This window comes from Lissotriton helveticus, chromosome 7, assembly GCF_964261635.1.
Source record: "Lissotriton helveticus chromosome 7, aLisHel1.1, whole genome shotgun sequence".
Classification (NCBI taxonomy): domain Eukaryota; kingdom Metazoa; phylum Chordata; class Amphibia; order Caudata; family Salamandridae; genus Lissotriton; species Lissotriton helveticus.
The window spans coordinates 1,275,454,330-1,275,526,418 of NC_136068.1; the positions used below are offsets into that span (position 1 = coordinate 1,275,454,330).

The 72,089-nt window shown below is 48.2% G+C and overlaps 1 protein-coding gene across 2 annotated transcripts; it reads right to left on the reverse strand.

Annotated features, from left to right (window-relative positions):
• Positions 1-7,895: 7,895 nt before the first annotated feature.
• ATP5PD (ATP synthase peripheral stalk subunit d) lies at positions 7,896-60,492 on the reverse strand. Of its 2 annotated transcripts, none has more exons than XM_078654487.1 (6): positions 60,356-60,492; positions 29,176-29,327; positions 24,463-24,559; positions 10,968-11,039; positions 8,245-8,307; positions 7,896-8,116 (listed from the first exon to the last, which is right to left on the reverse strand). In XM_078654487.1, the coding sequence occupies exons 2-6, from the start codon at positions 29,295-29,297 to the stop codon at positions 7,985-7,987; spliced, it is 486 nt and encodes a 161-aa protein (XP_078510613.1). In that variant the 5' UTR covers positions 29,298-29,327; positions 60,356-60,492; the 3' UTR covers positions 7,896-7,984. The 2 variants fall into 2 exon arrangements, with proteins under 2 accessions (XP_078510613.1, XP_078510614.1); XM_078654488.1 differs by having other exon boundaries at positions 60,144-60,366.
• Positions 60,493-72,089: the final 11,597 nt, after the last annotated feature.

The following is a 72,089-nucleotide window of genomic DNA, read 5'->3' on the forward strand; positions in this document are numbered from 1 at the left end:
GACCCAAAGTTCTACCAAACACTCTGTACTGGTTCACAAGAATGACTAAATCGGCATTTTCAACAAATAACTTGTGACTAGTGTGTCCAGGATTGGTCTCACCAGTACTGTGGCTCACACAGCGCCAGTAAATCAGACCTCCATTGTGTTATTTCCACTTGGAGCCATTGTTCGTTGTGCCAAAACTGAAGATGTGAGTGGCCAGAATGACAATCTAGTTCAGAGATACTAAGGAGGCAGCCACAAAGCAGTCAACTGTGTACTTCAACAGCGAGGAGTATGGATGCTGAAATGGATTATGGTGTGGTAACCAATAACTAGTGGTTTTGGTTGCCGGGTGACTGCTCTTTACAAGAAATACATAATGCACCAGGCAAAGTAGGATGAAGGGTAGTTGTCAGACAATTTCATGAGTGGCCGATGTATGGGATTGAAAATGAACTCCAATCTTTTTCTATTTTTGTCTCAACAATTACCTACTTTTTTCGCCTTATGCTACCACAATTGCACACCTGCTTTACACCCACTCCCTGGCTCACTCGAAGATTCTAGGCTCGGTTCATCCTTTGTTTCCATGTCTTCAACTCTCGTCATATTTACATTTTCTACCACCTGCTTAAGAATAACAATTATTGGTTCTCTTCCGGACATAATGTCTAAGGGCACCAACATGGGGATTTTCGGATGCAACTGTAGAAGTTTCTCAGAGCCCATCCAGCTCATGCCAGACTTTTGTAATTCCAAAAAAGACTTGAAGCCTCTCCTCTTCAGAAATCAAACACCATACTAACCTGAATTTGGTATTCTTAACGTTTTATTCTGATGTACCTTATCTGAAAGAAACAGGTTAGTATTAGATTCCTTACCTTAGAATATCCCCAGGCGTCAGTCTGGATCCGGAAACTTTTGCGTAGCAGTACCCCTGCGCGTCGGTAGGCGTCGTCTGCAGGCGTCCCCTGCGGCTCCGCGTCCGTCGTCGGCGTCGTGCGCCATGATGACGTCGCTGGAGTATATAGACGCCGCCTCCGCGCGCTGACGTCAGTTCTTCTTTTTTCCGCGCCAGTTAGCGCAGATCCGAAGAGCAGTACTCCGGTCTTTGACCAAAGTTTTTTGTAAACTCTAACTCTTACGGTGCCGGTAGGATGCCCGGTTTCAAGCATTGTGACGGGTGTGACCGCACGATGTCGGTCACCGACCACCATCGACTCTGCCTCCGGTGTCTGGGCGCGGACCACGACGTGGAGTCCTGCGTCGACTGCCGGGCCTTAACGAGTAAGGCTAGACGGGAGCGGTCCCGCAAGCTACTCGAGCTCCGGGTGTCGGCCCCGCGTCGAGAGCGGTCCCGGTCCGGCCGGAGGTCGAGGGAGCGGTCGAAGGAGCGGTCGCGGAGCCGCCACGGGCGCTCCGGAAGTCGTCACCATTCCTCCGGTTCCTCAGGTAAGAAACACAAGAAGTCGGGGCGTCGTCATCGCACCCCCGACTCCCCCTGACGCTCACACGATGCGGCCGGGGGTTCGGGTAGCCCCACCCCCGCGGCTCCGCGTGGGTCGCCGACGCTGCCTGCTCCATACCCGTCGGTCCCTGGGCAAAGCGCGTCGCGCGAGGAGATCTCATGGCCATGAGGGCGCTGTCTCCTCCGACGGGGCCTACGGCGCCTGCGGGCCCGGTGGTCCCGTCCGGGGGCCCGAGCGGTTCGGGTGCTCCTGCCCCGACGCCGTCGGGTGCTCCGGCCCCGACGCCGCCGGCGGCTCCGGCCCCGCTGGGCCCTTCAGGGTCGACGCCGGCTGGTCCTCCGGCCTCTCCGGCGCCGATTCCATCGGGGCAACCCGTGGTGGTGCCGCCTCCGCGCGGCGCCGCGACTCCGACGCCGGTTCCGGCCGGCGTCGGGGCTCCGGCTCCGGGCGGCGCCACCCCCATTTCCTCTCCGACTCCGGACGCGGAGTCGGACCGGCGTCGTCCGACGCAGAGTCTGGCGCCGATGGGGCCCATTCACCCCGAGGAGCCGGTCTACATCGTTGACTCCGAATATGGTGAGGATGTAGATTATGGAGAGGGTTGGGAGGGGTCTGAGGACCCTCTGTCACGCGAGTGTCAGTACGACGTGGACTGGACAGGTGACTTGGGTGATGCCAGTGGTCTGGACGACTCTCCTAACCCTGGTTTTGTCTCGCCTCCTACTGTGGCCTCAGAGGCTGGGGCTGCTTATTCAGTGGTGTTGATGAGGGCTGCCAAGGCCTTGCGCCTTGAGCTCCCCGTCGCAAAGGTGAGGACTAACATACTCACCGAGGTCTTCAAACCGCAGTCATGCCCACAGGAGCCTCTGCTGCCGTTCAACGAGGCCTTGACGGACGTTCTTTTGGGCACGTGGTCCAGGCCCGCTTCAGGTTCGCCTGTTGATAGGAACGTGGCCAGACGCCACCGTCCGTGTCCGGACGACCCCAAGTTCCTGTCCACCCATCCCACCCCTGAGAGTCTGGTGATCCAGGCCTCGACTTCTCAGACCGCATTCCCGTCGGCCCCGCCCGACCGGGAATCAAAGAGGTACGACCAGTATGGCAAGAAGGTCTTTTCGTCCCTGAGCCTGGGACTGCGGTCTTGCAACACCGCATGCCTCTTGGGCCGCTACACCCACTCTCTGTGGGATACGGTCGCGGAGTGTCTGCCGCAATGCCCGCAGGAGGTACGGGACAAGCTCGGCCAGGCTCTGATTGAGGGCCGAGACGCGGCGAGGTATTCCATCAGGTGTGGTCTTGATACGACCGACTCGCTGGGCAGAGCGATGTCCACGACGGTGGTGATTCGTCGCCACGCCTGGCTGAGATCCGCCAACTTTTCTGCGGATGTCCAGAATGCTTTGATGGACATGCCGTTCGATGGCAGTCGCCTGTTTGGCGACAAGGCGGACCACGCGCTGGAGCGCTTCAAGGACTCCAGGGTCACGGCCAAGTCCTTGGGTCTTTCGACCCAGCGCCAGCAAACGGGTTCGTTTCGCTCCTTTCGTGGCCACGGAAGGGGCGGTCCCACACACGCTGCCAGCCACGCACCGCAGAATACTTCTCAACGCGGTGGCGGCCGTGGATTCCGCCGTGGAGGCGGTCGGGGACAGCGGCGAGGTCAGACCACACCTCCCCCCGCAGCGTCAGCCTCCAAATCCTCCTAGTCCGTGCTTTCAGGCCCATGTGACGCCAGTGGGTGGCAGGGTTCGCCATCACCACTCCCGCTGGCGCACTATCACATCGGACAGGTGGGTGCTGCAGCTCGTCCGAAGGGGCTACTCCCTCCCCTTCGAGACCACTCCTCCAGCCATGCCACCGCAGAACCACTGTGTGTCGGGGGACCACTTGACACTTCTGCAGGAGGAAGTTACGGCCCTCTTGGCCAAGGGGGCCATCGAGCGCGTTCCTGGGCCAGAAGTAGGGGTGTGGTTGCTATTCCCACTACTTTCTGGTACCCAAGAAGGACAAGGGGGGCCTGCGTCCTATCTTGGATCTACGGAACGTCAACGGCGTCCTCCGGAAGGAGAAGTTCAAGATGTTGACTTTGGCTCAGGTCTTGGCTGCTCTAGACCCGCAAGACTGGATGGTGGCGTTGGACTTGCAGGATGCGTATTTTCACATCCCCGTCCTGCCGGCCCACCGGCGTTACCTGCGGTTCACGGTAGGCCACGAGCACTTTCAGTTTATCGTGCTCCCATTCGGCCTTACCAGCGCCCCATGGGTGTTCACGAAAGTGATGGCGGTGGTCGCAGCTCATCTGCGCCGGTTAGGGGTTTCAGTCTTCCCCTACCTCGACGACTGGTTGTTGAAGGCGGGCTCGCCCCAGACAGTCGTCCACCACCTTCAGATGACGGCAGACCTCCTGCACGAGCTGGGGTTTTCCATCAATGTGCCGAAATCACACCTGTGTCCCTCTCAAAAGCTCCTTTTCATCGGAGCGGTTCTCGACTCGGCGCAGTTTCGGGTTTATCTTCCGGAACGGCGGGTCCGGGATATACAGGCTTTGATTCCCATCTTTCAGCCGTTATCCCGGGTTTCGGTCAGGTTGACGCTGCGGCTGCTGGGGCTGATGGCTTCCTGCATCCTTCTGGTGCATCACGCCCGGTGGCGGATGCGGGCTCTGCAGTGGGACCTGAAGTTTCAGTGGGCCCAGCATCAAGGCAACCTATCCGACCATGTCCTGATCTCGGAGGGCACTGCGAGACAGTTGCAGTGGTGGCTTACGGACCGCGATTGGGTCAGAGGCAGATCCCTCTCCCTTCCCCAACCGGAGCACGTAGTTGTGACGGACGCGTCCCTCCAGGGCTGGGGTGGCCACTTGGGAGAGGCGGAGATCAGAGGCCTCTGGTCTCCGGCGGAGTCCCCGCTCCATATCAACATGTTGGAGCTGCGGGCGATTCGCCTAGCACTGAAGGCATTCCTCCCCTTTGTCAACGGGAGTGTAGTGCAGGTGTTCACGGACAACACCACCGCCATGTGGTACTGCAACAAGCAGGGCGGAGTGGGGTCGTGGACCCTTTGCCAGGAGGCTCTGCGTCTCTGGCAATGGCTGGAACGTCAGGGCGTGACTCTGACGGTTCAACACCTGGCAGGTTCTCTGAACGCCAGAGCGGACGAACTCAGCCGTCGGTGCTCGGTGGATCACGAATGGCGTCTGAACTCGGACGTGGCGAAAGGCCTCTTTCTGCAATGGGGAGAGCCTTGGTTAGATCTATTCGCCACAGAAGAGAACGCGCAATGTCATCAGTTCTACGCGTTGGAGTTTCCAAGACGGCACTCGCACGGCGACGCCTTTCGGCGCAAGTGGAGTTGCGGTCTGTTGTACGCCTTTCCGCCTATACCACTTCTGCCCAGAGTGCTGAAGAAGATCAGGCGCGACCGGGCCCAAGTTATCCTTGTGGCTCCGGACTGGGCTCGAAGGTACTGGTATCCCGAGCTACTCAGCATGTCAGTCGGTCCCTCGATCCGCCTGCCCCTTCAGGAGGACCTTCTGTCGCAGCAGCAGGGGACGGTCCTCCACCCGAACCTGTCCAGTCTCCACCTCCATGCGTGGAGATTGAGCGGCGACAGTTGAGGCCATTTGACTTGCCTCCTGAAGTCTGTGATGTGATTCTGGCAGCCAGGCGTCCCTCCACAAAGTCGGTATACGCCTGCCGGTGGAACAGATTTGTGGCATGGTGCACAGCAAAGGCTGTGGATCCCCTTTCTGCCCCTCTCTCCGAGGTTCTCCTCTTTCTTCTCTCTCTTGCCCAGCAGGGCTCTGCTCTGGGCACTATCAAGGGCTACCTTTCTGCCCTTTCCGCCTTCTTAAGGCTACCTGATCAGCCATCTTTGTTCAAGTCCCCTATTGTAACGAGATTCTTGAAGGGCATCACGCACATGTATCCACCTGTTCCGTTCGTGATGCCTCAGTGGGACTTGAACCTGGTTCTGACTTTCTTGATGTGCGCTCCCTTTGAGCCGCTTCATTCCTGTCCTCTCCGTCTCCTGACTTTAAAGACGGCCTTCCTGGTTGCCATCACCTCTGCCAGGAGAGTGAGTGAGCTCCAGGCTCTTTCTGTCAAACCTCCTTTCATGTCCATTCATCCAGACAAGGTGGTTCTGAGGACTAGACCTTCTTTCCTGCCCAAAGTAGTTTCTGCTTTTCACATCGGGCAGTCCATCACCTTACCCTCCTTCTTCCCGCCTCCGCATCCTTCAAAAGATGAAGAGCGGCTCCATCGTCTGGACCCAAAACGTGCGCTTTCATTTTATATGGATCGCACACGCCAGTTCCGGGTGGATGACCAACTGTTTGTTGGCTACGTGGGTGAGAAGAAGGGAAGGGCGGTACAGAAACGGACCATCTCTCGGTGGGTCGTCCTGTGCATCAAGGCGTGCTACTCTTTGGCTCGGAAGGAGCCTCCTGTTGGGCTGAGAGCCCATTCCACTCGGGCCACGGCAGCTACTACTGCCCTGGGCCGGGGAGTCCCTTTGCAGGACATTTGCCAGGCGGCTACGTGGGCCTCGCTGCACACCTTTGCGAGGCACTACTGCCTGGACAGTCAAGTCCGGAGGGATGGCTTCTTTGGCCGTTCGGTCCTCCAGGACTTTCTGGTGTAGGATTGTATTGGTTCGCAGACCCACCACCGGGGTTGGTATTGCTGGGGTATCTATTCTAAGGTAAGGAATCTAATACTAACCTGTTTCTTTCAGATGAACAGGTTACTTACCTTCGGTAACGATATATCTGTAAGAAACAGTAGTTAGTATTAGATTCCTTACCGCCCCACCCATCCTCCCCGTTCTGCGAACTGATACCTAGGGTTAAGGACATCCCTTTTCAGGGCCCTAGTTTCAATTGGCACCAGTGTTGGTTCTCACATGGCTCTGCGTGTTCTGGCGCGGAAAAGCTGTGTGCAAAGAACTGACGTCAGCGCGCGGAGGCGGCGTCTATATACTCCAGTGACGTCATCACGGCGCCGACGACAGACGCGGAGCCGCAGGGGACGCCTGCAGACGACGCCTACCGACGTGCAGGGGTACTGCTACGCAAAAGTTTCCGGATCCAGACTGACGCCTGGGGATATTCTAAGGTAAGGAATCTAATACTAACTACTGTTTCTTACAGATATATCGTTACCGAAGGTAAGTAACTTGTTCTTTTAGCTCAAGGCTGGGTAGCGCATGCACTGCTCTGCGAGGCATGCTGTATTATTAAAGTGTGGACTTGAAGCTACGCCCACTCTCCACCCATATTTTCATTGGCTTGTGTCTTTGCCCTTTGTAAATGCTGGCGTCCGATTCAGTAATCGGCTTGTTAGTCCCTCTTTAGTACCACTTTGTTTTCATTTGTAACCTCCCATGAGGACTAGCCCTTTTACTTCTGTTACACAGACTGTGTTATTTAGTCTGTAAGCACTATTTCCTTTAGTGAGTTTTGTCCTACTGCAGGCACGAAGTGCTTTGCAGCAACATTCAGTACACCATGCACGCTTTCACTTTCCAAGCAGCCGGGGACAATGGTGGCTGCTTCTTTGCAATGCAATATGTCTTGCATTTAGGAAAGTCTCAACTATTGGCATTGTAAATGACCATAGCTTAAAACTCTCGCAAATGCAAGACCTATTGCTTTGCAAATTATTTTGTTTGGGTGGTTTCCAATTGCCCCAGGCTGCACTTGAACTAAATAGAAGCCACGCTCCTTTCTTCTTTAGGCGAGCCGCGTCTAAAGAAAGGGGCGAGGCTGCCATTAAAATGAAAGTGCTGTTTGTGGCGCTTTTACAAAAAAACATTTGATTTTTGGTGAAAACACCCCACTTTAATGGCGGCCACGGCCCTTTTTAGACACTGCTCTTCTAAAGAAAGGGTTGTGACCTCTATTAAGTGGAAGTGCATCATGGGGCACTTGAAAACGTAAAAAATGTGCAATTAAATAGGTTTCGCATTTGCAAGAATTTAAGCGATTGACTTTTACAATGCCAATAGCTCAACGTTTTGAAAATGCGAAACCTATTGTATTGCAAATGCTTGTGTTATATTGTTACCCTTAGTTGCTGTACAATGTTCCGTTGCCCAGATGGCTGGTTCTGTGCTACAAAACAGCACAAATAAATTATTGTTCCTGAATCTCACTTTCCTATCTGTTACTCTGTCCACTGATAGATAAAAACTAGCCCTCTTTAGAATTTTTAAATTTTCTTACCCTGGAGGGTTGGCAACCAGAGTGCAGACAATGGATCAAGCAATACTCAACCCAGTTAACCAGCATTAAGGTCAGTAGGCAGCCTCAACCCCAGAATATCAACATCTGTATTTCTGGCTCTACAGTGTATTCATGTAATCATATGATCCCCAGGTGCTGTTGCACTTTGGTACAATAAATTATCTCTTTTCACCCACTTGTAATTAAAGGCAACATTGTTTCTGTACAAGTTTTTTTATTTATGAGCTACAGAGATTTAAACGGAGGATAAAGTTTAATCTTTCACACGCATGTCCCCAAAGGTTTACAAATCACTAATGGGCTTGTGCGGCCAGTACGGATACTTCTCCTTGTCGACCTTTGTCTCTGGGAAGACTATGTTCAGGTCCTCAATCGTCATCTGGTCAAACGGAATCATGTTTTTGAATTGCTCCAGCTGAGGGGAGAATAGGAAAACCATGGGCAATACAATTAATTAGGTGTCCAGAATCACCAAGCAAAGACTAATAAGTCAGAAGAAACAGCAGTTCATAAACAGGAGCAGGGCGAGTGACTGTAACCTACCTCCTTTTCATATTGAGAAACACGAGCCTTAGAAGCTTGCACATACTCAGTCGCGTTCTTGTTCTGGAAGAGAGGAATGCGAGAGAACATTCAGCAAAGTATCATCAGTGGTGTAATTGAAGGAAGAAAATAAATCACGTGGGCCTAGCCATCTGAAGACTGGTATATCACAATTCTAGACCAGCCCTACAAGGAACTTGCGACTAAGTTTACTAATATTTACAAGAATCTATGAGAAAGAGCTGACAAGACAAACCAAAGACTGGCCAGATAAGAGGCCCAGTCTACCTCGCTTTAAATCAGTTTTCCTGCTGAATACATTTCCCTGATCAAAAGTCTCAAACAACTTTCAAACAGCTCCACTGTTGGATGATGTCTATTAGCAACACCTTCCCTCCTTCATTACCTCATTGAATTATTCCTTTCAACTGATTTTTCGCTGGCTGACCACATACTGTTTGTCCCCAAAAACATGGAAGTTTTGAGATCATTTCAGTGTGCCAGTTGGCATTGCTCTGGAAAGTATTGTGCGCAGATCCCAACAGTAAACTGCTGAATGTCTCCTGAAAATTTCAGATCTTCCTGCGGTTACACTTCTTAATATGGTTTTGTTATGTGGGGGTGAGTTGGTTGGTATGTTCCCTCATGTCTATCTGCAATATTTCAAAAGACCCCAGAGCACAAGCAGGTCATTGAAAGTGCACCTGCTCAGTGTTCATTCAAACAGTAGCAACAACATGCATACATTTCTTTAACAAAAGACACTACTGCAATGGCTGAGTGCCAGTGCTCAACGTTTTGCATTTTGTTGCCGATCAAATTTTAAGAGGCCTCCGCATTCCAAGTTAAACTTACACCCCATGTTTGCGAGGCCAAGTAAGGTTATTGTATTCGCCTAACTTCTGACAGTAAAAAAAACCAGAGTACAACTGTTTGGGGAAGAACAATCTGTGTCATCATGGCCATGACAACTAATTTACTCTTTAGCAAGACCATCCTTAATGGCAGACACCATTTCAAGCTCACTAGGTATATGTGGCATTGGCATGCTATGTGGGTATGTTCTCAAGAAATGGAGCGTAAATAGGGGGTACAATTTGAGTTATATGCTAGTGCAATAAACTGACCTAACTAGCCGTTGTTGTCACAATTACCTGCTGCTCTAACAATCCTCTATTGCTGGGCCATGTCAATAGCTGAAGTACAGTGTTACAACTGGGTGATTCTAGTAATCGTGGAATGGACCCACACCAATGGAGTCAAATGGTGCACCCACTCCTGCAAATAGATCCCTTACAGGCAAGCACTGCTGAATTGAATCAATACTAGGCCATTTACATTTTTGAAATTCGACCTCCGAGATTACATCTCTAGATTACAGGGGTGCATTGCTCTAGTCAGAGTACCTCGAACTGTGCAAAAAAGGTACGGTGGAAAGAGCCAGTGAAAACTGAAGAGAATAAGACATGTAATGAAAGAAGGAAAGAATAGAAGATGGAAAGACAAAGAACTGACAGAGGGGAAATAAGGATGCTGAACAATGTGGCTGACAGGAGGGAATGGCAGCGATGAGGGAGTGACGGTGGGAGAAGAATGGGGAGAAACCAGGCCAGACGGAGAATAAGAGCGGGAGGGCAGCGGGAATAATGAAGAATGACTGGAGAATGATAGAGAAATGGATAGAGGACAAGATGGACAGAGTTTGTGAGAAAGGGTGATGGGGAGCAGGGACAGCGGTAGGATATTACTGACGAAACTGAGAAGCAAAGAAGAAAAAAAAGAGTCAGCATACTGAGACAGAGGGAGATATGCAGAGAGAGCAGTGGGTGGTGGGTAGGCATAAGGAAAGAATGAGGCAGAAGCAGAAAGTAATAAAAGATCAATGGTAAGGCTAAACAACTGACCTATGGAAGGGATATGCAGGAGTGAGAATAAGGCAAGAGGATAAGATGCAGAAAATGATTTATGAGAGTGAGAAAAAGAAGGCAAGTGGAGGCTGAGAAATGCAAAAGGCTGGAGAAGAGGAAAAGGATTGATATTTAAGAGGAGACCTTGAAAAACAAATAGGAAGGTAGCAAGAGGTGGAGGATGCATAAAAGGAATAGGCAGGTATGCACAATGTACGGAGAATACACACAATAGGGTGTAGCAAGTAAGTCAAAATGTTAACATAAATGTGCAACCTTTGAACTTAAGTCCACGTGAGTCGTTCGGTATTGGACCTGGAATAACAGCACTGGGGCATGGGACAACTGCATCAAATATTACTGAGTGTAGGAATCTTGCATATTGTACCAGAGATAAATCAACCACCAAGTCATACCTACAGGACTTTCCTCAGTAAAAAGACTGGAATTAAGAGTTCACAAGCAGGAATCATTGCAGAAACCCAGACTGCCCCACGTTATTGCCCAGTCCGTATAGGGACTACAGCGGGATTACCTTAGACGTCCAAGATAATACAGGGACCCGGTGGTACCAATGGCAGATACACGTGAAACCAATACTGCTATCACTGGGTATAATATGGACACTTAATAACTATGAGCCCCTTATACTAAGAGGCCTTACTATACAAAGCTGAGTAATCCTACATAACAAAAGGTAAACTTCCCATAGAACCAGGATTACACAGAGACCGGTTATAAAGTTTGTCAGTATACAGTTATCAGTTATATGTGAAGAGCACAAAGTAGTCAAGCAAAACGTTTAAACATGCTTACAGATTCTGCTTCTTGAGCATTGATCTTAGCGGTCTGAGTATCAACAGGCTCTGGAATTGTCAATGCACTGAACTGCAAAACAGAATTAAAAAAAGAGAAGATTAGGCATGATTCAGAAATAACCAAGCTGCAAAAACAAAATGAAACCATTTGGGGATATTCAGGGGCTCTGCACTTCCAATCAGCCTTTCTTCTCATGAATAATACAGGATTTGAAAGATTAAGAAAAAGAATAAAGAAAAATAAAATTATCAGCCGACGTGTCAGATTTGTAAAGAGATGGATTTGCATGCTCCCACCCCACTCTTGAAGCCTCAGTGTATGCAAGAGGGTGAAAATGTCTACCCCTGCTGTGTTTGCACAAAGGCTGCTTGCTATCGCTGCAAAAGTACCAAAGTCGGAGTGAGCAATCTGTGCAACCAGGGAGGCCCAGACTTGTTTGAAGCCTTGTGAGCCACTTCTTGGGCGAGTGCAAGTCAAAAGAGCAGGGTGTGCACTATGTTCAGAGGATCACTCAGACCAGTTGATTACTCCAGAGCTGGGACGTGAACAAGCGGAGTATATTTAGGCACAGGAGGTAAGGAGATGAACATCTCAATAAAGGAGAGGGGATGTAGTAGCATACCAAGAGAGTGGAAAGGGTGTGTGCAATAAACAAACTCTTTATGTAATCTCTGCATGCAAAAAGAGCTAAAGCCTTTACTTTATGCTTACGTAGTGGCACAATTTCACCTCTCCAATCTCATTTCCTGTGCAGTTGGCCGTCCTAACTTAACTAAATCATCTGTAAAGGACCGCACATTCTAGCTACAATAATACATTTTCTTCTCCAGGACACTGCCCTACCCCTTAGTCACCTTCTGCTCTTACCTTTGCACTGCCTGACTCTCCTGTCCCGCCTCACACCTGCTTCATCTTGTCTTTTTGGATATTTCTAAATTAGTTTCACTTCTTCTGAGAAGCATTAAACTTGACTGCTGTTGGGTTACATCAAATAGTGCAACTACAGTAGGGTGGCCTTTACTCGGACCTTAGGCAAAACCAAAAAATGTAGGATCGGTCACAGGCTCTCACAGGAACGATGATCAGTGGGGGCAATTTAAACAAGCATTGGCATAGTCAACAGGTCACGCCTTTGGGACCTTATCAGTGTTTAGTTATCCAGCACAATATCCTTGGTGCAACATCAACTGCTAAACACTTATTAGGGCTTAAACTAGCGTAAATGCGATACCTATTTCATTGCAAATGCTTGTTTAAAATCATGAAGAAACAGAGTAGGGTGGCCAGGGACCACCCCCGCATATTTTCTTGCGTCACTGAAGAAAATATCATGCAAAGATCTGAGATCTTGGAACGGAACCACAAAGAGATAAAAGGTGTCGGTCATGCACCAGAAGATAAACTGTACAAACTGACTCCGCCTACTGATGCTTTAGAAGTGAGAATGGCCCAAGTCTGGCTGGAGGTCTCTGAGAATGCACAGGAGGTCAAAGCCTTTGCAAAACAAGCAGCTGAGAGAGGATGACGAGAAGTTAGAATTACACTCTAGAAAGAACAATTTAAGAATCCTGAATGTCCCGAAGGGGGTGGAAGGGCCCGATTTTAAAGCTTTGATCATAAAAATCCTGAAGGTGGGTTTTTTCAATAATAGGCCAGACCCTAATCTAGTGACCGACACCCAGAGGATACGTGGGAATACAGTTTAGGCAGAATCCCAATTGAAAAACACTGAAAAAGATCTCGGTGAATTTCCAGTCCTATGCATTGAAGCAGCAGATCCTTTCATGCGCCCTAAAGGCCAATTCCCTGTTATGTGAGAACTTCCTGTATCAGATCAGGTCTGATATTGAAAGGATTACTGCCCAGAAGCAGCGTGAACTGGGTAGGTAAATGGAGGAGCTAAAGGGCCTAGGAGTTTCGGTCCAGTTTAAATCCCCGGCCAAGCTGAGAGCCATGTGGCAGAATGAGATGCATAACCTCAGGGGAGGGGATGAGGCTGATTAACTGATCAAGAATGTTAAGCACGCAGGAAACTCCAAAAGCTAATAGGCTAGACAAGTAGGGGGAAAGACATAGGTGTTGCGTCGGAATAGCTAGCTAGAGAAAGGGTGCTTATTTGGGTCTTTACTTTTTGTGTTTTCTTATTCATTTAGGGAGGGCGGTGGATTAGTTTGTGACTGGCAGGCACATATGGGGGGGGGGGTGAGCAACCTAATGGGGAGCATTATGGTAAAAGAAAAAAATCCTCAAAATTAACTGCGCCTCCTTAGAAAATAGCAGTGATAGAAGGACTGCACTTCAAACCAGATTAAGTATAAAATTAATGACGTCTTAATAAAGAGGATTACATGGAATTTCAATGGGTTAAGTGCCACGAAAAAGCAGCAAATGATGCAGGAGTTCTTGAATGGAACGAGGGTGCAGGTGATATTACAAGAAACCCAATTAAACAAGGGGAGAAACGCTAGCCTTTGTCCCGACGAGCGCAGGAACAACAGAGCACATGGCTGGCAGCACACATGACCAAAAAACACTGCACGAGCACATGTGGGTCCATTAATAAACGGATGGTGGTGCTTATAAATTACTCAGCCACCGCACTGTTTTATTAGGGATAGTGTAAAGAGTTGGAAAACATTTTACAGGCTAGGTACACTGCCTTTTAATTAAGGTCAGTTGATATGTGCATTCAAGGACACATTCACAAGATTGTTGACGCGTTGTCACTTTCTCGACAGTAGGTGCCACTTAAACCTGCAATAACATTTCCAGTTGGTGTCGGTTGTGCATAGTGTTTTCTTGCTGCAAACGTCCTCGCTGGTATGAAGAATGTGTTCCTTCTTTTCTGGTTCCTATTAGGTTGTTTAATGTTTGATAACCAGAACTTATTTCGCGCTCTTTTATAAAGCGTACTGGGGCAACTCAACGCTGTATGAAACTGCAGGATAAATAAAATAATTACTGCGCTCGGGTTCTAATACAGCCGCCAAAATTCACTTATTCTTTGCAATGTGCCGTTTTGGTTTTAGGGGGGGGGACTGTGCGTCCGTGGACTGTTGCGCGAACCACAGAGGAATGGGGCGAGTCTACCTTCAAACACAGAACATGTTAAATTAGGACACGGGTTAAGCCGGGGAGGGAAACATGGGAAAGCTTACACTACAGTAAAGCGCTCTTCAAACTTGTTAACAATTCATAAAGCATGTTGTCTACACTATTTCCGACATCACATTGACAGACAATTTCCCATAAAAAAGTGCCTCTAGAACCCAGTGTCGTAAAAGATTACGAGACGTTTACATATTCCTTTCCCAATAACAAAATGTATTGAAAAACTATGGCATCAACTTTTAACCAAGACAGCAGCATTAACTACACAAGACCCCCAGAAAAGCAACATTTCCGCATAACACGGAAAGAAAACAAAACTCATACAAAACATTTGGGAAATTGGCGAATTGGCAGATTTCTCTTAGTTCGGTCTCCGCAAAGCTTTTTTCCGCGAAGGACTCGGGAATAAATTAACGGATTAAACCGATGTCGGCAAGATTCCAGCCCTAGGCCATAAATGAAACTCTCTTCCATCAGCCATGTTTCTATCCATGTGATCTTTGATAAACAGCGGCGGTAACAACGACGGAAAGGGACCGGTCGGTCTAACAGTGGATATATAATAAGGGGACAGGGTTATAACAGCTGTCAACACCCAAAGTGTGCAGGCAATAACAGTATAAGGGCCCAGACCCCAACCTCAGATAGGCAAACACCGTCTGTGCCAGTCTGTTAAAGGACCGTTCTCTGCGCTTTAATAATAAGCTCAATAAGCTTGGACCTTAGACAAACAAGGGTCACTGCCTGCATTCCACCTTCTGATTCCAGGGCCATGCTCTGCCTTCTAAGTGGGTGCTAAATAAATAATACATCTTTCGGAAGGTGCTTGTCTTTTGTAAACTGATTTTGTGAGCTGGTTGCCTGGAGGCCAGACTACCTTAATGACGGAGCTATTTAGAAAAGCTAAACCACACTGCACATTTACCCCATTGGAGGGAACGCCGTCCTGCTCTGCAATCAGCGCAGTTTATGGTGAATGAGGAATTAATGCAGTATAATCCTAATGCCTCTAGAAGCTGCATCAGAGAAGATTCCGCGGTGCAAGGCACGCAGATCCCCGTGACTGGATACTGAGCCTCTGACGTGATGTTCACAGGGCCCTTGGTAGGCTGAGGTAATGTTGGGTTCGAGAAACCGGGTTCACTCTCCTGCCTTCCCAGCGCTACCTAATTGTGGGCTATGAAGTGATAGCATCGCAATGCAAGCAGCCTGTCAAACAAGAATAAGCCCGCGAGTGGTGAGAGCGAGCCCCAGGCAATCTGTTTTTAATTATCGCGCCTGCGCCTGGGCATGATAATTTAAAACAGATGGTGCCCGTGCTCGTAACCGCAAGCCTTAGGCCATGGCCGGTTACATTGGCTAGGAAAGGCGGGACATGCACCTGCCTTTACCCAATTGCGTGCTGGCTTTTAAGGAAGACGCACGCGCTGCCAAAGGCTCGACCTAAAAAGGGGGTAATGAATATGCTACTTACCAGTATGCATCTGTTCTTGGCATGTAGGGCTGCTAACATTCATATCTGTTGCATTAGATCGCCGCCTAGTGTTGGGTCCGGATGATCGCACATTGTTGTCCTGGAAGAGTCTTCGAAGTATCCTGAGATAGGTGGCTCCCCCCCTGGACTACAGTGCGCATGGGCATCGGCTCCATCCCCAGATTGTTTTTAGCCATTGTGGCAGAGATGGAGTGTAAAGGATGTCCATGCTAATGATTGAATGCAAGAGTATGTCTGCAGCTGCGACAGGCACCGGGGAGGAGGGTGGGCGATATGAATGTTAGCAGCCCTACATGCCAAGAACAGATGCATACTGGTAAGTAGCATATTCAGTTCGAGGCATGTGGGCTGCTAAATTCATATCTGTTGCATTGAATACATAGCAGTCCCTCCATTAGCGGCGGTTGCCCGTGCCAGCTGCAGAAACCTGAAAAAGTGTCTTGAGAACAGCCTGCCCAACAGCTGCCTGCTGTTTGGAATGCACATCAACACAGTAGTGTTTTGTAAAGGTATGTGGTGTAACCCATGTGGCTGCTCTACAAATGTCCTCTAAAGGAATGTTCCCCAGGAAAGCCATGGATGCCCCCAATTTGCGTGTGGAGTGCGCCCTTGGGGGTATTGTTAAGGTGCATTTAGCCTTTTGATAGCAGATCTGGATGCACTTAACAATCCATCTGGCTATTCCTGCTTTGGAAATAGGGTTGCCCTTGTGCTGTGGCGAGAAGGCAACAAAAAGTTGTTTTGTTTTTCTAAAGGGTTGTGTCCTGTCAATATAGTACATCAACGCCCTTCTAACATCCAAAGTATGGAGCATTCTTTCCGCCACCGTTTGTGGGTTTTGGAAGAATGCAGGCAAGTCAATAGTTTGGTTGAGATGAAACTGTGACACCACCTTCGGAAGGAATTTAGGGTTAGTACGTAGTACCACCCTATTTGGATGAATTTGTATGAATGGCTCTTGTATTGTGAGCGCTTGCAGCTCACTAACACGTCTCAGTGACGTAATAGCAATAAGGAAAGCCACTTTCCATGTTAGGAACTGGAGTTCACATGAGTGTAGTGGCTCAAAAGGTGGTCCCATCAGCCTGGTGAGGACCACATTGAGGTTCCACACCGGAGCTGGCGGTGTCCTTGGGGGAATGACTCGTTTCAGACCTTCCAGGAAAGCCTTAATGGCAGGCACTCTGAAGACAGAGAGATGTTGCCGGTTCTGAAGGTAAGCTGCTATGGCGGATAGATGTATCCGAATGGAAGTGTAGGCTAGATTGCACTTGTAAAGATGTAACAGATAGCAAATGATGTTAGGGATAGATGCATCTAGCGGGTTTATGTTATTGGCTGTACAGTGAAGAACAAAACACTTCCATTTAGCAGCATAGCATGCTCTGGTAGTCGGCTTCCTTGCCTCCTTGATGATGTCCATGCATTCTGGAGGTAGGTGAAGGTAGCCAAACTCTAGGACTTCAGGAGCCAGATCGCCAGGTTGAGCTGTTGCGGATCTGGATGCTGAATGTCTCCATGGTTCTGCGTCAAAAGCCTGGGCGTTAGGCGCAGCCTTTGATGCGGCACCACCGAGAGCTCCAGAAACGTGGTGTACCATGCTTGGCGTGCCCACGTTGGAGCAACTAGGATGAGCGTCATCGAGTGCTGCTTTAGTTTTCTTGCCACCAGCGGTATCAGAGGGGCTGGTGGAAAAGCGTACGCAAATTTGCCTGACCAGTTCATCCATATCGCATTCCCCTGCGATTGTGGGTGAGGGAACCTGGCGGCAAAGTGTTGGCATTTTGCGTTTTCGTTTGTGGCAAACAGGTCTATCTCCGGATGACCCCACTGCTGGAAGTACGGGCGGAGTACTGATGGGTGTAACTCCCACTCGTGCATTTGATGGCTGTATCTGCTGAGCAGATCCGCCATCTGATTGTCCTTGCCCGGGAGGTGTTCTGCCATGAGGAAAATGTTCCTCTGAATGGCCCACTTCCACATGCTCTGAGCCAGATGAGACAGCTGTGGCGAGGGGGTGCCTCCCTGCTTTTGAATGTAGTACATCGCTGTCATGTTGTCCGTCCGGACTAACACTACCTTGTTGCACAGATGTACATTGAAGGACTTGAGCGCCATGAAGATTGCCATCAGTTCCAGATAGTTGATGTGCATCTTCTGTTGCTGCGTCGTCCATAGTCCCTGCACTGTGTAAGTGAGCAGATGAGCTCCCCATCCCTGGAGAGATGCGTCCGTCGTCAGGGTAATCTGTGGCACTGGCTCTTGGAACAGTCGGCCCTTGCAAAGGTTGTGTGGAGTCCACCAATGCAGAGAGTTGAACGCCCGACTGGTAACCAACACTAGGTCTGTCAATTGTCCCTGAGCCTGTGTCCACTGGTTTGCTAAGCACTCCTGGAGCGGACGCATATGTAACCGTGCGTGAGGGACTATGAAGATGCAGGAGGCCATCATGCCAATCAACTGCATGAACACTCTCGCTGGAAGCGAGTGTTGTGGTCTGAACTTTTGGATCAGAGACTGCATGCTGTCTATCCTGACCTGGTTTGGCTGAGCCATAGCCGTCAGGGTATTGATCGTCGCGCCCAGAAACTGCCGGACATGTGCTGGCTGAAGGTGCGACTTCGGGTAGTTCAGCGAGAAGCCCAGATTGTGAAGGAGGTGAATGGTAGTGGACATGTCCGCGGCGCACTGTTGTTCCGACTTGGCTTGAACGAGCCAGTCGTCTAGGTAGGGGTAGACATGGATATTCTTCCTCCTGAGGTGCGCCGCCACCGTCGCCAGACACTTGGTAAACACTCTTGGGGCGGTGGTCACTCCGAAGGGTAGGACTTTGAACTGATAATGCCTGCCTTGGATAGTGAACCTGAGGTATTTTCTGTGGGATGGGTGTAGTGGTATGTGGAAATAAGCATCCTTGAGGTCTAAGGTTGCTAAGAAGTCCCCTTGGTTTAACAAGGGAAGAATCTGTTGCAGTGTAAGCATATGGAAATGTTCTGACAGTATATACAGGTTGAGGGGACGCAGATCCAGAATGGGTCTGAGAGATCCGTCCTTCTTTGGAATAAGGAAGTACAGGGAATATACCCCTGTGCCTTCCTCCTCCACTGGCACGAGCTCGATTGCGCCTTTTTGCAGCATCACCACTACCTCCTGCTGCAATAAGTGCAAGTGCTCTGCGGACATAGGCCGCTGCCTTGGTGGAATGTTGGGTGGAGTGGACTTTAACTCTAGACAATAACCGTACTGGACAAGTTGTCGTACCCACCTGTCTGTGGTGATGTTTGTCCAGAGCGGCAGGAACTGCTGTAGTCTCCCCCCGACAGGTGTTAAATGGTCGGGGGGCAGTGACAGAGAGTCACTGTTTGTTTGGGGCAGAGGAACGGGAGTTGTTGTTTCCTCTGCCACGTCCTCTGGTGCTGTTTCCTCGATAACCCCCTTTATTCTGCTTTGGGTAGGAGGACTGTGCTCCACCTCTAGTGAACTGTGATTGTTGACCCATCTGTCCTCTGGTGACTCCACGTGCACCTGAGCGACGAAAAGTGTTGCCCCGGAATTGTTGTGATTGAAGGGCCCCCATAGACTTAGCTGTTTCGTTGTCTTTCTTAATCTTTTCGAGGGTGGTGTCAACATCAGGACCAAACAGTCTATCAGGATTGACGGGTTGATTGAGTATGGTCGTTTGAATGTCCGGTTTAAACCCTGATATGCGTAGCCACGCTTGTCGTCTCAGCATGACGCTAGTGTTAATAGCCCTAGCTGCTGTGTCAGCGGGATCAAGTGCACACTTTATGGCTGCGTTGGAGATGAGTTTGCCCTCCTCTATAAGCAGTTTGGTAGCCTCTTGAAACTGCGAAGGCAGGTGTTCTAAAACTTGCTCTAGGGTGTCGTAATGCGCCCTATCATAACGTGCCAACAGTGCTTGTGTATTCGCAATCCGCCAGAAATTTGCGGCTTGCGCAGCTACCCTTTTGCCCCCTGCCTCAAGCACTTTAGACTCCTTGTCTGGGGGAGGAGCTTCACCCGTCGTCTGGGAGTTTGCCCGTTTGCGGGCATTCGCGACCACAAGAGAGTCTAGTGGCAACTGTCCCCGAATGTATGCAGGGTCTGCAGGTGCTGGTCTGTATTTCTTTTCGATGCGTGGATTGACCACCCTCGCCCTGGTAGGCTCTTTAAAGATGTCCGCAGCATGCTTAAGGACACCTTTGAGCATAGGCAGTGTCTTTACTGTCTTTTCGGAGACTGAAAAAGTGTCAAACAGAAAATCTTCCTCCACAGGGTCAGCATGCATGTCCACATCATGATTAGCAGCTGCCCGTTCAATGAGTGCATGAAAACCTGCAGAGTCTTCTGTTGGGGATTCACGTGCACTGAAAGGCTGTGGGTCCTGCCCCACAATCTGTATCCCTTGGTCGCCTATGTCGTCATAGGAATCCTGCTGTGCATCGGGTTCATTGATGGGGAAAGTGTACTGGGCATCTTGTCCATAGTCCTCTCCCTCAGAGTGTTCGGGGGAAGGTGTCGGACTCCTTCTAGGAGGAGGCTGGATAGGTTCAATCAGGACTGGAGCGTCCTGTGCAAGCCTCTTCTTCTTCAGTGGGATAACATAAGAGTCCACTGGGTGGGAAGTGATCTTCCTCTTGTAAAGGGTCAACTTGCCCGTGTCTGCGTCGATAAAACGCTCCGAATCGTCTCCTGAGTCGAGTTGTCGACCCGATACTCCAGCAGACGTGGACGAGTCCGATGTCTTTGGCGCCGTCTTTGGCGCAAAGGCCTTTGGTGCCTCCTTTGGCGGCAGAAGGAAGAGAAGTTTGCTAGCAGGCTTCGCCGGCATGTCCATCGGCTTCTGTTGCGACGGCGCCGGAGCCGTCGTCGTAGAGGCCTTATCCCGAATTCTCTGGAGTGAAGGGGCGATGAGGGATGCTTCACTCACGGCGTCACTTGGCGCCGACGAGGAGGCCTTCACCTTGCCTTCGGAACCGACGTCTTGTGGTCCCTTCGGAGTCTTAGACGTCGATGCTGCAGCCGTAGACACCGAGTCCTTGGACCGATGTGTTGAGCTTCCGCTCTTTGATCCGTGGGATCGCACAGGCTCCGTGTCAACCACGCGTCCGACTAACGACGTCCCAGTCGGCACCGGAGTCTTGTCGCTGGCTTTGGCGGACTTTGACGGCGTCGTCCCGGTCGACCCGTGCCGGACGACCTTCTTAGAGGATGCCTCCTCCGTTGACGACTTCGGCACTGTCGAATCGACAGTTTTCTTCGACTTCTGTGGACCGGAGGCCGACGGAGTCGATGAGGTAGCAGGCTTTGGTGTTTTCGGTGGAACGGCCGCCATCTTAGATGCACTCGAATCCGTTAGTTTCGGTTTCGTTTCGGCCATTTTAGGTGTAGTCGATACCGTTTGTTTCGGTTTCGATACGGGCTGCGTAGCAAGTATGTCCGTGGCCGGGCCTGAAGGCGGGGCCGTGGCTTGCGGTACGGGGTCTTGGGTAAGGCCGAGTGGCGATCCCGTGACCCGAGCCTGATCCGCGTAACCTTCGGGGCATAGCTCATCCCCTGAGCTATCTTCCGCGGCCCCATAAACTTCTTCGACGTCCCCTACCTCGTCGACGTATTCAAGGCCTTGATCCACGACTCCGTCGTCGTCTTCCGGATCCGCCTCGATCTCCGTCGCGGCCGGCGAGATTTCAAGATGATGGCTTAGGCCCTCTTCCTCCTGTTCGCCGAAGATGTTCTCTGGAGCCGGGGCCGCTTGTCTGGCCTCGAGGCGCACCGCGCGCCGAAGCTTGAGCGTCTTCTTTGACCTGAATCTGGAGCAGGCCTTGCAGCTGTCCTCGTTATGGTCTGGCGAAAGGCATTTGTTACAGACCGGGTGCACGTCGATATGTGGGTATTTGGACCCACAGACGGGACAGTATTTAAACGGGCTCCGGGCTCCGCTACATGCTGAAAAGTTCTGGTCGTGTTGCGATGAGAAGGCCTCGATGTCCGAAGAGTGATACGACTCCGCAGATTCCGACTCAAAGAGACGGAAGAACTCGAGACCGTACGCAAACAATACCGACGTAATGAAACTAAGGCCTTTTGGCCGTAAAAAAGCTAGTTTTCTCGGTTCCGACAGAGAGACGTCGAGACCGCATCCGAACCCAATGGCGGAAAAAAACAATCTGGGGATGGAGCCGATGCCCATGCGCACTGTAGTCCAGGGGAGGAGCCACCTATCTCAGGATACTTCGAAGACTCTTCCAGGACAACAATGTGCGATCATCCGGACCCAACACTAGGCGGCGATCTAATGCAACAGATATGAATTTAGCAGCCCACATGCCTCGAACATGCCTGTTTCAGTGAGTCCAGACTGGCAGAGAAGTGATAACAAAAGTTGTAACCAATACAGTCAAACATTACTGCCGATTATCATTCATAACAAATGACAGATGACTCATAATTAATAGGGTTTTCACATTTATCTAGTACAGTCTATTATCGCTAATGTACAATTGCCTTTTCTCTGCAGACAGGTAACCCCTCTGGCATGAGTGGTGTTTCGTAAAGCGGATTTGGATAGGTCTTGCGTTTTTTTTTTAACCTAATCCATGTTAATTCAGAGGGAGACGTGGGTGGTCTGCTTGGTGGTTCCGGGTCTTGTGACACTCTGCCTAAACCTCGGTCAGCAATGGCAGGGTCGTTTGAGTGTGGGCAACTAATATTGTACCCTTTCAAAAGATCTTGGTGGTTGCAGCCCAGATTCTTTCTAGTGCAGTGTTAATAGATCTTGTAGAAATGAGAGGGACCCTTGAAGTAGTAAAGGGAAATGAGGTTAATAGATCTCCCATTTCTCATCTGGGGTGGAAAGATCCTACTCTGGGATCTAGCTCTGTGCTTCCAAGTTTGAAAAGATCAGTTCCGGTCCTGCATTGTTGTTTGGACTGTTTCTGTTGGATGTAGCGCCCCCAAGTTGTTGTGCCATATAGTTCACATGCAAATGTTGCTTTGATGTGGAAGTCATTATGTATCTGTGTGCCTGGTAACCTAGGTCTCCCTGTCTCCTTGTATTTCCTGCCCCAACCACGTAGTCTGGGATTCCTCCCAGCCCCAAAAGGGACGATATTCCCCTGGTTTCTTGTCTCATGAGAGTTCTTGCCTTGAGACTATGTCCGAGGCTCCCAGGAATACACGGATGAAAGAAGACAGATGGAACAGAAGGGAAGAGAGATTGACAGATAATCAAACAGGTGTGGACCTTACGAGACATCTTAATGGTGCGAGCTATACCTCTGCCAAGATCCAATGATGGCTAGCACTACGGTCTGCGACATGAGTAGTATCTCTGCTATACTACCAAGAAGGGTCAGAGATAGCTTTTCTGTCAGCACTGAACAAGATCTCAACCAGCTGAACAAGGCATTTATGTGCAACGGGGTGGGATAGCTCTGCTGCCTGTGTCAAATGAGGGACACCCGTGCTGACTGCAGCAAGCATGGGCTATTTTTGCTGTCTGTAGCAGTTGAGAGATAACTTTGCTGCAACCAAAATATCTTTCTACCAAGAGACTGATCCACCAAAGGTAAGAGGAGGCTCTGCTGTCTGTTGCAAGGCAAGTACTGATTATAGCAAGTAATGAGGGAGGGGAATGTGGTACCGCCTGTGACAGGTTAGAGGTGGTTCAATAAGACAGCAGATCAAAGGATGGCTCTGCCATTAGTATTAAGTGGACAGCCTCTGGGTGGGTACTAGTCTATTCCCCTCCATTCTCAGCTCTCTGCCCAGGACCGCAATGACAAGCAGGCCTTAGAGCTCTTTTTCTCTAAACGATACATTTACCTTTCATGGACAGTAAGACCTTCCCTATCCTCTTGCTGAAGAGCACAGATATCAGAGTTCAAAGGAGTTACAGCAAGGGCGTAGGGCTAAGCCGGGGTGGGCATCAGTCACTACATTTTCTGAAGTTTTGACTTCAGAAAGAAGAGGGGCACCACAGAATTGCACAAAAGCTATCACTTGGTCACTAAGAGTCAGGCACAGGACCTCAGTTAGTTGGGCCTAGCCTGCAGTTCTCTGGCTCGGTCCCTGGGCTACCGCTGATGGATGCGATACAGGGCGCAGAACTCTGGCCCATTTTGCTTCAGGTTTTCTAAGACAGATGCTTTCAGTGGCCACCTTCTGTTGCACTTTGATAGGAGTCCGATACAAGGCATTTTGTTGGCAAAAACATACAGGTGTTTTATTACAGTAATTAAAACAATGGCATATTTTCATGTGGACTAGACAGTGTCGTTTCACATACCCGTAATGCCTTAAAAATGTTCCTTGCCATTGCTTTTCTGCAGTAGTGATATTTTGTGTAAAGCGGGTATTCAAACTGGTTCTAGAAGTTTTTCATTTCTTCTGTTGGGTAGTTAGCCAACTTCCAAATTAGCCTTTTGCTACACTTGGCTTTCTATGGCTTTCCTGTCAGGTAAATATGCCCTGTCACCTTTATTCACAGCTTTACTGTTGGACCAAAGGTAATGGTAATATGTTCTAGGATATAATCATAGCAGAGATCATTTGTGGATCTTAACTGTCAGGAGGCTTTCCGGTGTCAGAATTATTAGTAGTAATACTTAGACACGCACGAGTTTCATCAGGTCTCTGCTCCCTTTTCAGTCTACTCGCTTACCTGAATATTGGTAAATGCCTGAAAAGAATACCAACATGAGCTGTCCTGCCACGATCTACCAGTGAATGATGCAACGGTTCAACAGTGCCCCAAACAACTACTCCAAAACATGCTCTTCATAGTAAGTAGGTAGTTTAACAGACTGGGCAAAGCCAAGGCCAGATGAAATAGCCACATACTCTGTCCTTTTTTTCCTCCACTACCTATTCGTATGAGAAACTTACCTTCTTCTCAAACTCGTCCACCATCCCAGCACGGGCCACAGCTGTCCGATAATGGGCCCAGTCAATTGCTGGGGGCTTCTCTGGAAGAACTGCCAACCTGTTCAGTTATAATAAGATATGATTTAGAACAGGGATCTCCAACCTTTTGAGTAATAAGAGCTACTTGGGATACACGAAAATCGTGAGCTACTAATATTAGAGTTGTAACAGTAACCACATCTGGGAAGATTACATTAGTGGCCACCATGTCCAAGATTAGCAGTAGTGCATCAGGAGGGTTGCCAGCAGTAATGTGAAAAAGGCTTTGTCCATTTGGAATACCTATGTGCAGGAAATACATGCCTGCCACAGCTGCAGTGCTCCTGGCACAAAAGTAATCATATTAGTAATAAGCCTCCACATATGATTTATCACTCAAAAATCACCTTTAAATATATTTTGGAAATTCAAGCCATTTTTCTCCACACATCAGCTTATGAGTTCTGAAAATACACATTTTTGTGAAGATTACGCAATGTTGTCATCATATGTTAATTTAACCAAACAAAGTCACAGTTTGGAAGGCTGTGATGCACACAGGAGAGTTATTGACAAGTAGCTGGAGAGCTACCTATAGTTCACAAACTACTCGGTGGAGAAGTCAGATTTAGAAATCCCATGTAGTCTAATGCATCACCAGACTCGGTCCCATACCATGCTCCTTCCATAGATTGCTCCCAGGGGCAAACTTACACAAACTTGTACACAGATCAACACAGTAACAAATCAAGATGTGATATAGGTCAAACCTGAAACGCAATGAGAGGCAACGAGTAACAATGCAAAATTCTCACTATTGTAATGCAACCTTGATGCATCAAAAATTGATTAAGAAAAAACAAAAACGTTATTCTTAAATAGTGACATCGCATCACTGTCCTATATGCATCCTTGAGTGCTGTGGAGGGTTCATCTCTTGTGAACATGTAGTGATACGTCAAGCCCTCTCCCCCCCCCCCCCGCTCCAGACTCACATGATGTTGCTAAACTCCATTTATTCCATAAATAACCCACACAACAGCAAATCTTACAAGGTGATTCAAACTGTCACTGCAGTATCTGGGGCTTCAGCACTAGTCACCTAGTTATGGATGAGTCGCATTCCTTTCAGCATTTAATAATGGGAATTTTTCAAAGGCCATCTATTTTTTGGTCTGGTTTGGCAGTACAGCAATTTGCAAACTATTGTTACAAATGTTTTAAAATATACATATAGTGACCTTTGGCTCAACCCAGGAAAGTATTTCAGTCTCGCATCCTGCTATTTTTTATTAGGTGTATTATTCCACCTCCTAACCCTAAAATGTATGACGGACTATTTTACATCTCAAACGTAATGTGAAAAATCACATTTAATTATTTACCTCATGAATGTGTTATATAAAGCAAGTCTTTTTTTTTTATAATTTCACTACAGAAGGCTTTAAAAAATAAATTGTCACGACTCAAAATGCAAGTCTGATCTGTTCGCTTTACCAATGATTGTATGGTTTAATTTGCAGTCCTTCAAAAGGCAACATCAGTTTCTTACTTTTGAAGGAGAAGATAGGAGAAACGTACACAAGTCCTCGTTTGTATCCATGAGTCCCTGACTAAGTGATTGTCTTTCTTTCCAAACTTTTTGTTTCACTGAACAGTAATCCAAGATGCACAGAGAGCATGATAAGAGAGAAGTCCCTGAAGTGTATACTTTGGCCAGGGCTGATGAAGTTTTAAAAGGACTCTGAATACCACCAGAACATGCTATGCTAGGAGTTCCACAAGCATAATTTAGCCCAGCGAGTACTATTAGTATTTTTGCTTGTCTGGTCATGTTTCAGAAGTGCTTTGTAACCTGGTGTAGAATGTTCATGGGAACATCCTCTAAGCCTTCTCACGTCAGCCTGTTCTTACCTCCCTTAGCTTCAGCTGCTCCCTTATCTGCATTCCCAAGTCTTTTGTCACAAGCAAACTCAGATAACTGCTCCCACCTCTGTCCCGCCAGCATCTGCTTTTCTGCACCTTCACAACATTTATTCATAGTTACCTTATGAGGTGTTACTTTAAGGCCATCATTAAACAAATATATATATATATATATATATATGTATATATATATATATATATATATATATATATATATATATATATATATATATATATATATATATATATATAGGCCCTTGTTCTGTATTACTAACGCAAAAGTACTAAGACAACTTTCACTTGCAGTCCCTCTCTTCAACGCAGGCAGTGGTGGGATTCAGTCCCTCCCAGCCAACTATACAAGCACCGTAGAGGCTTATTGACTCTATAATGAAGCAAGTACTCCTAAGATCAATAAAATAGGTAGTCAGGAAAACACAGGATACTGCTCCACATTCACTATGTCCAGATCAGTGATATCAACATTGATTTGCCACAAAAGGGTGCACTGCTGTTCTTGTTACTGAACCGGAGAGGCCTAAAGAAAAAAAACAACATCCTAATGACGTGAAATACCAGTTAAAAAGAAAGCATGGATTGGACAAAAAGTGAACTCAAAGGAGCCTCATCTCCTCAGCTCCTTTTCTGTTTTCCCCTTTGACAACATCAGAGCAGGAACAAAGCAGGACACACAGCAACAAGTTAAAAATTAGCCCAGAAACAACACATGTTAAAAAGCTGAAGGCAGCATGGGCAAACCATAGCCAAGATGCCAGGTGCTGCCACCAGAACAGCAGAAAATGTGTGAATAGATCATGCAGAGATCGCCTTTGTAAAATGTAAACATAAACACCAGATAATGTATCACAGAGACAGTTCGGGTGAGGAAAAAAAATTCTTAAGCCACATAAAACCAACAGAAATAGCCAGTTTATGCTCAATTAAGAATCTACAGACTTGAAAATAATGTACATTTTTGGCTTGCTACGAGAAGCTACCTAGATATACAGCCAGAATATGACACTATAGACCTGGAACAGGCGAGGATGCAACTCACTGAAGATACCCATTTCATACACTTGGGTTATAAGATTAGTCAACCTGTAAAAAATTTCATATATCCAACATTGTTTATAGGACACTTCATACTGAGCAAAGGACACTGTCTAATGAACCACTATGTGTTCCTTTCCAATCTCTGGAGCAGTCCTGTGTTGTTTCTGCAAATGACGGCAAGGTGGTCCTCTGAAAAGGATGCTTCACACTCCTTCAATGTTGTCCATTCTTCTTCAATGCGGGAGTCACAATGTACTGAAGCTTTCCCTTATCCCAGATCACAGCATATCTTTAATCTGCGTTGTTCCTTAGGCAGTGCAGGTGCTAACCCACATACTTCCTACTTAGATAATTTACTTGGCGGTTTCAGAGAATCCTACGGCCAGCACATTATCACTCTGGTAAAACGCTTGGCAGGTCAGAGGGTAGGCACAGTACAACTTCAGCTGGAGACCCACTGGCAAAAGCGACTTTTATACTCAGCCTTTGTCATCAGTAGATGGTCTTAAAAGGTTCCTGAAATCCCATCTAATGTTGAGTTACTCCATTCAACTTTTTGTTCCCAAATTTTCTATTACTACAGACTCAAAGTAGGACGAGAGCGACCTCATGGGCGAATAGGAAAGTTTGAGGTTTTTTTTTTTTAGAAGAGCTTCCTAAATACAGTTATTCAGAAGCCCAAGTCTATGTTTTCTGTCCGCAAGGATTTTCTACCCTCCCTTGTACCGAAGTGGATGCAGATACGGACAGGCTCTATTACATTCAACACACCATTAGAAAAGCATTCACACCATTTGGTGTGTGAGGCACGGTGTGTCACAACTTAGAGGCTTCCTCTAAATATCAAATCCTCTATGCTTTGCAAAGCATTCAGCTGACTTATGCACACCACCCACACAAGTTTACAGATAGGTAAACATGATGGGTGCATTTCTGCATCATGTCAGAATTTCAAAAACAATCATTTTGGCTCCTGAATGAACAGAGATGCTCTTTCTTCTGGAGAGGCATTTTCCTGGACTGCAAGAGTCGCTTAATGTGGTTCACTCTTTTATTAACTTCTGTTGCAATCAGGCCCTCAATCATAAAGGTTAGCCATCTAGTTCCTGGGCAGATTGAGCAAATAATCAATGATGCAGGTTTTTAGCACCTGGATAACCTTGCGGGTGATTAGCCGCACTCTCCAAATCAGAGTTGATTGCTTGATTTCACTGTATAGGAAATAAACCCCTTAACTTTTCATTCCATGTTGTTTATTACCCACAGGAGCTTTGTTGTACAGATGGACATTCGTTTTGAGAATAAAACTGACAAGTTAAGTCTATTCTCTTCCCGGATTAGCCACCCATCATTTTACTTTATACCTACATATCAGTTAGGGACAGAAGAAACAGAGTGTAGAATGGGATACTAGTGGGCTTATGCTTGGTAGATCAGTCCCTGTGCAGGCAGCAGCTTCCACTACGGTCCGCAGCTAAGAGGTAATTGATGGCCCCTTCGGGTCTACATGGGTGGCCTATATAGAGTTCATATATTCATTGGGAAGGGGGGTGTAGGGAGAGGGGAAGGGCACACCATAATTACACTCTTTTGCAGGAGTGCACATAAATGTATGTACTCTACTGGGAGCCATGCTTTTACTGGTAAGATTACCCTATTTTCAGGACGTATCACCTTAATGGCTCCTACACCCTTCAGCAATGCAGCACTGACCTAGATGCAAGGCTGTCATTCCGGGTTTTCAGACCGATAAACATGGCCTTCTGGCTGGGCGGCACCCTCTCTGCAAACGCCAACCAGTCAATGGCCTTCACAGCAGCTCTTCGGCTAGCCATTTTTCAGCTCTGAAGGGATGATGGTAGCACCTGAAGAAACAGGAGTAACAAAATAAGACACTGAAGGTGAAACAATCGATTGAAAACAGTTAGGATTTAAAACGATATTGTGGCAGAGGATGGCTCTAAAACAAGGTGAGGCAGTGGCCTCGGACCTCACAGTTTGACATGCTGAGCAAAACCCCTTACACATACATCCATAACAAGCAATGGGGTATGGCAAAACTTCGGGATAAATACTTAGTCTTAAAAGGTTAATGTGCCAGTAAACATTTTGTACAAAATAATTTCAGTGATGCTATCAGCGATGGTTCGAAAAAGAGAGGGATAAGTATGACGTTTTTTCTGTGCTGTGAGCAGACATAAAGCACGTCACTAAGTGGGGCTACAGCATGCTTCACGTAGTCTTGTGAAGACAGCTCAGAAGTCTCCGACTCAAAAAGCAACCTCTGTGCTTGTTCAATGTCACTGAAACCTACGGATGAGGTCTGCTTCACACCGGAGCAATCTTCACTCTTTAGGCTCCGGAACACCAGACAAAGACGTTAGATAAATGCAACTGCAAACAGGGTTCAGGGCAAAGGTTTGTGATTTTATTTAAAGTTGGATCAATACAGGAACAAGCATTGGCAAAGCCAATAGGTTTTGCCAAAGCAAGATCTATTGACTTTGCTTATATCTATTAGCTATGTTATACAGTAGAGTGAAGTGTCATGGCGTAAAGTGGTGTGGAGTGGGATAGAATGACGTTATGTGGAGTGGCATACAGTGGTGTAGAATGCAGTACAGTGGTTTGGCGTAGAGTGGCATGGAGAAGCGCAGAGTTGATTGGCATTGAGAGTGCAGTGGGTTAGAGAAGAGTGTGATAGACTAGAGTGGGGTAGAGTGGCATGGATTGGCATAGTGCAGAGTAGCATGGTGCGGAGTGGCATTCATGGAGTGGGGTAGAGTAGTCGCAATGTGTGGAGTAGAGTGGCACTGTGTGGAGTAGAGTTGCGTACAATGCAGTGGTGTAGAGTGTAGTTACGTAGAGTGGTGCAGAGGCTTGTGGCACAGAGTATCATGGCGTGATGTAACATGCAGTGGTATAGACTGGCACTGCGTGGTCTGGCCCAGAGTACAGTGGAGTAGAGTGGCGTAGAGTGCAGTGGTAGAGAAGATGGGGTAACAGTGCAGTGGTATAGAGTGCAGTGGTGCAGAGTAGAGTGCAGTGGCGTAGAGTGGTGTATAGTAGAGTGCACTGTCCTAGAGTAGCACAGAGTGGCGTAGAGTGCAGTGGTACACAGAGTGCGGTGGCATAGAATGCAGTGGCACCGAGTAGACTTGCAAAGAGTAGAATGGAGTGGGGTAGAGTGGAGTGGCACAGAATGGTGTGGAGTGCAGAGGGGTAGAGTGCATTGGCCTTGGGTACGGTGGTGCAGAGTTGAATGGTATGGCGTGGTGTAGAGTGGTGTTTAGTGGCTTGGGGTAGAGTGGGGTGGTATTATGTGAAGTGGGGTAGACTGACACTGTGTGGAGAGGCGTGGCACAGCGTGGAGTGGAATAGAGTGGACTGCCGCAGAGTGGAGTGGTGTAGAGTGCTGCAGAGTAGAGTGGTGTAGAGTGCACTGGAGTCTAGTAGAATAGAGTTGAGTGCAGTGGCACAGGAGAGAATAGTGGCATAGAATGGTGCAGATTAGTGTAGTGGCGCAGAGTAGAGTGGCATACGATGCAGTTGCACAGAGTGCAGTAGAGTAGTGCAGAGCAGGGTGCAATGGCAAAGTGGTGCAGTAAAAGTGCAGTGGCAGAGTATACTGGTGCAGAGTAGAGTCCAGGTGCATAGAGTAGAGTGGTGTTGACTAGAGTTGCATCGAGTGCAGTGGCATAAAGTGAAGTGGCTGAGTAGAGTTGTTCAGAGAAGAGTGCAGTGGCATAAAGTAGATTGGTGCAAAGGGTGTAGAGTTATGCAGAGAAGAGCAGAGTGCAGTAGCGTAGAGTGGTGTAGAGTCTAGTGCATTGGAATAGAATGCAGGGTAGGGTGTTGGGAGGGAAAATAAGCAACATGGTAGCAGGACGAGGGAGAGGAAATAGAAGCTTCATGGATTGAATATGGGAGACGGACTGAAAACACAAGCACTGAGAGTGCTGGAACACAAAGAAAACAAGCATTTACAATGCAATGGTTTCGCCTTTGGAAAAGTTAGAGCTATTGGCATTGTAAATGACAAATTTTGTATTTATGTGTTGGTTTTGAAAACAGATAAATAAATGGCATTGTCATTTACATTGCCATTAGCTTAATCTCTTGCAACCTATTGTACCCTACGGACGAGCTCAGCAGACAGCAATTACTACTATAGCAGGGTTCGCAGCCCCGCTCATTATTTATTATTTACCCGAGGCTGAAAATACATGTTATTGCTATTCTAAGCCATTACCATACGACACAGTAAGGCATCGGAGGGAGGGGGGTGGGGCAGGGCAAGCCTCAGGAAGAGAGGCTGACTGAAGTACACATAGCCTAGTTCAGAGCCCGACTGTAAGCTGTATTCTCAAAAAAAATACACTTTTTGAGAGAGTGAGCAGTTATATTCATAAATAGTTGCACGCCCGTCAGCCCTGGCCATGGTTTACTGGTATGTCACCGCCTCTACCTAAGAGTACTTGCACCAGTGCGTGTCATGCAGGCTGTCTAAAAACACACATATGGCACAGAAGTCTTAATTTTAAAACATACCGGCACTCTCTCTCTCTGGTACATACTTCATTCTGATGACCAATGGCTTCGTGTGGCAGCTGAGCCCAACTCCAGCACTTCTCCTCCCAGCTCTTCTCAGGTCCTAGTGTGATGCCACCTCACCATACTGTACCGCCCGCTGACAGGAAAGGGGGCAAGCTGGAGGCACTCAGGCAGTAGCATGACATGGCAGTTTCCTGTGATATGTGCCATCTTCACCCAGTACCTTCTGCTGACAGAGGGGCACAGGACAGCCTTACAGGGGGCAATGCCTGGGGCATAATGGGGATGCATGGGACCCACATGGGGCAGGCTGGAGGTACTCCAGGGAGCTGACTGGAAGTCTCCTGTGATGTGTGCCACCTTCATCCATTACCTGCCAGTGACAGAGGGGCACAGGAGAGTCTTACAGGGAGAAATGCCTGGTGTGGGGAGGCAAGGAGCCCACAGGGGCAGGCTGGAAGCACTCAGGCAGTAGCATGCCATGGCAGTCTCCTGTGATGTGCGCCACCTTCATCCATTACCTGCCAGTGACAGAGGGGCACAGGAGAGTCTTACAGGGAGAAATGCCTGGTGTGGGGAGGCAAGGAGCCCACAGGGGCAGGCTGGAAGCACTCAGGCAGTAGCATGCCATGGCAGTCTCCTGTGATGTGCGCCACCTTCATCCATTACCTGCCAGTGACAGAGGGGCACAGGAGAGTCTTACAGGGAGAAATGCCTGGTGTGGGGAGGCAAGGAGCCCACAGGGGCAGGCTGGAAGCACTCAGGCAGTAGCATGCCATGGCAGTCTCCTGTGATGTGCGCCACCTTCATCCATTACCTGCCAGTGACAGAGGGGCACAGGAGAGTCTTACAGGGGGAAATGCCTGGTGTGGGGATGCAAGGAGCCCACAGGGGCAGGCTGGAAGCACTCAGGCAGTAGCATGCCATGGCAGTCTCCTGTGATGTGCGCCACCTTCATCCAATACCTGCCAGTGACAGAGGGGCACAGGAGAGTCTTACAGGGGGAAATGCCTGGTGTGGGGATGCAAGGAGCCCACAGGGGCAGGCTGGAAGCACTCAGGCAGTAGCATGCCATGGCAGTCTCCTGTGATGTGCGCCACCTTCATCCATTACCTGCCAGTGACAGAGGGGCACAGGAGAGTCTTACAGGGGGAAATGCCTGGTGTGGGGAGGCAAGGAGCCCACAGGGGCAGGCTGGAAGCACTCAGGCAGTAGCATGCCATGGCAGTCTCCTGTGATGTGCGCCACCTTCATCCATTACCTGCCAGTGACAGAGGGGCACAGGAGAGTCTTACAGGGGGAAATGCCTGGTGTGGGGATGCAAGGAGCCCACAGGGGCAGGCTGGAAGCACTCAGGCAGTAGCATGCCATGGCAGTCTCCTGTGATGTGCGCCACCTTCATCCAATACCTGCCAGTGACAGAGGGGCACAGGAGAGTCTTACAGGGGGAAATGCCTGGTGTGGGGATGCAAGGAGCCCACAGGGGCAGGCTGGAAGCACTCAGGCAGTAGCATGCCATGGCAGTCTCCTGTGATGTGCGCCACCTTCATCCATTACCTGCCAGTGACAGAGGGGCACAGGAGAGTCTTACAGGGGGAAATGCCTGGTGTGGGGATGCAAGGAGCCCACAGGGGCAGGCTGGAAGCACTCAGGCAGTAGTAGCATGCCATGGCGGTCTCCTGTGACGTGTGCCACCTTCATCCAGCCCTGGTTTTCCCCCCCACTGTTGTTTTCACTCTGGGAATTGTTGCATGTGTTTATATATTTATTTATTTCCCACGGCGCCGGTGCTCGCAGGGTTTTAGGGTGCAGAGTGCTGCCGTTCCATGGTTGATGTTTTCACAGCCAAGAGTCCGTTTGGCATCAGTGACCGAGGTGGGGGGGTTGTTATGGCATACATGTTGCCCGCAGGTACATTATGGGGCCACCCGTTTCCACCATGTGCATTTTGGGGACCAAAACATGGGACCTAGTTGATTTTGTGGGTGCTCAAGGTGTGCACATGATGCTAAGCGGGGACTCAATGTCTTGGGTGGTCGAGGGGGGAAACGAGGACGACATTGGGGGCCCCCTCCCACCCCCGCTGTATTCGTAGACCCTGGAGCATCACTTACCTGGGGGTGGTCTGTGAGCCCCAGGGGTGGGGGCACCCCGATCCTCGGTGCTGGTCCTCAGGGGTCTGTCCTCTTCGGGGGTCTGTCCTCCTCGGGGGGGTGTCTGTCCTCCTTGGGGGGGGGGGGTCTTTCCTCCTCGGGGGTGTCTGTCCTCCTCGGGGGGGGGTCTTTCCTCCTCGGGGGTCTCTCCCTCCTCGCTCAGGGTCTCCCAGCAGTGCTCCTCAGCTTCAGTCCAGTCCGTCCGCAGCGTCCTCCTGGGCCTGGTAAACTGCTGCGGCTCCGGAGCAGACCATTCCACCCGAGGGAGGGGGGGCTGGGCCAGCGCACTAACAGACGAGAAGGGGTGGGCCACGCCAGACCCTCACTCACAGACCCCCCCCCTACAGGACACCCTACCTCCAGACCTGACGGACCCGCCCGGGGGTGGCACCGGTCCCTGAGCCTCCTCTCACTGTGCACGAGGGACTCCCACCCCCCTGCCTGGCCCTTGGTATCTCCCAGCCTCGTGATCCGTCCCTCCCACATCCTCCTTCCCTTTCATCACTGCGGGGGGGGGGGGTACCCCCGCTTCACCTCTCATGTAGCGCTCTCTGCTGCTCTCAGATCTAAGGCGCTACTGATGACCCAGAGGGGCGCTCAGCTCAGCCCCTTCGGAGGCTGGTGCTCCTCTCTGCATGTCAGTCATATGCAATGTGTGAAATAACAGAACAGAGAAGAATCCAGCTCACTAAATAGGTCGTTCATCTGCGTCACATTAGGATGTTCGGATATTTCTTGGGCAACGTAGACTTGTAAGGACACGGACGGCGGGAGGGGGCGGGAGGGGACACGGACGGCGGGAGGGGGCGGGAGGGGACACGGACGGCGGGAGGGGGCGGGAGGGGACACGGACGGCGGGAGGGGCGGGAGGGGACACGGACGGCGGGAGGGGGCGGGAAACGTGCACAGGACAGCGAGGGGGGGGGGCGGAAAGGCACACGGAGGGGGCGGGACGGACGGCGGGAGGGGGCGGGAGAGGACACGGAGGGGGCGGGAATGGACAGCGCATCTGAATTCACTTTCAGTGAAAGGGGAGGGAACGGGGAAAAACGTAACTCCGCCCTGGGAAAAAATCTCGGGAACGCCCCCGAATCTGGTCCGGCCTTGACGGACAGATCCGGCACCCAATGGCTAGCCTCCATTTATGGAGCTAGCCAATGAGAGCCGGGGGACGTTCCCGAAGTGCTTAGTGTAGACATAGGATTTCACCTGCGCTGAAAGTCTGCGCAGAGCGCAGCCTTTCGGCAGGCGAAACCCAAAAATAGCTCAAAAACTAGAGCAGTAGATAAACACAAGTACTTGGTCAATGCTCCAGGGAAGGGCCAAACACAAGAATAGGACATGATGCCTGCGTGCCATGACAAATGGGAGCAAAGGAAACGAGCAACATTGAAGTTAATAAATGGTACTCTATGGGTGGGCTGCAAGCCCAAATTATGTAAACATGTCTCACAAAGACAGCGCATACGCAGTCTAGGCGAAATATATATATATATATATATATATCCTACTGGCGATAGCCAGTAGGTATATATAGTTAGGATTTTTTTCCTATGGGATTTTTGAAAATTCTATGTCGAATAACTTTGGCGTTTGAGGACAGAATTGGCTGAAATTTTCAGGAAAATGGAACATTTTATTTCTGAGCAGCTCCTGAAAATTTGGGGGGGTTTCGTCAAGGGGGTGCCGAGAAAAAAGGGGGTCCCAAAACGTGTTTTTCCCATGCAATTTTCCATAGGGCGGTTGGCCTCACTTTTAGCCTGAACGGCTGAATGGATTTACACCAAACTTGGCAAAATTGTAGGGACTGGTAGCCCGATGTGCCTTTGCTATGTCTCAAGATATAGGCTCCAGTGGTTTTTACGAAAATTAACTTTGAAAAATATATATTGGGCTACATTGGGCTATATATATGTTGGAGCCCAAATGTAGCCCAATGTAGCCCAATGTAGCCCAAAGATGGCCACCAGAGACAAAAAAAAACAAATGTAGCCCAAATATCAGCCAGATGTAGCCCAACTATAGCCCAATGACAGAATGTCCCAGAGTGTTCTAAAGAACAACTAGAGTGCTAACAGTCCTACTTATTACAAAGGTATGGCACACCTGAAGCCATTTTGATTGGAATAAAGTGGTAACTCTTAAAACATTTAATTTAAAAAGGAGCAAAATGAGGGGGTTCATTTTGCCATAGAAAGTATGATTAGCGAATATATGACGAAATCCCGCATACCATCAGTCCGCAAAAAAAATCCCACATGTACTATTAGGCCGCAAATTAAAATAACGAAAACTTTTAGAACGAATATGCCTTTAGCATACACTAAACAACTAAACTACCCTAAACCCTAAAACACTACCCCCAGCATGACCCTACACTACACAAACAGTACAACACTACCCTAAACCCTAAAACACTACCCCCAGCATGACCCTACACTACACAAACACTACAACACTACCCTAAACCCTAAAACACTACCCCCAGCATGACCCTACACTACGCAAACACTACAACACTACCCAAAACCCTAAAACACTACACCCCAGCATGACCCTACACTACGCAAACACTACAACACTACCCTAAACCCTAAAACACTACCCCCAGCATGACCCTACACTACACAAACACTACAACACAACCCTAAACCCTAAAACACTACCCCCAGCATGACCCTACACTACGCAAACACTACAACACAACCCTAAACCCTAAAACACAACCCCAGCATGACCCTACACTACGCAAACACTACAACACTACCCTAAACCCTAAAACACTACCCCCAGCATGACCCTACACTACGCAAACACTACAACACTACCCAAAACCCTAAAACACTACACCCCAGCATGACCCTACACTACGCAAACACTACAACACTACCCTAAACCCTAAAACACTACCCCCAGCATGACCCTACACTACGCAAACACTACAAAACTACCCAAAACCCTAAAACACTACACCCCAGCATGACCCTACACTACGCAAACACTACAACACTACCCTAAACCCTAAAACACTACCCCCAGCATGACCCTACACTACGCAAACACTACAACACTACCCTAAACCCTAAAACCTAGACCTAGGGATTTTAGCGCTCCTGAGGCGGAAGCCGGGAGATAGTTTTATGAATTGATGTTTTAGAAAAATTGTTGTTGTTTTAAAATTGCGCTGGTGTGTTTAAAACTTGCACATTGATTTTACCAATTTTAATTATTTTGCACCTCACACTAAACTCCTCTTAAAGCTTTCTGCACTGTCCTACCTCGCGCCTCGCTCGTACAAGGACTCGCAGCTCCCACGGAGCCGAGTTGGGCATTCTGTTCACGATACCCACAGGGGCCGACTCAATTCAGCGGCCATCTTGAGCGAGGACGAGGTTGCCGCGCTAGTGTTCGCGAGGCAGAGCTGGTCACGCGGCGCGGAAGCGCATATATTGAAACGGTCACTCTACGCGCTAGCGTACGCGTTTGCGGACGCCGCGCCCTACCGCGCCAAAGGAGCGCCTAAGGAGAGCCCGTCTGTGCCCGTCCGTGCCAGACCGGGCTTGGACGTGGCTAGTGGGTAATACTCATGGATCCTCCCCCTCTCTCGGGCGTCAACTACAGTGGTGATCTGCTCAGAGCTTTGAGAGGTAGGGCTAAGGATATCTGCCCTGGGGAGATACTCTCAGAGGAGGTAGCAGTCCCATGTCCTTATTGTAAGCCCACAATCCCCGCGAGCAGCAACCTAGTTAGCTTTTCTCTTGCACTGATCAATTGTCGCTCCCTTCCGAGGCATACCACTGAAATCAACTTGCTCCTAGAGGAACGAGATTTCGATATTTTATTTTTAACTGAGACATGGCTGAATGATGACTCAGACCCTCATATAGTGCAAGCTCTCCCACCCAAGTATTCCATCGCCAGACAGGACCGCATGTCCGGTCGAGGAGGAGGTGTGGCGATTATCTATAAAAACAATCTCATATGTAGAACCTCGGATAGTCCACTCTTGGAATGTGAGAGTATTGGCTTCTCTATATCCTTTTCGCCTACCTGCACCTTCTCTGGGATCCTGGTTTATAGACCCCCAGGTGATTCTCATGACTTCTGCAACAATCTGTTAGATAAGATTTCCCTTTCCATCAGCAGGTCCCCCAATTTTACCATCTTGGGTGACCTTAACATTCACCTGGATGAAGTCAATGCCGTGTCATCGCAATGTCTACTGGATGCCCTGAGAGTGGTACAACTGGAACAAATTGTGACTAGTCCCACGCATACTGGCGGCCATCTATTAGACCACTTTTTTACTAATCTTAAAAACATAGAGTGTGGTCAGCCCAGTTTTGTACCATGGTCTGACCATGCACTACTGTCCTTTAGGTGGTCCCCAGTAACACAGACCCACAAGGCCGCCATTCTAAAGAAGGTCAGTCGAGTATGGTCTAGATTACCCGCTAAAAACTGGGAGGCAGCCCTGAAAAGCTGCCCGCCCGCCCCCCATGAGGATCCGGTTGTTGCCAATGAAGCCTTTGAGCATTGGATCAACTCCACACTAGACCCTATTCTGCCCAAAAAAGATCTATTGCACAGAGAGGGCCCCAACAAACAACCCTGGTACACCAAGGAACTTAAGGAACACAAACAACTGTGCAAACGTGCGGAAAGGAAGTGGAGAAAGAACTACGCAGTCGCCGCGAAAAACGAATACAGGTCATCCCTGAGATCATACAAAAACCTATTAAAAACAACACAGGCCGCCTACTACCAGAGCAAAATTGCGGAAGCAGCTAACGCCCCTAGGGAAATTTTTAAAATCTTTCAATCCCTAGTCAATACATCCAGGACTATTAGCCCTGTTTTGAACCCACAGAAACACTGTGAGGAGTTAGCTATCTTCTTCGAATCCAAGGTGTCGAATATCTACTCCGGCTTTGCACCAGTGATAGATTCCCCAGATAATTGGGAGAGCGGACAAAGGGGGGACCAGGAAGTAGACCCTAATCCAGTTGCAGATCTTAAAGTCCTCCCACCTCTGGATCTGGATGGAGTAGAAAGTCTCCTTGCTAATCTTAAATCAGGCTCCCCGTTAGATGCTGCACCTCCGGCAGTTCTGAAACAGGTAGCAGGGACAGTGTGCCCTGTGATAAGGCAGGTCATTAATGCATCTTTGGCCTCTGGTGTTGTGCCCCCCAATTGGAAGAAGGCTAAGGTCAGAGCCTTGCTAAAAAAACCTAGCTTGGATCCTGAAGACCTGGCCAATTACAGGCCCATTTCTCTTCTACCTACCATCAGCAAAATAGCTGAAAAACATGGTTCTCTCGTCCTTTATTGAATCCACGGATGGATTACACTCCACCCAGACAGGGTTCAGAGCAAAACAAGGTACAGAGACAGCTCTGGTGGCGGTAGTGGAGGCAGTTAGGGGCATTGTTGATGCAGGAGGATGTGCTGCGGTGGTCCTGTTGGACCTCAGCGCAGCCTTCGATACTGTAAACCATTCTCTCTTGCTGCATCGACTGCGTCTCACAGGGGTCTCCGGAGTGGCCATCAAATGGTTCCATTCTTTTCTATCAGAAAGAAGCTTTTCCGTCTTTGAGGGAGAGGTGTCATCCAGCCAGCTGCAACTGAATCATGGCGTTCCCCAGGGATCTTCCCTCAGCCCCACTCTATTTAATATCTATATGAGACCTTTGGCTGAGGTGGTTCTTCCCTGGGGAATCCAACTTGTTACCTACGCCGATGACACGCAGCTGGTTGTATCCTTGGTGAGGAACGATGCCCTAAATCAGGGGGATCAATAATCTGACCCCGTGTCTCACCAAGGTTCTGGAATGGATGACCTCCTCCTGTTTGAAGCTAAATGGGACTAAAACTGACATTATGCTTCTGGGCTACAAAGCCCCAATTAATTTGGACCCTTGGTGGCCTCACTGCCTGGGACCCCCCCCAGCACCCAAGACTCACATAAAAAGCCTGGGGATCTGGCTAGATTCCTCCCTTGGTTTTCACTATCAGGCTAAAAAGGTAGCTGCAACCTGCTACGGGCTGTTGAGAGTCTTAAAAAAAGTCCTAGACCTCCTGCCATTCGAAGCCAGACGATTGCTGGTCCAGTCGCTGATCTTGTCGCGGGTGGATTATGCAAATGCCGTCTATATGGGAGCTCCAGTCGGCACCATAAAAATTCTGCAATCGGTGCAGAACTGTGCCGCTCGGCTGCTCATGAAAGTCCCCAAAAGATGCTCAGCGAAAGCCGCACTTCAACATCTCCACTGGCTACCCATCAAGGGAAGGATTACTTTCAAAACATTGTGCTTGGCGCATAAGTCCATCTATGGCGCTGGACCGCAGATTCTGGATCCTCTCTTCTGTCGCCATCAATCAGTGAGATCTCTGAGATCCAACCAGCGGAACTTGTTGGTAGTTCCCAGGATAAAGCTGGCGCGGATGGGTGGCCGCCGGCTCTCTGTGCATGCAGCTAAAGAATGGAACGCACTCCCAGATAACATCAGACATGAGTCTAATCATCTCGCTTTCAGGAAGCGTTTAAAGACACACTTGTTTCAATAGTGTCTTCCTGTTCCCTTGGTCTTACAGCGCTGGGATGCTCAAGAGTAGCCATGCGCTATAGAAGAAGGTATTCATTCATTCATTCATTCAAACACTACCCCCAGCATGACCCTACACTACGCAAACACTACAACACTACCCTAAACCCTAAAACACTACCCCCAGCATGACCCTACACTACGCAAACACTACAACACTACCCTAAACCCTAAAACACTACCCCCAGCATGACCCTACACTACAACACTACCCAAAACCCTAAAACACTACCCCCAGCATGACCCTACACTACGCAAACACTACAACACTACCCAAAACCCTAAAACACTACCCCCCAGCATGACCCTACACTACGCAAACACTACAACACTACCCAAACCCTAAAACACTACCCCCAGCATGACCCTACACTACGCAAACACTACAACACTATCCTAAACCCTAAAACACTACGCCCAGCATGACCCTACACTACGCAAACACTACAACACTACCCTAAACCCTAAAACACTAGCCCCAGCATGACCCTACACTACGCAAACACTGCAACACAACCCTAAACCCTAAAACACTACCCCCAGCATGACCCTACACTACGCAAACACTACAACACTACCCTAAACCCTAAAACACTACCCCCAGCATGACCCTACACTACGCAAACACTACAACACAACCCTAAACCCTAAAACACTACCCCCAGCATGACCCTACACTAAACAACCACCACAACTCTACACTACACTAACACAACACTACACTACACTACACACTACCCTAAACCCTAAAACACTACCCCCAGCATGACCCTACACTACGCAAACACTACAACACTACCCTAAACCCTAAAACACTACCCCCAGCATGACCCTACACTACGCAAACACTACAACACTACCCAAAACCCTAAAACACTACCCCCAGCATGACCCTACACTACGCAAACACTACAACACTACCCAAAACCCTAAAACACTACCCCCCAGCATGACCCTACACTACGCAAACACTACAACACTACCCAAAACCCTAAAACACTACCCCCAGCATGACCCTACACTACGCAAACACTACAACACTACCCAAAACCCTTAAACACTACCCCCAGCATGACCCTACACTACGCAAACACTACAACACTACCCAAAACCCTAAAACACTACACCCCAGCATGACCCTACACTACAACACTACCCAAAACCCTAAAACACTACACCCCAGCATGACCCTACACTACGCAAACACTACAACACTACCCAAAACCCTAAAACACTACCCCCAGCATGACCCTACACTACGCAAACACTACAACACTATCCTAAACCCTAAAACACTACGCCCAGCATGACCCTACACTACGCAAACACTACAACACTACCCTAAACCCTAAAACACTAGCCCCAGCATGACCCTACACTACGCAAACACTACAACACAACCCTAAACCCTAAAACACTACCCCCAGCATGACCCTACACTACGCAAACACTACAACACTACCCTAAACCCTAAAACACTACCCCCAGCATGACCCTACACTACGCAAACACTACAACACAACCCTAAACCCTAAAACACTACCCCCAGCATGACCCTACACTACGCAAACACTACAACACAACCCTAAACCCTAAAACACTACCCCCAGCATGACCCTACACTAAACAACCACCACAACTCTACACTACACTAACACAACACTACACTACACAACACTACACTACACTACACAATCACTAACCCACGAAAAAATTAACACAAACCCACTTACCTCTCTCGTCATCGTGGTTTTCACAACGCAAATGCATTTACCATACATGCCTTTAAAACGTAATTCTTTGTAAAGGCATGCGCGATAAAGGCACATGCGTTTTGAAAAAATGCGGGATAATGGTATGCGAGGTCAATGACCTTGCGGGATAATGGTATGCGGACTGAAAGTCTGCGGGATAAAAAATGCGGGAAAATGGCTGCAAACCATGATTAGCAGCAGACTTCCCTGGTGAGCACTAGCTTTACTACAGTGATCTAATGAGCAACTAGAGTGCTAACATTCAGAATTTATGGCAAATGTGTGACACATCTGAATGCCTTCTTGATAGAACCAAAGTAAACAAGCATTGAAAATGCAATAGATCTCGCCCTCGTTTAAGTTAAAGCCATTCTGTTTGTAATGAGGTGGCTTTTTAGCTTTGCTTTTATTAGTGTTTTTAAAACTTTCATGTAAATAACATGCATATGTATGCATATATGTATATGTATGCATGCATTTATATTTATATAGATATGCAGATTATATATGTTTATATATGTATATTACCTACTGGCGATAGCCAGTGGGTATATATAGTTAGGATTTTTTCTCTTTGGGATTTCTGAAAATTCTATGTCTAATAACTTTGGCGTTTGTGGACGGAATTGGCTGAAATGTTCAGGAAAATGGCACATTGTGTTTCTGAGCAGCCCCTGAAAATTTGGGGGGGTTTCGTCAAGGGGGGGCCGAGAAAAAGGGGGGGTCCCAAAACGCGTTTTTCCCATTCATTTTTCCATAGGGCGGTTGGACTCACTTTTAGCTCGAACGGCTGAATAGATTTACATGAAACTTGGCAAAATTGTAGATATGGTTTGCCCGACGTGCCTTTGCTATGTCTCAATATATGTGCTCCGGTTAGCGCCCCGGTTCGCGTACCTGACACGTAACGGAAATTCGCGAAGCGAAGCTGATTGGCTCTCAGGTGTCTGTCAACATTCTAAACAGTCCGGAGCGGCCGTCATCTTGTCTCTCGGTACGATCGAGAGACAAGATGTGGTGAAAAACGAAGGGGGAAATGAAGGAAAGGGGGCAAGGTAGACCACTCCTGACCCCCTAGGATTGATGAGGGGGATATTAAAGTGCCCCGCGGGGCAAAAAAAAAAAAGAGGCGCGTCCCGGTACGCGAACCGGGCATCTCACCGGGCAGCTCACCGGGCAGCTAACCGGGCAGCTAACCGGGCAGCTAACCGGGCAGCTAACCGGCAGCGTAGCTGTCAACATTGTAAACAGTCCAGAGCGGCCGTCATCTTGTCTCTCGGTACGATCGAGAGACAAGATGTGGTGAAAAACGAAGGGGGAAATGAAGGAAAGGGGGCAAGGTAAACCCCTCCTGACCCCCTAGGATTGATAAGGGCGATATTAAAGTCCCCCGCGATTTTTCGCGGTAGAGGCGCTTCCCGGTACGCGAACCGGGCAGCTAACCGGCAGCGTAACGGGAGTCCGCCATCTTGTGTTTTTGGAGCGTCCGGTTCGCGTACCGGGTAGCGTCCCGGTAAGCGTAACAAGGGGAAAACCAAGAGAAACAGTAAAAAAAAAATTAAGGGAATAGATTTCCAGCAAACTTGGCAAAATTGTAGGGACTGTTTGTTTGATGTGCCTTTGCAAGGCCTCAAGATATGTGCACGTGTGGATTTTGTCTAATTAAGGTTAAAAAAAAATATATATCTGTAAGCGTGCTCCGGCACGCTTACGTTACGGGTTTTGTTTGCGCTGCAGAGCCGATACGTCACGGTTATGCGACGCATCATGAGGCGTCTCACGTGGCTACGTGATACGTCACGTAATAAAGAATATATTTTACAGCTATAGATATTAGCTTTTAAAAAACCAATGAAATTCACTGAAAAAACCATAGGTTATAGACCATATATAGTTAGGAATTTGCATTTACAAAACCTTGAAAATTCACTGAAAAAACCATAGGTTAGAGACCATATATAGTTAGCTGGACATTTTATTGACATAAAACCAATGAAATTCCATATATAGTTAGTTGCACTAACTATATATCGCGCACCCGCAATGCACTGCTGATGATGTCACATATTACATCATTCATGACATGGTCAGTGACATCACTGATGACATCTCAAATGACATCACTGATGACATCACTGATGACATCTCAAATGACATCACTGATGACATGACACACCAATACCAGTTACTACATACGCACTCACTGATTCCTACGTCTACACACACATTCACTCATTCACCCATACAATCACTCATACATACAGTCACTCATTATTACAACACTATCATATGCACTCATACACCTATGCAGACACTCACACACTGCCACTCATCCATGGAGTTACTCACACACCTAGTCAGTCCTGTAAAGAATCAATCACACTTCCATTTCCTCATCTATACAGTTAAACACAGAACACCATACTTCAGTGACATCACTGATGACATCACTGATGACATCTCAAATGACATCACTGATGACATCTCAAATGACATCACTGATGACATCATGACACACCAATACCAGTTACTACATACGCACTCACTGATTCCTACGTCTACACACACATTCACTCATTCACCCATACAATCACTCATACATACAGCCACTCATTATTACAACACTATCATATGCACTCATACACCTAGTCAGTCCTGTGAAGAATCAATCACACTTCGATTTCCTCATCTATACAGTTAAACACAGAACACCATACTTTTCACACATATACTAACACATACTTACTCTCTTATACAATCACTGATACAAGTACACATTGATATGCACAGAGTCACACACCTCCCAGCCAGCCACACACACACTCAGTCTTCCATACATCCACTCATTCTTCAATATGTAAAACATATTTAAACTTTACAAAAACACACAGACACTAGATGATGTCATCAGTGATGTCATTTGAGATGTCATCAGTGATGTCATCAGTGATGTCATTTGAGATGTCATCAGTGATGTCACTGACCATGTCATGAATGATGTAATATGTGACATCATCAGCAGTGGATTGCGGGTGCGCGATATATAGTTAGTGCAACTAACTATATATGGAATTTCATTGGTTTTATGTCAATAAAATGTCCAGCTAACTATATATGGTCTCTAACCTATGGTTTTTTCAGTGAATTTTCAAGGTTTTGTAAATGCAAATTCCTAACTATATATGGTCTATAACCTATGGTTTTTTCAGTGAATATATATATATATATATATATATTCGTGATCAAGGGAGCTTGACTCCCGAAACGCGTTGATGTAACTTTGAATAAAGTACCCCGATATAAAAATACCCTCTTTCGAGTGCCGGATGATTTCCTTCTTCATGAATGTGGATATCCTATTGTTGAATATATATATATATATATATATATATATATATATATATATATATATATATATATATATATATATATATATATATATATAGATATAGTAGTTAGGTAAGCTGTTCCACAGGAAAAGCGTTTTTGTGTTGCTAATAACTGTGGTACCGTTTGACGAAGCTCCAACAAACTTTCCAACAAGGGGCTACTTTTTGACTAGTTTGTGCATGGAAAGTTTCTGGGTAATCAGACAAGCAGGAGGCGAGAAAAACAAGCATTTGCAATGCAATAGGTCTCGCATTAGGAAAGTTTTAGCTATTGGTATTGTAAATGACAAATTTTTTATTTATGTGTTGGTTTTGAAAATAGCGAAATTAATAGCTTTGTCATTTACAATGCCAATAGTTTTAACTTTCGCAAATGTGACACATATAGCAATTTGTGGTGTATTTACATGACTTAGATGTATTGATATTACAAATAACAATGGCTTGTAATTTTTTTAATAACTAATACTTTTAAAAAGTTCTTGTAATTTATAATGGCAATAGCTCAAACTTTTGTAAATAACTTTTGTGAAGATTATGTTCATTGTATTTTATTATGAAGAAAATCCAAGAACAGAAGTAAAATATTAACATCTTTTTGTGACATTTGTAATGAAGCTTGAAACATTGAGAGAACATATTTGAAACAGTTGTTGTTGAATGATTGCACAGATTGAAGCTGTGGTGGCGCTGAGTGATGCTGTGGCTATCAGTGACGTTGTGGTGCCCCTGAGTGATGTTGTGGTGGTGCCGAGTTATGCTGTGTTGATGCGATAGATAGAGTGAGGGCGATAGATAGATAGCGTGAGGGCGATAGATAGATAGCGTGAGGGCGATAGATAGATAGCGTGAGGGCGATAGATAGATAGCGTGAGGGCGATAGATAGAGTGAGGGCGATAGATAGAGTGAGGGCGATCGATAGATAGAGTGAGGGCGATCGATAGATAGAGTGAGGGCGATCGATAGATAGAGTGAGGGCGATCGATAGATAGAGTGAGGGCGATCGATAGCGTGAGGGCGATAGATAGATAGCGTGAGGGCGATAGATAGATAGCGTGAGGGCGATAGATAGATAGCGTGAGGGCGATAGATAGATAGAGTGAGGGCGATAGATAGATAGAGTGAGGGCGATAGATAGATAGAGTGAGGGCGATAGATAGATAGAGTGAGGGCGATAGATAGATAGAGTGAGGGCGATAGATAGATAGAGTGAGGGCGATAGATAGATAGAGTGAGGGCGATAGATAGATAGAGTGAGGGCGATAGATAGATAGAGTGAGGGCGATAGATAGATAGAGTGAGGGCGATAGATAGATAGTGTGAGGGCGATAGATAGATAGAGTGAGGGCGATAGATAGATAGAGTGAGGGCGATAGATAGATAGAGTGAGGGCGATAGATAGATAGAGTGAGGGCGATAGATAGATAGAGTGAGGGCGATAGATAGATAGAGTGAGGGCGATAGATAGATAGAGTGAGGGCGATAGATAGATAGAGTGAGGGCGATAGATAGATAGTGTGAGGGCGATAGATAGATAGAGTGAGGGCGATAGATAGATAGTGTGAGGGCGATAGATAGATAGTGTGAGGGCGATAGATAGATAGTGTGAGGGCGATAGATAGATAGAGTGAGGGCGATAGATAGATAGAGTGCGATAGATAGATAGATAGCGTGAGGGCGATAGATAGATAGATAGCGTGAGGGCGATAGATAGATAGATAGCGTGAGGGCGATAGATAGATAGATAGCGTGAGGGCGATAGATAGATAGATAGCGTGAGGGCGATAGATAGATAGATAGCGTGAGGGCGATAGATAGATAGATAGCGTGAGGGCGATAGATAGCGTGAGGGCGATAGATAGCGTGAGGGCGATAGATAGATAGATAGCGTGAGGGCGATAGATAGCGTGAGGGTGATAGATAGATAGATAGCGTGAGGGCGATAGATAGCGTGAGGGCGATAGATAGCGTGAGGGCGATAGATAGATAGATAGCGTGAGGGCGATAGATAGATAGATAGCGTGAGGGCGATAGATAGATAGCGTGAGGGCGATAGAGTGAGGGCGATAGAGTGAGGGCGATAGAGTGAGGGCGATAGAGTGAGGGCGATAGAGTGAGGGCGATAGAGTGAGGGCGATAGAGTGAGGGCGATAGAGTGAGGGCGATAGAGTGAGGGCGATAGAGTGAGGGCGATAGAGTGAGGGCGATAGAGTGAGGGCGATAGAGTGAGGGCGATAGAGTGAGGGCGATAGAGTGAGGGCGATAGAGTGAGGGCGATAGAGTGAGGGCGATAGAGTGAGGGCGATAGAGTGAGGGCGATAGAGTGAGGGCGATAGAGTGAGGGCGATAGAGTGAGGGCGATAGAGTGAGGGCGATAGAGTGAGGGCGATAGAGTGAGGGCGATAGAGTGAGGGCGATAGAGTGAGGGCGATAGAGTGAGGGCGATAGAGTGAGGGCGATAGAGTGAGGGCGATAGAGTGAGGGCGATAGAGTGAGGGCGATAGAGTGAGGGCGATAGAGTGAGGGCGATAGAGTGAGGGCGATAGAGTGAGGGCGATAGAGTGAGGGCGATAGAGTGAGGGCGATAGAGTGAGGGCGATAGAGTGAGGGCGATAGAGTGAGGGCGATAGAGTGAGGGCGATAGAGTGAGGGCGATAGATAGATAAGAGTGAGGGCGATAGATAGATAAGAGTGAGGGCGATAGATAGATAAGAGTGAGGGCGATAGATAGATAAGAGTGAGGGCGATAGATAGATAAGAGTGAGGGCGATAGATAGATAAGAGTGAGGGCGATAGATAGATAAGAGTGAGGGCGATAGATAGATAAGCGTGAGGGCGATAGATAGATAGCGTGAGGGCGATAGATAGATAGCGTGAGGGCGATAGATAGATAGCGTGAGGGCGATAGATAGATAGCGTGAGGGCGATAGATAGATAGCGTGAGGGCGATAGATAGATAGCGTGAGGGCGATAGATAGATAGCGTGAGGGCGATAGATAGATAGCGTGAGGGCGATAGATAGATAGCGTGAGGGCGATAGATAGATAGCGTGAGGGCGATAGATAGATAGCGTGAGGGCGATAGATAGATAGCGTGAGGGCGATAGATAGATAGCGTGAGGGCGATAGAGGGCGATAGATAGATAGAGTGAGGGCGATCGATAGAGTGAGGGCGATAGATAGATAGAGTGAGGGCGATAGATAGATAGAGTGAGGGCGATAGATAGATAGAGTGAGGGCGATAGATAGATAGAGTGAGGGCGATAGATAGATAGAGTGAGGGCGATAGATAGATAGCGTGAGGGCGATAGATAGATAGCGTGAGGGCGATAGATAGATAGCGTGAGGGCGATAGATAGATAGCGTGAGGGCGATAGATAGATAGCGTGAGGGCGATAGAGTGAGGGCGATAGATAGATAGAGTGAGGGCGATAGATAGCGTGAGGGCGATAGAGTGAGGGCGATAGATAGATAGAGTGAGGGCGATAGATAGCGTGAGGGCGATAGAGGGCGATAGATAGATAGAGTGAGGGCGATAGATAGATAGAGTGAGGGCGATAGATAGAGTGAGGGCGATAGATAGATAGCGTGAGGGCGATAGATGGCGATAGATAGATAGCGTGAGGGCGATAGATAGATAGATAGAGGGCGATAGATAGATAGATAGAGGGCGATAGATAGATAGATAGAGGGCGATAGATAGATAGATAGAGGGCGATAGATAGATAGATAGAGGGCGATAGATAGATAGATAGAGGGCGATAGATAGATAGATAGAGGGCGATAGATAGATAGAGTGAGGGCGATAGATAGATAGAGTGAGGGCGATAGATAGATAGAGTGAGGGCGATAGATAGATAGAGTGAGGGCGATAGATAGATAGAGTGAGGGCGATAGATAGATAGAGTGAGGGCGATAGATAGATAGAGTGAGGGCGATAGATAGATAGAGTGAGGGCGATAGATAGATAGAGTGAGGGCGATAGATAGATAGAGTGAGGGCGATAGATAGATAGAGTGAGGGCGATAGATAGATAGAGTGAGGGCGATAGATAGATAGAGTGAGGGCGATAGATAGATAGAGTGAGGGCGATAGATAGATAGAGTGAGGGCGATAGATAGATAGAGTGAGGGCGATAGATAGATAGAGTGAGGGCGATAGATAGATAGAGTGAGGGCGATAGATAGATAGAGTGAGGGCGATAGATAGATAGAGTGAGGGCGATAGATAGAGTGAGGGCGATAGATAGAGTGAGGGCGATAGATAGAGTGAGGGCGATAGATAGAGTGAGGGCGATAGATAGAGTGAGGGCGATAGATAGATAGAGTGAGGGCGATAGATAGATAGAGTGAGGGCGATAGATAGATAGAGTGAGGGCGATAGATAGATAGAGTGAGGGCGATAGAGGGCGATAGATAGATAGCGTGAGGGCGATAGATAGATAGCGTGAGGGCGATAGATAGATAGCGTGAGGGCGATAGATAGATAGCGTGAGGGCGATAGATAGATAGCGTGAGGGCGATAGATAGATAGAGTGAGGGCGATAGATAGATAGAGTGAGGGCGATAGATAGATAGAGTGAGGGCGATAGATAGATAGAGTGAGGGCGATAGATAGATAGAGTGAGGGCGATAGATAGATAGAGTGAGGGCGATAGATAGATAGAGTGAGGGCGATAGATAGATAGAGTGAGGGCGATAGATAGATAGAGTGAGGGCGATAGATAGATAGAGTGAGGGCGATAGAGGGTGATAGATAGATAGCGTGAGGGCGATAGATAGATAGAGTGAGGGCGATAGATAGATAGAGTGAGGGCGATAGATAGATAGAGTGAGGGCGATAGATAGATAGAGTGAGGGCGATAGATAGATAGAGTGAGGGCGATAGATAGATAGAGTGAGGGCGATAGATAGATAGAGTGAGGGCGATAGATAGATAGAGTGAGGGCGATAGATAGAGTGAGGGCGATAGATAGATAGCGTGAGGGCGATAGATAGATAGCGTGAGGGCGATAGATAGATAGCGTGAGGGCGATAGATAGATAGAGTGAGGGCGATAGATAGATAGAGTGAGGGCGATAGATAGATAGAGTGAGGGCGATAGATAGATAGATAGAGTGAGGGCGATAGATAGATAGAGTGAGGGCGATAGATAGATCGATAGATAGATAGAGGCCGATAGATAGATAGAGGCCGATAGATACATAGAGTGAGGCCGATAGATAGATAGAGTGAGGCCGATAGAGTGGTATTGTGTGGAGTGTGTGTTGCATTCAGTAGAGTGTAATTATGTGGTGTGTAATTATGTGGCACTGAGTGGGATTTGGAGTGTATGTTGTATTCAGTAGAGTGCAATTGTGTGGCGTGTAATTATGTGGCACTGAGTGGGATTTTGAGTGTATGTTGCATTGAGTGCAGTGTAATTATGTGGCGTGTACTTATGTGGCACTGAGTGGGATTTGGAGTGTATGTTGCATTGAGTGCTGTGTAATTATGTGGCGTGTAATTATGTTTCAAGAGACAATGGTCCCAAACATCAATTTCAATTTAAAAGCAAAAATAAATATAGACCAAAATTGGAATCTATATTAGATGTCCAGCCGGACAAATTTTAATAATTAATACAATCAAATGTGGCAAAGGTATCAAACAGTTTCCAAGTGGGACACAAGCCTGTGTCCAACTACCACATAAATACAAACATAAGAAAACAGACAATTACAAGGCAAGAAAAAGTCTGTAAATTGATCACAATTAAAACAGACAAATAATAATTAAATACACTTTCTGTGATTTCGCAATAAAAAGGTGTTCCAATCATCAAGTGTAAGCTGTCGACGACGTTTCGATCCCTTTTTAATGCGGGATCATCATCAGGACATATCAATACATGCCTTTACTCCTGTTGTATTAGGCTCTTCTATTGGTATTTCTAGCGAAATTTCCAGTATAAATCAATTGTTGGCTCCACAAACTGATAAAATGATGGCAAGGCAATATCATCAATTATGGTGACATATAATCCTGTGGTGCACTCCGGTGGGATGGCGTAAGGGCTCCAAAATGGGGAGTCTTGTGCGTCGTTATGACGAGTGAAGCAAACGAGCGAGTCAGTGCTCAATTAGTTTCCGGTCAGTTCTAGTAAAATAAAATGAAGCTTCCGTAATAGGGGGTCTGACACATCCAATACCAAAATCAATCAATCAATCAAGGCATTTGTAGAGCGCACTACTTACCCGGAGGATCTCAAGGCGCTTGGGGGGGGGGGGGGTGCTGCTACTGCTCGAACAGCCAGGTCTTGAGCTTCCTCCTGAAGGAGAGGTGGTCTTGGGTCAGGCGCAGGTCGGTCGGGAGGGAGTTCCAGGTCTTGGCGGCCAGATAGGAGAAGGACCTTCCTCCTGTTGTCGTTCTTCGGATGCGGGGGACGGCGGCGAGGGCGTGACTGGCTGATCAGAGATGGCGCTTGGGAGTGTAGAAGTTGATGCGGTTGTTGAGGTAGCTCGGGCCTTGATCGTGTAGGGCTTTGTGTGCGTGGGTGAGGAGACGGAAGGTGATTCTTTTGTTGACGGGGAGCCAATGCAGGTTTCTCAGATGTCCGGAGATGTGGCTGTGTCGTGGGATGTCGAGGATGAGTCTGGCTGAGGTGTTCTGGATCCGCTGGAGTCTCTTCTGGAGCTTGGCGGTGGTTCCGGCGTAGAGGGCGTTGCCGTAGTCCAGTCGGCTGCTGACGAGGGCCTGGGTGACCGTCTTCCTGGTTTCGGTGGGGATCCAACGGAAGATCTTCCGTAGCATGCGCAGGATGTTGAAGCACGACGAGGAGACGGCGTTGACTTGTCTGGTCATGGAGAGGGAGGAGTCCAGGATGAAGCCCAGGTTGCGTGCGTGGTCTGTCGGTTTGGGTGCGGGGCCCAGGGCGGGGGGCCACCAGGAGTCGTCCCAGGCGGAGGGCGAGGAGCCCAGGATGAGGACCTCCGTCTTGTCTGAGTTCAGTTTCAGGCGGCTGGTCGTCATCCACTCGGCTACGTTTTTCATCCCTTCGTGAAGGTCGGCTCTGGCGGCGGCGGGGTCGTTGGTCAGGGAGAGGATCAGCTGGGTGTCGTCAGCGTAGGAGATGATGTTGAGGTTGTGTTGGCGAGCGATGGCCGCGAGGGGGCTCATGTAGACGTTGAAGAGGGTGGGGCTCAGCAAGGATCCTTGAGGGACGCCGCAGATGACTTCGGTGGCTTCTGACTTGCACGGTGGTAGACGGACTCTCTGTGTTCTTCCGTCGAGGAAGGAGATGATCCATTCCAGTGCCTTCTCCTAGATTCCGACGTTGCTGAGGCGCTGCACTAGGGTGCGGTGGCAGACAGTGTCGAAAGCTGCGGAGAGGTCTGGGAGGATGAGGGCAGCTGTTTCCCCGTTGTCCATCAGGGCTCGGATGTCATCGGTGGCAGCGATGAGGGCGGTCTCGGTGCTGTGGTTGGCTCGGAAGCCAGACTGAGTGGTCGAGGGATCCATTCGTCTCGAGGAAGGCGGCCAGCTGTTTGTTGATGGTCTTCTCGATGACTTTGGCTGGAAACGGGAGGAGCGAGATGGGGCGGTAATTCTTGAGTTCGGTGGGGTCCGCTGTGGGTTTCTTGAGAAGGGCGCTGAGTTCGGCGTGCTTCCAGCTCTCCGGGAAGGTGGTGGTGTTGAAGGAGGTGTTGATGATGTCCCGCAGGTGGGGTGCGATGACAGCGTCGGCCTTGTTGAAGACGTGGTGAGGGCAGGGGTCGGTGGGAGATCCGGAGTGGATGGAGTTCATCATGCGGACGGTGTCTTCGGTGCTGATCGGCGTCCAGGCGCGGAGGGTGGTGGTGGGGGGCGGTGGATCGTTCGTGGCGTGCATCGGTTGAGTGCTGAAGCTGTTGTGTATGTCCGCGATCTTGTTGTGGAAGTAGGATGCGAGGGAGTTGCAGAGGTCTTGCGATGGGGTGATGTCGTTGTTTCCGGCGTTGGGGTTGGAGAGCTCTTTCACGATGTTGAAGAGTTCCTTGCAGTTGTGTGCGTTGTTGTCCAGCCGGTCCTTGAATGCAGTTTTCTTGGTGTCGCTGATCAGTTGGTGGTGCTTCCGGGTGGCAAGCTTGAGGGTGGTCATGTTGTTCGGTGTTGGTTCCCTTCTCCAGGCTTTCTTGAGGGTTCGGCAGTTCTTCTTGGAGCTCTTGAGTTCGTCGGTGAACCATGGGGCCTTCTTGCTGCCGGGTCTGCTGGGCGGGGTCCTCAGTGGGGCGAGTTCGTCCGCGCAGTTGCTGATCCACTTTGTGAGGTTGTCGGCGGCCTGGCTGGGGTTCGCTGAGCTGGCGGGAGGGTGCTGGCTCAGGGAAGCGACGAGCTGGTCGGCTGTGATCTTTCTCCAGCTTCTTCGAGCAACCTGTTGCTGGTGGTGGTGGATCGTCGTTCTTTTGAAGGTGAAGTGGACGCAGCTGTGGTCCGTCCAGTGGAGTCCGGTGGCGTGGCTGAAGGCGATGTCTTTGCTGGATGAGAAGACGGCGTCGAGTGTGTGTCCGGCGAGGTGGGTGGGGGTGGTCACCAGCTGCTTGAGTCCAAGGTTAGCGAGGTTGTCCAGCAGGGTGATGGTGTTGCGGTCGTTGTTGTTCTCCAGGTGGAAGTTGAAGTCCCCCAGGAGGATGTAGTCGGCGGAGGGGAGGGCATGCGGGCTGATGAGGTCGGCGATGTCCTCGCTGAACTGTGTGCGTGGTCCCGGGGGTCGGTAGATCAGGGTGCCTCTGAGGGTGGTTTTGGGGCCCGTGTGGATCTGGAAGTGCAGGTGCTGGGCGGTTGGCAGGGTGTCGTCGGTGTTGGTCTTGATGTGGATGGTGTCTCTGTAGATGATGGCGATGCCTCCTCCAGTCTGGTTGTCGCGGTCTCTTCGGGTGATCTTGTAGCCCTCTGGGATGGCGATGGCGATGTCGGGCGCTGAGGAGTCGTTCATCCAGGTTTCCGTGAGGAAGGCGACGTCAGGAGCTGTGGTGTCTAGGAGGTTACAGAGTTCGACGGCGTGTCTGTGGACGGAGCGGGTGTTGAGGAGGATGCACTTCAGGTGGTTGCTGCTGGTGTTCGGCTTGGCGGGTGCTGGTGCGGGGCAGGTCCGGATGCAGGTGAACTTGCAGGCGTGGCAGCTGAAGGGTCTGTGGGTTCCTCTCGGGGTGGCTCGGTAGCATCCAGGGATTCGGCCGGTGTTGAGCGCGTTGAGGGTGGCGGCGTCGTAGGTCCGGCAGGTGGGCTGGTGTCTGCGGGGCCCAGGGGTCCTGGCACTGGGCGCGGTCCAGGCGCGGACGGGCGCAGACGGGCTTGCCTTTGGCGCGCCCGCTGCGCGTGCACGCTGCGCGTTTGCCACTCTGCCATAAGTGGAGAGTGGGGGGGGGGGACCACGGGAGGGCAGCTGGGAGGCGGGAGCGGGGAGGGCACAGAAAGGAAGAGGGCGTGGCCGCGTGGACGGCGGCGGGGAGCGGGGCGGGGAGGGCACAGGGGGACAACCAGGTGGGATACACAACAAGGAGACAAAATGCAGGAGGGCACAGGGGGGACAGCCAAGTGGGAGGTACAGTAACGAGGGAAAAAGGAGAAAAACACGTCAGCAGTAAAATACAGAGAAACGGGCAGCCGAGTCCTACCGTGGAGCCTGCCCAGGGGAGGGGGGCGCTCACAGAGTGCGAGCGGAGCTATGCAGCAGGGCAGGCCGCCGAGGAGGGCGGACCTGCAAGGAGAGCGAAGCTGGGAGCAGCAGCAAGGAGAGAGGGCACCGGCGCAGCTGGTGGCCGTGCGGCGCGGGAGTGTCCTGCAAGCAGGTCACGCTGGACTGCGCCGTGCGGTCCCTATTTATGGACCAGTGGGCGGGAGGGCAGCTGGGAGGCGGGAGCGGGGAGGGCACAGAAAGGAAGAGGGCGTGGCCGCGTGGACGGCGGCGGGGAGCGGGGCGGGGAGGGCACAGGGGGACAACCAGGTGGGATACACAACAAGGAGACAAAATGCAGGAGGGCACAGGGGGGACAGCCAAGTGGGAGGTACAGTAATGAGGGAAAAAGGAGAAAAACACGTCAGCAGTAAAATACAGAGAAACGGGCAGCCGAGTCCTACCGTGGACGGCGGAGCCGGCCCAGGGGGGGGGGGGAGCGCTCACAGAGTGCGAGCGGAGCTATGCAGCAGGGCAGGCCGCCGAGGAGGGCGGACCTGCGAGGAGAGCGAAGCTGGGAGCAGCAGCAAGGGGAGAGGGCACCGGCGCAGCTGGTGGCCGTGCGGCGCGGGAGTGTCCTGCAAGCAGGACACTCTGTAATTATGTGGCACTGAGTGGTATTTGGAGTGTATGTTGCATTGAGTGCAGTGTAATTATGTGGCGTGTAATTATGTGGCACTGAGTGGTATTTGGAGTGTATGCTGCATTAAGTGCTGTGTAATTATGTGGCACTGAGTAGGATTTAGAGTGTATGTTGCATTGAGTGCATGATGGGGCCCGCAGTACAGAGGCTTCTAGGCGTGGGGAACAAGGGTTTACTACAGAAAGTGGTGTTTGTAGCGCTGCAAAACAGGTGCATGAGTAAAACAAATGCACTCACCAATGCCGGAAAACAAAACTCAGCACTGTTAACAGGCGTCATCCTGTAGCCAAGCAACAAGCAGCAAGCCACGCACACCACTCACAAAGAGCATCCTCTTCTAGACTAACAGAAACAGAGTACCTCGAGGAGCGCAGGCGTCCCCTGCAGCTTTCATGAATCCCTTACTCTGATCACCACAACTGGCACTCACCGAAGGAGGGGGGCATGGATGCTGTGCAGTCTGGCACAGAGGCGCAACTAGAGCCAAATTTCGGGGGGCTACTAAAAAAAGGCAGAGTGGAGATGCAGGGGCCCTAAGAAAGGGCGGCATGGGTGCGCTTTAAAAAATACATTGTCAATTTAAATAAGGCGAACTGCAGCATTGCGTGTGCCAGAGAAGGGCTGCGCATGACATCTCAAAGCAATCACGGCACCCGCGCCATTAAACTGAAAGTGCGGCATGGGTGCCCTTTAAAAACAAGCCCGGGACTGGTGCGCTTGCGGGCGCTTGTGACCGCCGCTGCATGCGAGAGATCAATTATAGTTAAATAGTAAAAGAATGCAATGTCAGGGGGGCCTCACCTCGAAGAACTGACAGCGGGAAGGTAAGAAGAATAAACGCTTGTGAAATAAAGTGCAATTCCTCAAGTTAGGTTGGAGGCACAAAAAATTGTTCATGTGAATACGGCGAACAGTGGCATTGCGCAGGCCAATGAAGGGCTGCACATAACAACGCTATGCAATCATGATCCATTAAACTGAAAATGCGGCATTGGTGCGCTTAAAAAAAGAAAACATTGTTAATGTAAATACAGCGAACCGTGCCTGTGAAGGGCTGCGCATGACACCTCTATGCAATTGCGGCACCCACGTCCTTAAACTGTAAGCGTGGCATGGGTGCCCTTTAAAAAAATTAATTGGCAATGTAAATATGGCGAATCACAGTATTGCCTGTGCCAGAGAAGGGTTGCGCATGACACCTTAAAGGAATCACAGCACCCGCGCCGTTAAACCGAAAGTGCGGCATGGGTGCCCTTAAAAAAATACATTATCAATGTAAATACAGCGAACCGCAGCATTGCGAGTGCCAGAGAAGGGCTGCCCAATGACACCTCAAGTAATTCACGGCACCTGCGCCATTAAACTGAAAGTGAGGCATGGGTGCCCTTTAAAAACAAGCATTGGCCGCGAGACCGGGCCGAAAATAAATATATTTTTTTATAACCCGCGAGTTACTCCCCAAAAATCATGTGAACACCGAAATGTGACAGCAAGGTTTCAGGTGGTGCAATACGCAGGACTAAAGGACCGAATATCTGCGCTGCATGCTTGAAAGTGCACAGACTTCCATACTGCTGCTGCATTCTGCTGGTCATTTCTACTCGCCACAGAAGTCTGTTTTCTTTCTAGTCCGGTCCCCATTTCATAGCAGGAGACAACCATCGCAATGACTGTCCCTTGGCAGCATGTCATGCCAAAACAGAAAGCGACCCGGCGTTTGTAGCAGTGTGCATTACGGACTGTGATGTTTAAAGCAGACTCTCTGTGTGAGCTACGTCCTTTGTGATAAGAGACTGTTACTCAGCTGAGAGACACCAGACAGAGGGGAGTAGCAGCCACATCCAGCCAGGGGACACGGCTGTTACTGAAGCCAGCTTCTAGCAACAGTCTATAAAAGAAAAAAAATCGCTTGACGCCAAAAGTGGCGGGGGAGCGGCTTCCTTTGAAGTCTGATGGGGGAAGGTCGGGAGAGCGGCTTGCTTTGAAGTCTGATGGGGGGGCGGGGGAGCGGCTTGCTTTGAAGTCACAGACAAATGGTGTATGGAGTGCGATGTGGCTGGTGATGCGTACGCGCCTGGCACACATGAACTGTGTCTAATCCGCAGCTTGGGGAGACTTTTCGAACGCCTTACTAGAATCTCGACAAACAAGCATTGCTAAAGCAATGCTGTAGGTCGAGACCTAAAAAGGGTGGTGGTCCCAAAACGTAAAATCCCTATACATTTTGAATAGATTTCTTTAAGACGGGCTACAGAAAAAACTGCAGAACAGAATTACACCAAATTTGGCAGCAAGCTAGATCTTGGTCCACAGATCTTGCAGTTTTGTGATTTGGTTTAAATCCATTCAGTAGTTTTGGCGAAATTAAGGTTAAAAAAGAATCCTATTAGGACGGTTGGGCCCGTAAGAATCTCAAAAGACTCTTGAGGGAGTGCCAAATTAAAAATAGAGCATTCCAATTGGCCCATGGAGCTTCATTTCCCTTGGATCATCTCGCTTCCGCGGGAGCCAGACTCTTGAGGGAGCGAACGCTCTGATTGGCTGCCAGCAATATGAGAAAAATGTTGCTGGCAGCGATTACAGGACTCTGGGACTTAGTCCTCTGTCCTGAACATATTTAAAACAAAAATATAAGCGGGCAGTGTACGGATACCCTGACCCCCTAGGCCCCATGTGGGGGGCCAAATAAAAAAGGCAAGAATTGCTGCGATCCCACGGTATCATAAACAAACAAAAAAAAACACAACAAAATGGCAGCTGTGCAGATGTTTTAAAAATGGGAGGGCAGCACGTTCCCCCCTCCCTTAGCCTTTAAAAGCCCCGGGGAGCTCAACAACGTGGACACAATTAATATACATGGGTATGGGGGGGGGGGGCCATCAGAGGGACCGGGATCCACGCCAGGGGGCATACTTTCCAAAATGGGGACAGGCTGTGTGCCCTCCTCCCCGAGCCTCTACAGGCCCAGGGACTCCCATCCCTGACTCACATGCTATGTCCCAGGGAGCCCACCCCAGGGCATAGCGGTTTCCTAGCCTGCACCAGTGGGGGGCTGAAAAACCTCTGTTTGCATGGCAAGGTATATGTGGGTAAGGGGGAAAAATTACTAAGTGATTTTTCCTAATAAATATACCAACCAGAACATTACAATACCAGTCATGCAAGCAAAAAACAGGTCAAGTGGAAATCCTACCTACGAACACAAACTACAATTACAGAAACTGTAGCTATAAAAAAATCTTGCAAAGATATATATTACCGCTAAATGTGCTGGCTCGCATTAAATCACGCAAAAAAAGTAATACCTTAGTTTTTACTAATAAAAGACTTCCATGGTAAAAAAAAAAATTATGCATCAGTCTTAATTTGTTTATGTATAGCCCAGTTGAGATCCAAACACTGCTTGTTGCTGGCTGGAAAGTGCTACCAGTAAAAGGGAAGAATTTAAAGGGCCAATTGTCCTTCAGGACTGTGCTAGAAGCACTACGGGTTTAAAAAGCACATGATTTTTAACACTTTACAAATTCCATAATTGATTAACTTGCGTACAGTGTTTCCGTCAAAAAACATTCCCAGCTACAAGAAAAATGCTGCTAATCTAACTCAAGGTGAAGGTCCTATCTTTTCAGCAGAAAGAAGTATAATGGTTCGGATACAAAGTTGGAAATCTTCTTACTTGCCTCTTAACTTTAGGCATACGATATTCCCTTATGTTTCTTATGAAAAAACAGACTTACTGGCCCTGCCAATGCTTAGGGTATTCCCTAATGCCTCTTACTGAAAATCAGACCTACTGGTCTGCCAATGCTTGTTGATGTTTTTAACAGCGCAAACACACACGGTCTATCTTCATGCAACTAAATTCGTTGTTCCCAGATCCCCTTTTATACCAGGTGGTCTACGGTTCCACAGTACGTTGTAGCCCTGGTTCTCTAATCCCTGGCCACGTCCACGTTTCCTTTCTCCAAGTTCTTTGTCTCGTTGCTTCCTTAACGCTCCTTCATTTATACTGCCTCTCTCCCTTGAACTGCACTTCCATCTCATACCATCAGAATAAGGTTATTAGCAGGGATTCCTGCTCCATTCTGTCAACTGCACTTACCGGTGCTCCGTGGTATGGCGACCGGAAGTCAAGAGAGGTCACCGCTGCTTCACCACGAAAGGACGGAGAACCCACCAATCAGACAGTGCAATACCTTCCGCACCAGAAGTCAGTACAAGCCCGAACCAACATGGCTGACGAAAAGTCTTTCACCGGAACTTACGACACTTCCTCTCCAAATTAAAAAAATCTATATCAATAATTGAAAGAGGATAAAGCAATCGAAATGAACACGTGGCGGCCATGTTGAAGTGGAAAATAATTAAATGCTACATAGGACGCATTTCATACCACTGTTTTAGCGATGTCGAATGACATGTTTACTTTTGCATTTTCAGAAACAAATGCAAAGCTGTGATTCTAAGAGAAATCATTTATTCTCACCGTGCCCGAGAAAAGAAAAAAGAATCTGCTTTTGTGTGTACTCTGGTGCTAATATAAAGCGTTGTGATGCCATGTTTGCCATATATAAAACTGTTAAATAAAAAAAATACCATCTAGAACTTTCACGTCTGCCGGGTCCGTTCGCGAGTAGCGTAATATATTTTAATTGCGTTTGTATAGCGCTTGCTACCCAGCGTTGAAGCTCCTTATGTTGGGCAGCCACTGCTCCGGAGCTCAAAGTTAGCGATTAGTCTAATATTTATTGGTTATAGGGTGGATTGTTAGTTAGGTGGGACTCGGGAGAATAAATGAGCCAGAGGAGATGCAGGGGTATTATTTAGAAAGGAGTTGGTTTTGATGTTTGAAATGAGATGTCGGCAATTAGTAGAAATGCAATAATAGAGGTAAAGGCAAATCTATAAGTGACAGAGAGGGCTGTGTTCAGAGGAGGTGTGCAGGGATGGAAAGTGTCATTCTAAGGAACAATCATTTACAATGCAATAGGTCTTTCATGAAAGTTTTAGCTATTGGTGATGCAAATAATAATGTTTCTTTGATTTTTATATTTTGTCAACAAATTTCCCAACAGTAGCAGAAATAATGAAAGAAAATTCACGATAAAAGGCAAGGGTGTAGTAAAATAGGCTGTTACTATGTGTCCCTGTGGGCATCCTCTATTAGCCATATAAGGTACTGCACCCTTAATGCAATAATAAAGAGAAAGATTACAGCTGAGCATAAGTTTCCATTTGTATTTATTGAAAGTGAGATTTTTGTTACCTTGCGCTTAAAGATTGCATTATTAAAATAAACAACAATGGTGCATTTTTAAAACTCAAGCTAAAAAAAAAATCTCACTTCCAATAAAAAGAAATCAAAACATATGCTCAGTTGCAATCTTTCTCTTTATAATTGCATTAAGGATGCAGTTCCTTATGTGGCTAAATGTGGTCCCTTTATAACTCCACAGGGACACCTACTAACCACTTGTGTTACTGCAATTGTTTCTTCCTCCACTAATTTTATTACTTAAGCTACTGCTGGGATATTTCTTGACAAAAAAAACTGTAACAAACATCATTTGCAATACAAGTAGCTCAAACTTTCAGTAATGCGAGACCTATTGCATTGCAAATGCTTGTTTTGTAGTACTGCAGCTCTGTTGGGTCAAAGCACTGCAAAGCTCGGGATTACTATTACCTAATTTGATGGTATTGAATTTATTGGAGTCAGGTTGCCCTTGCCATGACTCAAACATAAAATCTGGCTGAAGTGCTTAATTTGTGCCAGTGGTTTCCGGTGCTCAGCACAAGCAATACATTGTCAGCACCGGAGCTTGTAAAAGCCTGCCACAAGGTGGCTGTAAAGATGAATAAGGCTGGTAGGAGTAAAGTAATCCTTTATTCCATGACAAGCAGGTACATCTCTCTTCTTCATCAACTCTCCTTCAACTGACTCCTCAACTCTACATTCTGGAACCTGACTACAGAGCATCAATCAGTTGCCATAGTGCTGGATGCATGCACTGCACCCAAGACACCACATCTTCCCTCTTTAAATTTGAAAAGAAAAGTAAAATAAATACAATGTGAATAACATCATAGACGTCATAGAACAGTAAAATACATGTAAAGATAATACGAGATAAAGTGAATAATGTGGAGTATAGTGATACTTATAGTAGTGGTGTAACCCCACTTCTTTTCTACAAAATGTTACAAATGAAAAAAAAAATACTTTAGATAACATAACTTATCGTATTCATATTCAATAAGCTTTATTCGATTTGTAAAAACAGAATCATAAAAGCATACAGTTTAAAATAGCACATTAAAAGAAATTCCAATACACGTGGACTAAATACGTTAAAAAGTAGTTAAAAATATACAGTTCTTAATGAAACATAAAATTCAAAGGAAGCCATAGTGGACTACAACAGTTCCAAAGGTGCATTCAGTATAGAATTACTAGAGCGATATACTGTGCCCATTCCAATTATATTGAGTTTACATCGTGTTCCTGCATCTGACGATCGCCCTCAGAAAAGTAGATACAACTACAATAGTATGTACATTGTCCAGGCTTTTTAGTTTATGATATGCTCCTCGACAGGTTCGCAAGCCCCATGATATAAGTAAGGGTTTTAGCAATCTTTCCCTTGGATAACTGTAAAATCTGCAAAAAAGTATGCAGTGGATGTTAGACTGGTAAGAAATATTGTCACATGGACAGATTCTTTTGTCTCTTGACCAATCATTACAGTGTGGGAAAGTGATTATTCTAAAGAGAGTATCCGTACGAAAACGGGTCAGAAGCATGCGATTGAAAGGGGATAATTCAGTCAGAAGATACTGCTGTACCCCCTCAGTAACGGTGATCAGGTGATGTTCCATCACCGTGCTCTTTAACTTTTCGGCCCGCCATCTTTTACTCTCTAGATAAGTTTGAGTTTGAGTTTGAGTTGGGATTTGTAAAGCGCGTAGCTACCCTCGGGCATCCCAGCGCTGACAAGACCTTATATCCAGAGAAGAAGAGAGAAGTAAAATGGAATGTTTAAGGGAAGAGCCAGGTTTTCAATTGTTTCCGAAAGGTGAGGAGGTTATGTTCTCTCCTCATGGCCAGTGGGAGGGTGTTCCAGAGTCTTGGGGCATTGTAGGAAAACAAGCGGCCTCCGGATCTGGACTTTCTTATCCTTGGGATGCTGGCAAGGGCGAGGGAGTCAGATCTTAGTTGTCTATGGGACTGATGGGGTTTCATCAGAGGTCTGAGAATTGGGGGGCCTTTATCGTGCATTATCTTGTGGGAGATGCACAGGGTCTTGAAGGTAATTCGCTCCTTCACTGGGAGCCAGTGAAGGCTTTTGAGAGCTGGTTTCGCCGAGCATCTTGCTTTGGTTCCCGTTAGGATTCTGGCCGCTGCGTTCTGAGCCACCTGTAGTCTATAAACAACTGAAGCGGGGGCCCCCAGGTACAAGATGTTGCCATAGTCCAATCTGGAGTTGACCAGCCCCTGCATCAGTAGCTTCCTCGACTGGAAGGGGATCAGGTGGAGAATCTTTCGGAACATGCGGATAAGGCCGAAACAGGTGCCTGAAGTTTTTCTGGCCTGGGTTTTAAAGTTCAGGTCCTGGTCTAACCAAATGCCAAGACTTTTCACCTCTGTTTTGGGGTTGGGGGAGTTCCCATACAAGATGGCCAGGAGAGGTTGGTGGGAAGCTTGTTAGGGTTACCCAGGAGGAGAATCTCCGATTTATCTCCATTAAGTTTTAGTCGAGATTCACACATCCATTGGAAGACCCTATCTAGGCACATGGCCAGGTTGTCTAAGCTGTTACTCGACTGGTTGATGGAGACCACCAGCTGGGTGTCGTCGGCGTACGTTACTGTTTTGATGCCGAAGGGGGTAACAATGTCCTCAAGAGGGGACATGTAGACGTTAAAAAGTGTGGGGCTCAGGGAGGAGCCTTGAGGAACCCCACACTGTAGGGGGAGGGCCTTGGACGTGGTGATGCCATCTGACACTTGGAAGGATCTTTCCTCGAGGAAGGTTTTGATCCAGGCCAGGGCGGAGTCGGCGACTCCAATCTGACTAAGCCGGTGGACAAGGATAGCGTGGTCCACTGTGTCGAAGGCGGCACTCAGGTCAAGGAGGATCACTGCCACTGATCCTCCTGCGTCTATGATGCTTCTAGCCTCTTCGACCACGGCAAGCAGGGCGGTGTCGGTACCCTGTCCCGGTCTGAACCCGGTCTGGGAGTGACGTAGTAGGTGGTTAGCCTCCAAGAAGTTGGACAATTGATGGTTTGCGATACGTTCGGCCACTTTGCTGATCCCGGGGAGGAGCGATATGGGTCTAAAGTTGGTAGGATCCGTGGGATCTAGGTGGGTTTTTTTTTAGGAGAGCTTTGACAGTGGCTTTCTTCCAGTTGGCCGGGACAGTGCCATTTTTAAAGGAGGCATTAATGAGGTTGGTAATGAGTGGGGCTACCGTGGGGGCGACCAGTTTTAACTTGCTGATGGGAGCTGGGTCTGAAGGGGAGCCACTTTTTATAGTTTGTAAGGTGGATAGGAAAGTCTCAGTGGTGATCTGGGGGAAGGATCGTAGACATGTACCCTCTGTGAGGGGGGGTGAGGGAGTAGCAGTTGGTGGGGGGGTGGGGGCTGGAAGTGAGGTCAGAATTTTCTCGATTTTTAAAGAGAAAAATTCGGCCATCTGGTTGCATCTGGCGCCCTCTGGGTCCGGCGGGGGTAAGGGGTCTTGAATTTTTGTGAGGAGACGAACAATGCGGTACGTTTCCTTTGCAGAGTTGGCTGCTGCTGCTATCTTTCCTTCAAAGAAGGTAGCCTGTGTACTTTTTATGGAGTTTTTATAGAGCTTGATGGCAGCTCTGTACTCTTTTTTGCATTTGGTCGTCCAGTTTTTTCTCCATACTCGCTCAAGTTTTTTGCATCTTTTTTTTAGATTTCGTAGTTCCTGGGTGAACCATGGTGATCTATCTGTTTTTTTGCTACTGGAGAGGGGTTTGAGTGGCAGAGTGGAGTCTAGGGATTGGTTGATCCACTTGTGTAGTTGGACATCAGCTCTGGAGGGATCTGGGTCCAGTATAGGTATAGTGGAGGATAAGACTTGGGCCCAGGAGTTTATGTCCAGGTTTTTCCATGGGCGAGAAGGAGGTTGGGGTGGATGTCTTTCGAGAGCCTTAACCACGAGTTGTAATTTGAAAGGGACTAAGAAGTGGTCAGACCAGGGAAGAGGGATGGGGGGTTGAATTGTAAGTCTCGTGAGATTGGAGAATACAGGGTCCAGCAGATGTCCTTTGACATGAGTAGGAAGGTTGCTTAGTAGTTCAAGCCTAATGGAGCCCAAGTCTGCTTTAAGATCCGCAGCTGGTTTGCTAGAGGGGTCGTCAAAGTGGAGATTTAAGTCTCCCAGTAGCGTGAAGTTAGGGGATACGCAAGCGAGGGAGGATATGGATTCAATTAGGGAGTCGTTAAAACGTCGTACCGGCCCCGGGGGGGCGATACACTAGTAGCCCTGAAAGGGTGGTCGAGGGCGGCCGATGGATGGAGAAGAGAACATTTTCGCAGTCTAAAATAGGGCTTTCTTTGAATTGGCAGGACAGGTAGTCTCGATATATGATCGCTATTCCCCCACCAATACCTACGGGTCTGTTCTGATATTTTATGAGGTAGCCCGGTGGGAGTGTTTGGATAATGTCTGGTTCTGAACCTGACGTGAGCCAGGTTTCCGTAAGGAAGAGCGCTTCTATGTCCGAGTCCTTCAAGAGTAGATTGATTTCAGTGTGGTGCCTCGAGAGGGATCTGCAGTTCAGCAGGGCCATGTCGAGGCAGATAGGTTTTGAGGGGGGGTAGGGACTGAGCTTGTAGGGGCAATTTAAGCATCAAGAGTGTCCTTCCTCTGGGGAAATAGAACCGTTACATAGGGTAGCTGGTAGGTCTCTTAGTCTATGCAGGGTATTATTAGAGTATTTGATGTTTGTTTGAATGGGAGAGGCAGGGGATATGGGCTCTGGGCTTGGACTGGCGCGGACGGGCACAGACGGGCTTGCCTTAGGCGCTCCCGCTGCGCTCGTCCGCTGCACTTCCGTCCTAGGCACATTTTATAGGTGCTTGCTGACGGTGAAAGGGGCGTGGCCTAAAATGGGGGCGTGGCCTGCGCCCTCGCGGTGCTCGTGGAGGGGAGTGAACAATGTCAGGCCACGCGGTAGCGTTAGAGTCCGCTCCCCGTGCCTGTTGTTCTGCTCAAGGTGCCCTGTAAGTGGTGAGTTGTTTTTAAAAGATATATCAAGTAGCAGTAAACAGATAAAAATTTTAAAATCAAAATGTGCAAAATGTGCTCTCCCGGCTTCCGCCTCAGGAGTGGGGTCAAGTCTAGTGCCAGGCGCTCGTAATCAGCGTTTTATCCGGTTTGTTGGGGGCGTGGCCTAAAATGGGGGCGTGGCCTGCGTCCTCGCGGTGCTCGTGGAGGGGAGTGAACAATGTCAGGCAACGCGGTAGCGTTAGAGTCCGCTCCCCGTGCCTGGTGTTCTGCTCAAGGTGCCCTGTAAGTGGTGAGTTGTTTTTAAAAGATATATCAAGTAGCAGTAAACAGATAACAATTTTAAAATTTGCTGTAAGAGGAGTTTTTTCAAGGTTATTCTGGACACCTTTGCCATGCTAGCTGGATTGGAAAAGTATTCTGGGTGCCCAATGTCTTTCAGGAGCTCTTTAATGTAGCTAAACCATTTGATGTTACCAGCCCCATCTAAGGCCAGACAGTCATTTAATACATCTCTAATCAGGGTGGTCTCTGGGTTTACCCAGACATTGTGCCATAACAAAACAGAGGAAGATTTTATAATGTCTGAAATGTATGGCAAAGCTAATTCGGTGTGAACCACATATGTTGCGGTGCTCTTGGGAGTTGCCAGTAAATAGCCAAGAAAACAGTTTTCAACGCGTTGGATAGAATCCACCTGCTCAATCCCCCAAAGACCAGCTCCATAGGTACCAGTCGAGATGCATTTGGCCTTATAAATCTGAAGGAGTTCTCTAACTGGTCTCCCCCCCAGCTTTTTTGCAAAGTTAATCAGAGCACTTGTAGCTCTTGAGAACGCAAGGCCCCTAGCAGTTACAGCCGGCTGCCAAGAACCCTTTCTCTCAAAGTTTATACCGAGATATGAAAATCTTTCGGTGAGCTCCACCTTTCTGCTATCCAAAAAGATTGGGCAGGGTATCCTTCTATTCTTAGTTCCGCATGACATAGTGAATGTTTTTAAAACATTCACGCGGAGGCCTCTGTTTTTCATGAATTCTGAGAATTTTTCCACTGCCCTTTGCAGTCCAACCCTAGTCTGAGTAATAATTGCGGCGTCATCTGCATAAAGAAGTATGGGTATAGGTGTCCCATTTGCCGTAGGGTAATCGTGATAGACTTCAGTGAGGTGTTGTCCTACGTTGTTGATATATAGGGTAAAGAGCAGGGGTGCTAAGATGCACCCCTGTCTTACTCCTCTGTGGATCCGGAACATGTCAGAGCACTTGCCCTTCCTGCCAAATCTGACATGTGCACCTGCGCCATTATAAAGTTCTTTAATAAACGTAAGAATTTGATTGTCCAGACCAATCTCCGATAGTGTTAACCAGAGCTTCTCATGGTCCACACAATCGAATGCGGAACTTAAGTCCACATAATTTACGAAAAGATTTCTTTTTTTGGCCTGGACATACTTAGCTGTTAGTAGCGCCAGATTGAGTCCCTGCTCTATGGTGCCTTTGCCAGCTCTAAAACTATATTGTAGGTTTGAAATTACATCTTGGTCTTCCATCCAAACCTGCATTCTATTTAGGATGATCCTACCTGCGACCTTCATTAGACCATCGAGTAGCGAAATTGGTTGATAGCAGGTAGGATCATTCCTATCCCCCTTTTTAAAGATTGGAACTACGATAGCCTCAGGCCAAGTGGGGATGAATCCTATGTTGTTAGAAGAGTTGAGCACATTGGTGAGCATGGGTGCCCAAAGATCGGTCTGAGACTTAAATACGTCTATTGGGATGCAGTCCGGCCCTGGTGCCTTCCCAGACGGGCTTTCCTTGAGTGCCCTTATGACTTCCTCATAGCGGAAGTGAATTCCCAGTGGGAAAGAACTCGTTAATTTCTGTTCCACGCATGCACCAGAGGCTTTAGGCATTAATCCTGGGAGCACTGTCTTATTATATAGGCCTTCAAAATGTGTTACCCAGGTTTCTGCGGGGATAGCTAGATCTATTTGGGGTCCCTGGTTATTTTGCAAGAACGGGGCATTTACTGCCTTCCAAAAGGCTATATTGTCCCTCTTCTCTGAGGCTTCGTGAAGAGCAGACCACGCTATCTTTTTTAACTCTTTTTTTCTACTTATTACAGCTGCACGATAGACGCGCCTGGCTGTCTGGATGTTTTCCCGAGACCTTGCGGGGGAGTGTAGTGCTTTCTTTAGAGCGGCAAGAGCCCTAGTGCATTTCCCATTAAACCAGCCCTGACTCTCCTTTGGGGGGTGGCGAGGCGCTCTTGTTAGCAAACTTTTTATTCCAGCGCAGATTTTTATGAAGGAATCAACAATAATTTGGTGTTCACCTTCATTGGAGAGGCATTTTAGCAACTCCTCGTAGGTATTCTCAATAAGCGTTTGGATGAAATTCATAGGCACCACTTTATCCCATTTAATACAAAACCCATTACTGCTCGCTAGTCTAGGTGTTACATTATATAAGATGTTATTCATTGGGTTTAAAGCAGGATCCTTGTGCTTCAGAGTTACCGAGATGGGATAGTGATCGCTGAGGGCGGTGTCTACAGTGTCACAATTTAGTACGGCCCCTGCATATCTAGTTGATAAGAGCGTAAAATCAATAATTGAGTTGCATCCCCTCCCGTTGAAGGTGAGTCTGAATGGTTTAATGGGGGTGCAAAGCTCATTGACAAATGACAAAATAAAATGGGAGGACATTGAATTCAAGAGATCCCCTAGTTTCGAATGGGAAAAGTGGGTCGGGGCCTCCTCATTGAGATCCCCCTACCCAAAGCAAAGCCATGTCTCCCACCATCTGCTCTTCAATTTTTAAAAGGGCTGACAAGAGATTATTTATAGCGGGCTCAATTAAAGCGGGTGGAATAATATTATAAAAATTCACCAGTGTCATATTTTTTAAACGATCCCAAGAGGTGACTATTATTTGGTAGAATTCGTCAGTAAAGAACTTAACGTTTGGGGATACAACAGAAGATGAAGTATAAGTGCATAAACCCCCCTTGTGTCTACCACTTTGGCTGGGCATAGCTGGGGTATGAAATGTTTTATAACCCAGAATGTGTAATTCCTTGTTGGCCCAGGTTTCTTGAACGCATACAAGGCTATGCTTTAATACCACTGCTCGCCATATTGGATTGGTAATTTTGTCGGACAGGCCCGCCACGTTCCAGCTTAAAATACTGCTGGAAGGTGGCGACTCTATGATGGAGACAATATTTGTAGCCCTTATTGTGGTACTATCTATAATTCCCTGTGATGGTATCAAACCGGGAGGGATTCGATGCTCCTTACGGTGCACTATTAAGTTGCTTCTGGGGGATCCAGCTGTGAGTAGCTTGGTCCCATCGGTTGAGTTAGCAGTGTTTACAGGGGTATTAGAAACCATACTAGTTAGCAAGAAATTTATTGTTCCCTTGTCTTTAATTTTAAGGGTTTTGTTTAAGGGATAATTAAACCGATTAAAGTTGCTTTCGTTCTTTCCATATTCCCCTGGGATGACTTTTGAGATGTTAATATCAGAGGTTCCATCGATGAGAGACACCATAGTGATGGCCGAGACAGTATTGGCTGCGTAGTTTACCTCAACCTCACTCCCCCCGCACTCTCTCCCTAGAATTTCCTGTGTAGGGGGTTTTGTGGTGGCCGTACAAATGCTGTGCTCTGTCCGTAACTGGGGGATAATGGGTAGAATTCCTTTAATTACAGTTAACGAGTCAGTATGGTTTGGCGCACACGGGATCATGGGCATTACATTGTTGAGTCAATCTACCCCATCCAGTCCCTTAAGTGCAACGAATCGATTAGAGGTATGAATGTTAAAACTTGTGCCCCCCACGGTCTTTTTATGTGGGTTCATTGCTCTTAATGGCTTAGGTAGTAGGAAAATGGGGTAGAAATAGCTCAACTCATGTATCTGAATCCCCTCCCCGCCACCCTCATGATACCAATCACTAAGATACGGAATTACCCTGGTGTCCCTGAAATTGACGATTATAACGTCCCCCTGGATGTCTTTAGGCCTCTGTCCCACCCAACTCAACCTTCTCACGTGCAAGATTTCACCATTAATATTGGGGGGTAATGGCCTGTTGGTTCTTAGCCAATAAATGACTTTGTTTTTGAGGTCAGAGTACCCTTCATTTTTCCCCGTTACCAGTTCTGGGACCCCCGTCAATACAGCAACATAAGGAGCCGCTTCTGGTGGCAGGTCTATTTGTAGGTTAATACCTTTGAGATTCCTGGTGATTGGGTGCTCCCTGGCGCTATTTCCCTGTCTTTCCTCTAGGTTATTGGTGTGTCCTATGGATCCTACTGCCCTAGGTGTTGTTGAGTGAATGATTGTTTTCAGTGGAATCGATGTATTATCATGCGATGTTTGCGGGAGGTCTAATATTTTATTCGCCTTGCTTGAATTATGCATGGTAGTTTGCCCATGTGTAGTTTTATTCTGGTTAACATCTACCAGATCCTTTAAAGAAGCAGTATTTAAAGTAATTTTTTCTCGTATGGACCCCAATTGGTCACCTATCCTTTTCACTCGTTCCACTAATGGCAGTAATAGTGATTTCACTAAGACTTCAATATTCCCCATTAACTCTTGAATTGGAAGAAGGGGCACGAATATCTGGTCTGGAGCTATTGTTCCCTGCTCCTGTCGATTGGCCTATTGGAAAATGTGAGAGAATCTTTGGTAATTTGGCTTGCCTACCCTTTTGTCTGTCCACCCCGCTTTCTCTTTAGTGTAGGCCTTTTGGTTGTGGTAAGAATCGAGATTTGTTTTTAGGGTCGGACTTTGGAGAGTTAAGTATCAGGGATTCCTCCGAGATTATTTCTAGCGCAGGGTCTATACTAGAGTCCTTGTTACTATGTGTCCTACTTAACTCAGCTAATGGTGTTACATCTTGTGACTGAGAAGGGGTGCTGGTGTCACTATGTAAGGATTATTCTTTCCCTGTAGTCGGGGTCGTCGCTAGTTGAAGGGATCCTAGTGATGAGCGTTTATTCTGGAGGAGTTCTGTAGAGAGGCGGCGCTCAGTGATGGCTATCTCATATTCTAGCACCGAGGCCGCCCTAGTAATAAACTGATCTAGGGTCCCTCTTACTGACCCACCCACTAGGGATTTTCTTCCCTTGGTGCGCCTTGGGGACATGTTCCACTAATGTGTGTCCTTCTCCACTATGTACCTTGGGTACGAAAAGTAACAAGTCACAATAGTAATATGAGAACAATATAATAGTAGAACATATAGATAGTACTACTATACTTTATATTGCAAAGTCCTGAATTACCAATTGTTCAAATGAAAAGAGGTTTGCCCTGCCCAGCCTCTTGTGGCCTCTGAGGGCCACAGAGGGCCCGCCCTTGTCCCAGGCTTCTCCCGGCGAGTCCTACGCTGTGCGCGGTTTTTACAGCGCCTCCGGGCGCGGGCAATGACATGGGCGGCTCCCGCCGCTACTGTTCCTGGGAAATGTAGTCTCTCGTCGGCCGCGGCGGTGGAAAATGCGGCGGCAGGAGAGCTACAGGGCAGTCACAAGGAGTCAGATTGTCAACCAGGCAGC

Bases quoted from the DNA above. Each gene is read 5' to 3' on its own strand.
- ATP5PD (XM_078654487.1), bottom strand. From the start codon at position 29,297: ATGGCTAGCCGAAGAGCTGCTGTGAAGGCCATTGACTGGTTGGCGTTT. The intron at 24,560-29,175 runs GTCAGTGCTGCA...ATAACTGAACAG, and splicing joins AATGACAGCCTTGCATCTAG to GTTGGCAGTTCTTCCAGAGA. The intron at 11,040-24,462 runs GTAAGTTTCTCA...TCTGTTTTGCAG, and splicing joins TGGACGAGTTTGAGAAGAAG to TTCAGTGCATTGACAATTCC.